This window comes from Pristis pectinata, chromosome 6 (genome assembly GCF_009764475.1).
Source record: "Pristis pectinata isolate sPriPec2 chromosome 6, sPriPec2.1.pri, whole genome shotgun sequence".
Taxonomy (NCBI): Eukaryota; Metazoa; Chordata; class Chondrichthyes; order Rhinopristiformes; family Pristidae; genus Pristis; species Pristis pectinata.
The window spans coordinates 70,794,299-70,866,387 of record NC_067410.1 but is presented as its reverse complement, the minus strand read 5'-3'; the positions used below and the strand labels follow the sequence as shown (position 1 = coordinate 70,866,387).

At 41.9% G+C, this 72,089-nt stretch overlaps 3 protein-coding genes across 3 annotated transcripts; all 3 read right to left on the bottom strand.

Annotated features, from left to right (window-relative positions):
• Positions 1 to 9,334: 9,334 nt before the first annotated feature.
• On the bottom strand, positions 9,335 to 10,276 carry LOC127571855 (lysophosphatidic acid receptor 6-like). Its single transcript, XM_052018601.1, has one exon. The coding sequence runs from the start codon at positions 10,274 to 10,276 to the stop codon at positions 9,335 to 9,337; it is 942 nt and encodes a 313-aa protein (XP_051874561.1).
• Positions 10,277 to 30,325: 20,049 nt separating this feature from the next.
• LOC127571854 (G-protein coupled receptor 55-like) lies at positions 30,326 to 43,673 on the bottom strand. Its single transcript, XM_052018600.1, has 2 exons — positions 42,690 to 43,673; positions 30,326 to 30,600 (listed from the first exon to the last, which is right to left on the bottom strand). The coding sequence occupies exon 1, from the start codon at positions 43,671 to 43,673 to the stop codon at positions 42,723 to 42,725; it is 951 nt and encodes a 316-aa protein (XP_051874560.1). The 3' UTR covers positions 30,326 to 30,600; positions 42,690 to 42,722.
• Positions 43,674 to 49,429: 5,756 nt separating this feature from the next.
• Positions 49,430 to 51,239, bottom strand: LOC127571768 (G-protein coupled receptor 55-like). The gene has a single exon (XM_052018461.1). It carries the CDS (start codon positions 51,141 to 51,143, stop codon positions 50,193 to 50,195), a length of 951 nt encoding a protein of 316 aa, XP_051874421.1. The 5' UTR covers positions 51,144 to 51,239; the 3' UTR covers positions 49,430 to 50,192.
• Positions 51,240 to 72,089: the final 20,850 nt, after the last annotated feature.

Below are 72,089 nucleotides of genomic sequence, written 5' to 3'. Positions count from 1 at the left end.
TGATTTGACTGAGCTCCTGAGGAGTCTTTACAGGATAGATGAGAATAGGATGTTTCCTCTTATGGGAAAATCTAGAACCAACATCAGCCGTTTAAGTCAGAGATAGTGATTTTTTTTCTCTCTTGGAAGAACTTTAGTCTTTGGATCTCTCTTCCTCAGTGGAAGCAGTTTTTGAATATTTTTAAGGCAGAGGTAGAGAAGCAAGGTGGTGAAAGGTGACATGGGATTATGGGAAGGGCGGGCACGGTAGTGTAGTGGTTAGTGTAACACTATTACAGCACCAGTGACCCGAGTTCAATTCCGGCCACTGTCTGTAGGGAGTTTGTACATTCTCCCCGTGTCTGCGTGGGTTTCCTTCGGGTGCTCCGGTTTCCTCCCACTTTCCAAAGATGTACGGGTTAGGAAGTTTTAGGCATGCTATTATTGGTGCCGGAAGTGTGGTGACACTTGTGGGCTGCCGCCCAGAGCACTCTACACAAAAGATGCATTTCACTGTGTGTTTCAATGTACATGTGACTTATAAAAATATCTTATCTTAATGATCTTAGTAAATGGCAGAAAAGGCACAAGGCACAAATGACCTATTGCTGTTCAAAATGTTTGTGAATTACAATCACTTTCTCATTTAGTTGAAAACCTTACAGCAGACCTGGCAAGCCTTATTACAAATGGAAAAAGATGCACAAATTTCTTGACTTTTCCCTCCACACATGCTGCCGAGCCTCTCCTACATGCATACATACACACACATCAGATCTGCTTGTGTAATGCTACACAAGTAACTGGCATGTTATCAACTTAAATGAGCTCAACATTTAATTAAAAATGGGTACCCTTAGTACCAGTGGGTCTCCAGACTGCTTGATTCGTAAATTAAAAGTAGGAAATGTAAGTTAAGCAGCATCTTGGAAAGAAAGGCAGGGTGAACATTTCAAGACCTTCATCAGAACTGAAAGACAGAGACAACTGGTTAGTTTTAAGTAGCAGAGAAACCAAAGAGCTGCATGCCAAAATCAAAGTAGTACAGTTCCACTCTAGTGCACTGCATTCGGCTTTCACAATGTGGTCTCCTCTACAATGGAGAAAACAAATGTAGATTGGGCGACTGCTTTGGTCCACGGACCCTACCCAGAGCTCTCGGGTTACCAGCCACTGTCTCCATCCACTCCCGCTCTAACCTATCCGTGGTCTCCCGCAGTGTTATAATGAAGCCCAGCATCAACTTGGGGATCAACCCCCCCCATCCTCTGTCTGGGCATATTACAGCCTTCTGGACTCTATTAAAATCAACCATTTCAGGTAACTCACTTTCTTTGCATCAGAACTGGCCATGTTGAGGGTCATCCATCTTTAATCCTGGCTGTTTTTATCTCTCTCCACTAGCATGGCTTGACCCCCTGGGCAATCCCCACAGCTCTGCAATTATTTCTTGTATGTTTTCTCTCTCTAACTGCCCTCATTAATCAACTGGATTACACCTTCAAAAGCTGATTCCCATGGTAAATCTATCCTCGCCCTATCTGGCCTCGCCCTATTGTCCTACCCATTTCCTCCACCACCCTCTCTGGATGATGGAATAAATGGTTGTGTGGCTAAGTTTGCGGATGACACCAAGATAAGTGGAGGAGTAGGGAGCATAGAGGAAATAGAAAGAATGCAGAGGGACCTAGACAGTTTAGGAGAATGGGCAAGGAAATGGCAGATGAGATTCAATGTTGAGAAATGTGCAGTTGTACACTTTGGAAGTAGAAATAAGCGGGTAGATTATTATCTAGAAGGAGAGAAGATTGATAGTGCGGTAGTACAAAGGGACTTGGGGGTACTCGTACAAGATACCTTAAAAGTTAACCACCAGGTTGGATCGGTGGTTAAGAAAGCGAATGCTATGTTGGCATTCATCTTGAGAGGTATAGTGTATAAAAGTAAGGACGTGTTGATGAGGCTCTACGCGGCGCTAGTGAGGCCTCATTTGGAATACTGTGCGCAGTTTTGGGCCCCGCATCTTAGGAAGGATGTGCTGACGTTGGAGAGGGTTCAGAGGAGATTTACGAGAATGATTCCAGGAATGAAAGGGCTTAAGTATGATGAGCGTTTGTCGGCTCTTGGACTGTACTCGCTGGAGTACAGAAGGATGAGAGGGGACCTCGTAGCGACATTTAAAATGTTGACAGGAAAGGATAGAGTAGATGTGGCTAGGCTGTTTCCCTTGGTGGGCGTGTCCAGGACCAGAGGGCACAATCTTAGAATTAGAGGGTACAGTTTCAAGACAGAGATGAGGAGAAGTTTCTTTACCCAGAGGGTGGTGAAATTGTGGAACTCCTTGCCACGCACAGCAGTGGAGGCCAGATCAGTGGGGGTATTCAAGGAGGAGATGGACAGATATCTAAATAGTCAGGGTATCAAGGGATATGGGGATAAGGCTGGCAAATGGGATTAGAATAGTTTTTTTTTCTCTCTCTTTTTTCCCACCCCATTTCTTTTTCCCTTTTCCTTGGAGCAGACTCGATGGGCCGAATGGCCTGCTTCTGCTCCCTTATCTTGTGATCTTGTGATCTTGTGAACCTGTTTTCATTCTTTCCCAGCTCTGATGAATTATTTTTAACCTGAAATGTTAATCCCTCATTTCTCTCTCCATAGATGTTATTTAACCTGCTGAGTACCTCCAACAATTCAAAATTCCATCTTCGACAATTTTGATTTTCATTCAATGGCCAATTCAGAACTCTGGTACTGAGGCATACTGGAATAGGTTTTTTTGGTCTAGCATTTAATTTGCAAACAGCTCTTTGTGTGTTTTGTTTTCCGTTTATGTCTTTTGTTTGCTACAAGATGATGAAAGATATTACATACATGGCCCGGTACTGGAATACATGCTACGAGTCTCACTTCTGCTGTGAAGGGAGTGCTGTCATTTGGATGAACCATCAGACCCAGGCCCTGTCTGCATCTGAGGAGAACATAAAAGCACAGCCACACAGTAATATTCGAAGAGCAGGGTAATTTTCCCTGGTATGTTGCAGATATGGAGGCTAATTTTACTGATCCTTTACATCATGTTTAGTTTCTGTTCAGACCTGATTATAAGTATTAACATGACCAGGCATTATTTGAGGGTAGCTTTGGAAAAAGTGAGAGGAACTATTTTGAAAATAAAGAAATTTTCATAGTGTATCCACCAACAACATTTGGCCATTTATTTTGTTTTTACTGTGCAAAATTGCTGCTCTGTTTACTTGCACAATAAACGTCACTGCAGCTCAAAGTCGTTCATCGAATATCAAGGTTACTGAATGATGCATAAGGTGCAAGTCTTTCTTTCTGATAATTTCTAACAGCAATGTAATATAACTGCATAATATGACAGGGGAAAGAGAGAGCACAGTGATGCAGATAATAGATCTCTTGCCTCACATTGACCCTCATTCAATTGTGACCTCTGGTGCTGTCTACGTATCTGGAGTTTGCACACACTCCCTGTGACTGCCTCGGTTTCCTTCCGCTTCACAAAGATGCACAGGTTGATGGGTTAACTGGCCATTGTAAATTGCCCCTAATCTATACGCATTAGATCTAGGGGGAATTGATGGGAATATGGGTAGAATAAAATGGAATCATAGGCTTAGTGCAAATGGGTGCTTGAAGGCCCACACAGACTTAGTGGGCTGAAGGAGCCATTTCTGTGCCGAATGACTCTGACAGAGGTGCAATGGAACATTGCCATTAAACCTGGTAAATGTTTGAGATCTTCTGCAACAACAGTGTGACTTATTAATAGTGAAGTTTAACTGCTCCACCCTATCACATATAATGGGTGCAACTATGCTAAAGCAAATTGCTGGTTATACATAGAAGATGGTAAATCTATATTGAATCTGACTTCCATGTCCCAAAAGACATGTTTCAATGCGTTTAAGATGTTAAATGAATAGCAACATCAGATTTGATAAGATGCGTAACAAAGTGTGAATAGATCATGCTTCACTGTAAGTTTAAAAAGCACATCTCACCTTTAATCTTTCTATCTTTATAAGCTTCCTGTACAAGACCATAAGACATAGGATCAGATTTAGACATTCAGCCCATCGAGTCTGCTCCACCATTCGCTCATGGCTGATTTATTTTTCCCTCTCAACCCCATTCTTCTGCCTGTAGCCTTTGACGCCCCTACTAACCAAGAACATATCAACCTCCGCTTTACATACACCCAACGACTTGGGCTCCACAGCTGTCTGTGGCAATGAATTCCACAGATTCACTATTCTCTGGCTAAAGAAATTCCTCCTCATCTCTGTTCTAAAGGAACGCCCCCCTATTCTGAGGCTGTGCCCTGTGGTCCTACACTCTCCCACTACTGGAAACATCCTCTCCCCGTCCACTCTATCCAAGCCTTTCAAGATTCGGTATATTTCAATGAGATCCCCCCCCTCTAAACTCCAGCGAGTACAGGCCCAGAACCATCAAACACTCCTCATATCCCAGGATCATTCTTGTAAATCTCCTCTGGACCCTCTCCAATGCCAGCACATCTTTCCTTAGATATGGGGCCCAAAACTGTTCACAGTACTCCAAATGTGGTCTGACCAATGCCTTATAAAGCCTCAGCATTACATCCTTGCTTTTATATTCTAGTCCTCTCGAAATGAATGCTAACATTGCATTTGCCTTCCTTACTACCGACTCAACCTGCAAGTTAACCTTTAAGGAATCCTGCACTAGGACACCCAAGTCCCTTTACACCTCTGATTTCTGAACTTGCTCCCCATTTAAAAAAGTATATGCCTTTATTCCTTCTACCAAAGTGCATGACCATACACTTCCCCATGCTGTATTCTATCTGCCACTTCTTTGCCCATTCTCCCAACCTGTCCAAGTCCTTCTGTAGACTCCCTACTTCCTCAACACTATCTGCCCCTCCACCTATCTTTGTATCATCTGCAAACTTGACCACAAAACCATCAATTCCATCATCTAGCTCATTAACATATCACGTGAAAAGTAGCGGACCCAACACCAAACCCTGCAGAACACCATTAGTCACTGGCAGCCAACCAGAAAACGCCTGGCTTTATTCCCACTCTTTGCCTTCTGCCAGTCAGCCAATCTTCTATCCATGCTAGTACCTCTCCTGTGATACCATGGGCTCCTATCTAGTTTAGTAGCTTCATGTGCGGCATCTTATCAAAGGCCTTCTGAAAATCCAAGTAAATAACATCCAATGACTCTCCTTTGTCGATGCTGCCCGTTACTTCCTCAATGAATTCCAACAGATTTGTCAGGCAAGATCTCCTTTTAAGGAAACCATGCTGACTTTGGCCTATGTTATCATTTGCTTCCAAGTACACCAAAACCTCATCCTTAATAATGGACTGTAACATCTTACCAACCACTGAAGTCAAGATAACTAGCCTATAATTTCTTGTCTTTTGCCTCCCTCCCTTCTTAAAGAGTGGAGTGACGTTTGTGATTTTTCAATCTTCCGGAACCATTCCTGACTCTAGTGATTCTTGAAAGATCACCACTACAAATCCTCCACGATCTCTTCCGCTACCTCCTTCAGAACCCTGGGGTGTAGTCCATCTGGTCCTGGGGACTTATCTACCTCAAACCTTTCAGCTTCCCAAGCACCTTCTCCTTAGCAATAGCAACTACAGTCACTTTTGCCCCCTGACTCTCTCGAATTTCTGGTATGTTGCTGGTGTCTTCCACAGCGAAGACTGACACAAAATACTTATTCAGTTCGTCTGCCATTACTTTGTTCCCCATTACTACCTCTGCAGTGTCATTTTCCAGTAGTCCGATGTCCACTCTTGCCTCTCCTTTACTCTTCATATATCTGTAAAAAAAACTTTTGATATCCTCTTATATTATTGGCTAGCTTACCTTCATATTTCATTTTTTCCTCCCCTTATTGCATTTTTAGTTGCCTTCTGTTGGTTTTTTAAAAGCTGCCCAATCCTCTAGCTTCCCACTAATTTTTGCAATATTCTATGCCCTCTCTTTTGCTTTTATGCTGTCTTTGACTCCCCTCATCAGCCACGGTTGCCTCAACCTCCCTTTAGAATGCTTCTTCTTCTTTGGGATGAACTGATCCTGTGTCTTCTGAATTACTCCCAGAAACTCCTGCCATTGCTGCTCTACCGTCATTCTTGTTAGGATCCCCTTCCAATCAACTTTGGCCAGCTCCTCTCTCATGCCTCTGTAGTTATCTTTACTCAACTGTAATACTACCAACCTCCCTGACATGGAAATATAACTCTTGAATATGGAGTTTCATTCCTTCAGCTGCTGAATTCTAAAAAAAATGGCATATTTTAAATTTCTAATTTATTTTCTAACTTTCTCTCTTTTAATGCAATCTTTCTTTTCTTCTGTTTATTTCTCTTTCAGAATTCATCCACTGTACTTCCCTGTCTTTTTAAGTTCTGCTTTTTATTTTCTGATTCTCAGGAGAAATGGGCAGATGCTGAAAATCTGAAACAAAAGCAGAAAATGGCAGAAATACTCAGCAGGCCAGGCAGCATTCGTGGAGAGAAGAACAGAGTCAACTTTTAGGTCAGTGCCCATTCATGAAGATACTGCCCGTGGCCTGTTGATTTGGCAAAATGATTTTTGGCTGAAAAATCCTGAGGCAAATCTAAAGCAAGTTGTGTGTAATATTGACAGAGGAGACCAGATCTGGAGCAAAAACAAACAGCTAGAGGAAGTTAATGGGTTGAGCAGCAACCATGAGGCACCTGTAGTCCTGATGCAGGGTCTCGACCCGAAACTTCGACAAGTTATCTCCGGCAAAGATACTGCTCTGACAGCCAAGTTCCTCCAGCAGTTTGTTATTTGCATCCAATGTTAAGCATACAAACAGTTGATTGAAGCTCCCTGATCATTTGACTTAACTGAAAGCACATGGACTAAATCATTTGATTAAAAATATGAACTTAATACATCATAAGAAGTGCATTTCATGACAATTGGTTGGGTTCATTTGCTTGATGTAGGTAGCTGATGTATCAAAGTTAGTCGGGGGGGCGACTCTGCTGTGCACACTTGTTCAGAGAAGGTGCATTTAATGGGTGCAGTTATACTAAAGCAATTTGCTGGTTAAAGAAGATGGTAAATCTATATTGTACCAGACTTCAGTGTCCCCAAAGGCATGGTTGAATGCACTTAAAATTATTTATATTAAATGAACAGCAACATCAGATTAGTTACAGATGCCCAGCAAAGTGTAAGTAGATCATGCTTCTCCAAGTTTGAAAAGTGCATCTTGCCTTTAATCTTACTTTTTATTTTTACAAACTTCCTGCACTGAACTAGTGACCTGATAAACCTCCCACAAAGAGTTAAGTCTTGAGGTTTCAAGTTAACACCTCCTTTTAACAGTATATTAAATGTTACTGACTACCAACCTCCCACGTGGAGTTATATTCCCTCAGCTTCTGAATTCCTAAAAATGCCATATTTTAATTTTCTAATTTTTTATTTTCTCTTTTAATCCATTCTTTCTTTCCTTCTGTTAATTTCTCTTTCAGAATTCATCCCCTGTACTTCCCTGTCCTTTATAGTTCTGCTTTTCATTTCCTGATCCTCAAGGAGAAATGGGAAGATGCTGAAAATCTGAAACAAACGCAGAAAATGGCAGAAATACTCAACAGGCCAGGCAGCATCTGTGGAGAGAAGAACAGAGTCAACCTTTCAGATCAGTACCCATTCATGAAGATACTGCCCGTGGCCTGTTGATTGAGCAAAATGATTTTTGGCTGAAAAATCCTGTGGCAAATCTAAAGCAAGTTGCAGAGGAGACTGCAGGTGCTGGAATCTGGAGCAAAAACAAACTGTGGGTTGAGCAGATTCCTTGGGGCACCTGTAGTCCTGATGCAGGGTCTCGACCTGAAATGTCGACAATTTATCTTCCCCCACAGATACTGCTTGACTGGCTGAGTTCCTTCAGCAGTTTGTTTTTTTTTGCATCAAATGTTAATTATAATAACAGTTGTATGAAGCTCCCTGATCATTTGATCTCAACCAAAACCACATGGACTAAACTGTTTCATTAAATATGTTGATGAAATTAATATATCATAAAGAGTGCACTTCATGACAATTGGTTGGGTTCATTTGCTTGATGTAGGCAGCTGACGTGTCAAAGTTATTGGGGGAGGCTCTGCTGTGCACACATGTTCAGAGAAGGTGGTGCAGTTAACGACCACAACAGCTGTATATCTAGGGCAAAGGAACTTTTATCATGTACTCAGATAATTTAAAGCTATTTTAAATTGATCAACTTGAACAAATTTTGAACAATGTGCAGCTGTTTGAAAAAACGATATTATATCAGTCTTAAACACAGGAGTATCATTTATATAGTCAACACATGTATTCAGTACAACAGCTGCAGTAGGATTTGATTTCCAGATCAATAGACCAGACCTCTGGGCTACTAATCTACTACATCCACGTTGGTTCTTGTCTCCTGTAGTCTTTACCATTTCAAAAGCCATTATTCAGCCAATTAATTTCATGCCATATGATATCAAATGATCGAATTCACTGGATATGACAAAGGCCATGACAACATCTCAGTTATGGAGATACAGACTTTGCACCTCCTGCTAAAATGTACACTTCAACACTGACATCCACTTCACAAAGTAGAAAATTCCCCAGCATAAGTTGACAGGTTGAAATATTAGAATGGAGTTGAGGAAAATAAATAAATTCAACAAGTGGCAAGGTTTTGAAATCCTCAGCCTAAGGGGTTGATGGAGACAGAAACCTTCATCACATTTAAAAACTGGACAATTAATTGAAGAGCTCCAAATATACAAGGCTACAAACCAAAAAACTGGGAAATGGAATTAACCAAAATTCAATTTTTGCCATCATGAACATGGTTTGAATGCCCCACTCTATAGAAAGTGTTTCATTATGGGACCCTCATAAAGCAGACAAATTCAATCTGGTCAATTCTCAATCCATCAGTCTAGTTTCAAGCAGCAATCATGTGACACTTTCTCACTTGCTTGCTGATGCCCATTTTGAGTGCCAATAGGACCCAGCTGCAGAACAACATCCTTTCCCACTGAACAAAAAAAAAACCCCAGGATATTTGTTTAACTCTTACACAAATTTAATGACAAAACAAGTTAGATTGCTATTTTCTCTATTCATTTTGGTATGTTTCACTTGGTCAAAATGCAAAAGGATTTTTCAACATAGTTGCTATGCAAACAGCTGCTTATTACATAAATGCAAATCCATAATTCAACCATTTCCATCTATTATTAATACATGACCAAACCTGTAAATCACTCAGGTACCAAGTGTGAGGTTTTCTTTGTTAGTCTGATGTCCTCTTTTTATTAAATGTATTGCACTGCGAAGTGTCCTTTGCATCTTTCATTGCAACATTTCTGAAAGCTTTGCTAGTAAAATAGTAAACAATGGGATCTGTACAGCTGCTGATACTGGCCAAGCACATGGTGACAGCATGAACTAGGTAACTGCCTTCCATCGAGAAATAACCTACTTTATGCAGTCCATACGATACCAAAGCAACATTGAAAGGTAAAAAGCACATGATAAAGACTCCAATGTTCAATAGAAACAACGGTATGATTTTGTATCTTTTAAACGCTTGAGATTCTTTTCTGATTTGGAGCATAACTCTGACAACAGCAAAAAAGCAACCGATAATTATTACAAAAGGCACTGCAAATCCAAGTGTTGTTATCAGTAATATAAGTTTAAGAGCAGATTGCCAACTTTCGGTTGAAAATCCTTCATAACATTTTGTGCCATTTTTTGTATCTTTCTGATGATATTGAAAAGCAATCGGAAAACTCATCGAGATGATAATGAACCAGGCAATAGCACAGGCGATATTGGCTGCTTTAGGACTTCTAAGAAAGTTTGACTTCAATGGATGGACTACAGCCAGATAACGATCAATACTTATTAATGTAATAAGTAAAGTACTTGTATAAATATTCACAGAAAATATTGTTTCAGACATGGTGCAAACCAGATTTCCAAAAGGCCACCGAGTAGTTGCAAAGTAATATACTCTGAAAGGCAATGCGAGAATGAAGAGCAGATCTGAAACAGCCAGATTAGTCAAATAAATAACTGGAGCCGTTTGTAGTTTCAATTTTATGCTGAACACCCAGAGCGAAATGCTGTTCAGAGGTAATCCAACCACCACTGTCAACCCATAGACAGAAGCAAACAGAGTATTCACATAGAGGATTGTGTCGTTTGAATCCTTGGAACCATTTTCCATTCTGTTTCTTGCTGTTGATCAGCCAAAGAGCTTTTAATTGGAGTTAAGCTACAGCAGTGTAGCTGGTTTGATATGCCGAGAAGAAATGTGGAAAGTTCTTAAAATAGTGATGTATCACAACGTCACACCACTGCTCTGTTCAGTCGCATTTATGATCATGTGCACACATACAGTATGTGTAGGTGCAATGAAAAACTTACTTGCAGCAGCATCGCAGGCACATAGCGTCATACACAAAAACATAAATTAAACACAATTTTTACAAGAAAGAACACAACTTGAACAAAAAAAAAGTCAATTTTAGTGTGAAGTGATCAAAGTTGTCGTAGTATTGCTAAAATGTAGTGATTAGGGTTGTGCTGGTTGGTTCAAGAACTGAATGGTTGAAGGAAAGTAGCTGCTCTTGAACCTGGTGCTGTGGGACTTCAGGCTTCTATACCTCCTGCCTGATGGTAACTGTGGGAAGATGGCATGGCCGTAGCAATAAAGACACAAAATTCACAAAAAAAAACATAAATTAAACAAATTATACAAGAAAGAACACAATTAGAACAAAAAAAATCAAAGTCTATTTTCGTGCAAAGTAGTCAAAGTGATCATAGTGCTGCTATTTATGGTTGGATAGAAACTTTGATAGTAAATGATACGTGTAATTACCAAATATTCTGGTTTTGCATTGTAAGTAATACTGCTAACAGATCTTAGTGATAGCAAGATAGATGATTAAGCCTGATTATTTAAGATACATCTAATTCAGAACAATGCTGTGTTTAACCAATGCAATTATGGGCAATGTTAACACTTTCAAAAAGGTATATTGGGAACAGCTGGACAAATGCATGTCCAAGATTGTTGGACAGTGTCAAAAAACATGACATGAAATTGATCTAGAAGGTAGTTATTAACAGAAATGTAAGAACATATCCAAACAAAAAAATTCTCTATTTATATCCAATAGGTACAGTATATCTACCAAAGAGGGCAAAGGAGGTCTTGGTTTAATACTTCTTCCAAAAGACAAGGGTGTAATTGTGCTGGAGGGAGTGCAGAGGAGATTTACCAGGATATTGTATGGATGGACTAAATTTAGTTATGGGGAGCAGAGGCTGAGGGGTGACATGATAGATGTATATAAGATTATGAGAGGCATAGATAGGTGGATAGTCAAAATTTTTTTTCCCATAGTAGGGGTATCAAAAATAGGAGGGCATAGTTTCAAGGCGAGAGGTAGGAGTCTTGAAGGGGATCAGAGCAGTACTTTTATTATGCATAGAGCAGTTGATATCTGGAACATGCTGCTTGAAGAGGTGGTGGAATCAGATACAATCACATTTAAGACAGACACTTATATAGGCAGGATATAGAAGGATACGTTCCTAATGCAGGCAAATGGGAATAGTGTAAATGGGTAAAAGGTCGGCATGGATATGGGGGGGCTGAAGGGTCAATTTCTATGCTGTATGACTCTATGGCATAGATTCATAGAATTGTACAGAACAGAAACAGGCCTTTCAGCCCAACTCATCCAGGATAACCAAGATGCCTATCTACCCAAATCCCATTTGCCCATGTTTGGCCCATCTCTCTCTGAACCTCTCCTACCCATGTACCTGTCCAAATATCTTTTAAATATTGTAATCGTACCTGCATCTACCACCTCCTCTGGCAGCCATTTCCATACATCCACAACCCTCTGTGAAAAAGTTGTCCCTCAGGTCCCCTTTAAATCTTTTCCCTCTCACCTTCAACCTATGCCCTCTAGACTCCCCTATCCTGGGAAAAGGACTGCCACTTTCGATGCCCCTCATAGTCTTACAAACTTTTATCAGGTCATCCCACAGCCTCCTTCACAACAGGAACAACAGACCCAGCCTATCCAATCTCTCCTTCTGACTCAAGCCCCCCCAGTCCATGCAACACTCCTCTGAATCTTTTTTACACCCTCTCTAGCTTAATCACATCCTACCTAAAGCGTGGCAACCTGAACTGCACACTCCATGTGCAGCCGAATGAACAATTCGTACAACTGTAACGTGGTGTCCCAACTGCTATACTCAATGCCACGGCTGATGAAGGCAAGCATACCATTTGCCTTCTTCACCACCCTGTCCAGCCTGTGTTGAGTCTTTCAACAAAGTATGTACTTGTACCCTAAAGTCTTACTGTTTAGTAACACTCCCCAGGGCCCTGCCGTTCACTGTGTACACGCTGCCCTGGTTAAACTTCCTAAAATGCATCACTTTGTACTTGTCGGGATTAAATTCCATTTGCTGTTCCTTTCCCCAGTTGATTTAGATCCTGTTGTAATCTTGGACAACCTTCTTCACTGTCCATTATACCACCAATTCTGGTGTCATCTGCAAACTTAATAATGCCACTTACATTCTCTTCCAAACCATTAATATATATGACAAACAAAAGAGGACCCAGCACCACTCCCTGCAGCACACCACTGGTTACAAGTCTCCAATCTGAAAACAGCCCTCCACCTCCTACCACCAAGAAATCTCCGAACTTCAGCCCAAAAACCAAGCAGTCATTAAGCCACACACATTTCATGTTCTTTGTCACGGAGTTGCTTGCTGACGTCTGCCTACATGCTTCAAAAGGGCAACATAACCACAACTTCCTGTCTATTATTGGAAGTAAACTATTTGTGTTCTGTGCTGTTTATTGAAGCCAGTATGCAAGGTTGATTTTCACTGCTAAATTAACGATATTTTATATCACTCTTTTTGAATGTTGGACCTAAGCCACAATGCTTAAATGATATCATAGTAAAAACAAAAGTATTTATTTGCCTTTTTGTAGGCTTGTGCCAGAAAGCCTACAAAACCAGTTTTTGCTCACTCAGTCTTGAAGTTACAAAGGAATAGTGGAGAGCAATTAGCAAACTTGCAAATTTCTAATGAAGTGCCTTTTTTTTTGTAAGGAAGCCTCAGCCAACCTTGTGATCCAAGCTACAATGCACAAATGATCAAAGTAAAAACAAAAAAAGCTATTTGCCTTCACACCATTACTTTAAATATTATGCACTTCGCTCTTTCTTATATTCCAAGAAATAGATACAGTTTACTCAAACTCCGTATTCTTGTCTATTCGATAAATGTTTGCCCTGGTGTCAAAGGCCTCTTCTTTGCCACACTTACATGCATCAATATTTCTATTTCCTGATGTTCTTGGCACTTCAAAGTTTCTCCCTGTTTCAAAAGCCGTGACACAGGAGATTCAGCAAATGCTGGAATCTGGAACAACATACTCAAAATGCTGGGGGAACTCAGCAGGTCAGGCAGCATCCATGGAGGGAAATAAACAGTCAAGGTTTCGGGTTGAGACCCTTCATCAGGACTGGAAAGGAAGAGGGCAGAAGCCAGAAGCCAGAATAAAAGATTGGGGGGTGGGGGGGGAGTAGTACATGCTGGCAGGTGATAGGTGAGTCCAGGTAAGAGGGGGAAGGTAGGTGGGGGAGGGAGGGGGGAATGAAAGGGAGTGATGTGAGAAGCTGGGAGGTGATAGGTGGAAGAGGCAAAGGACTGAAGAAGTAGGAATCTGATAGGAGAGGATAGTAGACCATGGAATAAAGGGGAGGTGAGGAACCAGGGGGAGGTAATGGGCAAGTTGTGACGGTGAGAGAGGGGAAAGACAAGGGGTGAGGGGGCCACAGAAATGAGGGAAAATAAAGGGGGGGATAAAAGGGAAAACAGAGGGAAGTAGTTACTGGAAGTTAGAGAAATTAATGTTGATGCCGTCAGATTGAAAGGTCTGGATAGAGTGGATGTGGAGAGGATGTTGCTCGTAATGGGAGAGTCTGGGACCAGAGGTCACAGCCTCAGAATAGAAGGATATCCCTTTAGAACAGAGATGATGAGGAATTCCTTTAGCCAGAGGATGGTGAATCTGTGGAATTCATTGCCACAGAGGGCTGTGGAGGCCAAGCCATTGGGTAGATTTAAAGCAGAAGTTGATAGGTTCTTAATTAGTAAGGGTGTCAAAGGTTACAACTAGAAGGCAGGAGAATGGGTTGAGAGGGAAAAATAAATCAGCCATGATCAAATCAAGGAGCAGACTCCTATGTCTTATGGACTATAAAGTCAGAATATGAGGTGTTGCTCCTCCAACCTGCGTCTGGCCTCAAGGTGGCAGTAGGGGAGGCCACGGATAGATATGTCAGTATGAAATGGGAACTGGGATTGAAGGGGCTGGCCACCGGGAGATCCTCACTGTTCTGGCAGATGGAGCGAAGGTGCTCAACAAAGCAGTCACCCAATCTGCATCAGGTCTCACAGACATACAGGAGGCTTCACTGGGAGCAATAAATGACACCCACAGATTTGCAGGTGAAGTGCTGCCTCACCTGGAAGGACTGTCTAGGGCCCTGAATGGTGCTGAGGGAGGTGGTGTAGGGGCAGGTATAACATTTGGCACATTTGCAGGGATAAGTGCCAGGAAGGTGATCGGTGGGGAGGGGCAAGTGGACAAGGGAGTTGCGGAGAGAACAATCCCAGAAGAAAGTGGAGGATGGGGCTAGGAGAACGTGACTGGTGGTGGGATCCCGTTGGAGATGGTGGAAGTTGCAGAGAATGTTTTGGATGTGGAGGTTCGTGGGGTGGTAGGTGAGGATAGGTGAGGACAAGGGCCCCTGTCCCTGTTATGTTGGTGGGGTTATGGGGTGAGGGCAGGCTATGGATGTCGAGTCCCTGTACACTTCCATCCCCCATCAGGAAGGCCTTAATGCTCTCTGCTTCTTTCTTGATAATAGACTCAATCACTTCCCCTCCACCACCACCCTCCTCCTCCGTCTGGTAGAACTGGTACTTGCCCTCAACAACTTCTCTTTCTGCTCCTCCCACTTTCTCCAGACCAAAGGCGTAGCCATCGGCACTTGCATGGGCCCCAGCTTTGCCTGCCTTTTTGTTGGCTATGTGGAACAGTCCATGTTCCAAGCCTACACTGGTAACACTCCCCAACTCCTTCTCTGCTACATTGACGACTGCATTGGGGCTGCTTCCTGCACCCGTGCTGGGCTCATCAATTTTTATCAACTTTGCCTCCAACTTCCACCCTGCTCTCAAATTTACATGGCCCATCTCCAACATCTCTCTCCCATCTGAATCTCTCCGTCTCCATCTTCGGAGACAGATTAACCACTGATATCTTTTACAAACCCACTGACTCCCACAGTTACCTTGACTGCACCTCTTCCCACCCTGTCACTTGCAAGGATGCCGTCCCCTTTTCTCAGTTCTTCCGCCTCTTCTGTTCTCATGATGAGGCTTTCCATTCCAGGACATCTGAGATGTTCTCTTTTTCAGAGAAGAGGGTCCCCCTTCCACCACTATCAATGCAGCCTCACCTGCATCTCCTCCATTTTCCGCACATCTTCCCTCACCCCATCCCCCCCGACATAACAGGGGCAGGGTCCCGTGTCCTCACCTACCACCCTACGATCCTTTGCATCCAACACATCATTCTCTGCAACTTCTGTCATCTCACCAGGATCCAACCACCAGGCACATCTTCCCCTCCACTGTCACCTCCCCCCCCCCCCCCCCCCACCAACCCCGCAGGGACTGACCTTTCAGTGACTCCCTTATCCATTCATCCCTCCCAACCGATCACCCTCCTGGCACTTATCCCTGCAACCACACCAAGCGCTATACCCGTCCCTACACCTCCTCCCTCACCATCATTCAGGGCCCTAGACAGTCCTTTGAGGTGAGAGAGTGCTTCACCTGCGATTCCAAGGGTGTCATTTATTGTATTCAGTGTGGCCTCCTCTATATCGGTGAGACGCAGTGCAGATTGGGTGACTGCTCTGTCTGCCACAACAGCCAGGATCCCGGTGGCCAGCCACTTTAATTCCACTTCCCATATTGATATGTCTATCCGTGGCCTCCTCCACTGCCACTTTGAGGCCAGATGCACGTTGGAGGAGCAACATCTCATATTCTGTCTCAGTAGTCTCCAACCTGATGGCATCAACATCAATTTCTCTAACTTCCTGTAACCACTCCCCTCAGTTTTCCCTGTTTCCCTCATTCCCGTGGCCCCCTCACCTCTTCTCTTTCTCCTCCCCTGTCCATCACCTCCCTCTGGTTCCCCATGTCCTTCCCTTTATTCCATAGTCCACTGCCCTCTCCTATTGGATTCCTTTTCCTTTAAGCCCTTTGCCTCTTCTATCTATCACCTCCCAACTTCTCACATCATTCTCTTTCATCTCCCTTCCTTCCCCCACCCACCCACCTTCCCCCTCACCTGGACTCACCTATTATCTACCAGCTTGTACTCCCCACCCCCACCCCCTTTTATTCTGGCTTCTGCCCTCTTTCTTTCCAGTCCTGATGAAGGATCTCTACCTGAAACATCGACAGCTTATTTCCCTCCATAGATGCTGCCTGACCTGCTGAGTTCATAAGCCGTGAGACAGTTTTCTTGTCCAGAGATGCCAGAGCTAAGAACATAGTCTGAGGGAAAGGGTTTGCCTATTTAGAACTGTGATGGAGAGGTTTCTTGGAGGCTTTGATTGTTCAAAGGGAATAGATGCACCATTCTTGAGTCTATTTAAAGCTGAAATCAATGCTTCTTTTTTAAAACTATAAGAGAAACAAGGCCTTGCAAAAATGTCCAGATTGCATGAGTAAAAAAAAAGAACATCCCACCAGGTTCAAGAACAGCTACTTCCCTTTAACCATTCAGTTCTTGTACCAACTGGCAAAACCATAATCACTACAGTTTAGCAACACATTGACCACTTTGCACTAAAATGGATGTTTTTTGGTTCTAATTGTGTTCTCTCTTTAAAAATTATGTATAATTTATGTTTAATTTGTGGGTTTCTTGTGAATGCTGCTTACATAATGCTATGTGCCTGTGATACTGCTGCAAGTAGATTTTCCATTGCACCTGTGCAGACATGCAAATGACTGTGCAAATGACAGTAAACTCAACTGTGACTTTGATAAACTCGACTTTGAAGTGGCATTTAGGTTGAGGCGTTAGCTAAATAAAGAAAAATGCATGAGGAACCATATGCTTCCTTCAAGTGTGGAAAGAACTCAGAAACAAATTCATATAGACAACTGATTAAATGAACTTCTAGCACCAGTGGGATGCCTGTAGATGCACAAGGATTAAAAATAAAAACAACTCTACCCTTTCATTATTTTAGAATGGAATTGTACTGACAAGATGAATCCAAAGATATTTTACCACTTGGAAAAGACAGGTTTCGACTTTTTTAAAAAATACATACAAGAATACTTTCCAAAATATATTGTTTCGGTACAAAAGACTAATAGAATGTGAAATGAGCATTTTCATGGAACACATTATTGCACAACCAAATCGATGACTTCTTTTGGAAACTGTAATAAAATTTATTATAAATTCATATCAAAATTAGTCAATGTATCAATTTCGTACTTGGAATATAAAGACAATCCTTTGAAAATCTATTATGTAGAGAATGCAATTGAAATAGACGATTGGAGATATTTGTAATTTCAAAACAGAAAATTTCTAAATGCAAATATCACTAGGTTTTTTCCCCCACTTAGGATATCAATAGGTGATACAATTTACTTTCGTCTAATGCAATTTACGATTGTTGAATATGTGTAGGATTGGATCATGATTGATTGGAATATGTCATGTTTTCCCTATTGCCATGTGATTGATCCCTGTGGCAACCGTAACCTTTTGCAGTCCTGCAGGACATTGCTTTGCTTCATGGAACAGACATGGCAGTCTGGATGTAGTGACTTGGGTCTCAGTCTGGGATGCCCTGATGGGTGGTGTAAAGCTGAGGGCTGGATAATGAAGTGCCAAGCTCCATCCCTGATGTCAGTTCTGGATCCAGCAAGGAGCAGAATCTGCAGCGCATTCCTGACTCCCACAAAACAAAGTACGTGCACAGAAGTCAATAACATGCTGACTGGAAATATTGACATCACAGGCAGTTCTCTTCCAAACCACTGCAAAAAGTACATTTCAGACACTTTTAAAATCAGAGTCATACAGCATGAAATTTCTGTACATACATGTTGTGCCTTTTCCAGGTAGCGAGGGCCGTGCCTTGGAGTGAGAAGTGGAACTCTTGGTCTCTAGTGCCTAGCTAAAGTAGTGACAATCGATCTAGGGTCAGTGGTGTGTTCTTCCTGCCAGATCTGGGAGATCTCAAGTCTCCCTGATAGCTGCATCTGCAGGAGATGCATCCAGCTGCAGCTCCTTACAGACTGTGTTAGGGAACTGGAGCTGCAGCTGGATGACCTTGGGCTCATAAGGGAGAATGAGGAGGTGATAGATAAAAGCTACAGGGAGGTAGCCACACTTAAGTTGCAGAAGAACGGTAGCTGGGTGACTGTCAGGACAGGGTAAGGGAATAGGCAAGTAGTGCAGAATATCCCTGTGGCCGTTCCCCTCAGTAACAGGTATACTGCTTTGGATACTCTTGGGGGGGGGGGGGGGGGGGGGGGTGGGATGACCTACCAGGAGAAAGCTGCAGCAATCAAGTCGCTGGCACCAAGTCTGGCTCTATGGCTCAGAAGGGAAGAGGGGAGAAGAGGAGTGCTATAGTGATAGGGGACTCCATAGTTAGGGGAGTAGACAGGAGATTCTGTGTACGTGAAAGAGATTTCCGGATGGTATGTTGCCTCCCTGGTGCCAGATTGCCTCTCAGGTTGGGTCCACAACATTCTGAAGGAGGGTGAGCAGCCAGAAGTTGTGGTACACATTGGTACCAATGACGTAGATAGGAAAGAGGATGAGGTCCTAAAAAGTGAATATGGGGAACTAGGTAGGAAGCTGAAAAGTAGGACCTCAAGGGTAGTAATCTCTGGATTACTGCCTGTGCCACAGGCCAGTGAGGGTAAGAATAGGTTGATTTGGCAGATGAATGTGTGGCTGAGAAATTGGTGCAAGAGGCAGGGCTTCAGAATTGTGGATTATTGGAATCTCTTTTGGGGAAGTAATGACCAGTACAAATGGGACGGGTTACACCTGAACTGGAGGGAAACCAATATCCTTGTGGGCAGGTTTGCTTGGAGCTGTTGTGGAGTTTTAAGCTAGTTTGGCAGGGGGGTGGGAACCCGAGTGATAGGTCAGAGGATGGGGCAGTTGGTGTACAGGTTGATACAGCATGCAGAGAGTCTGTGAGGAAGGATAGGCATTCAATTGGGCAGAATTGCAGTCAGTTGGATGGGTTGAAATGTATCTATTTTAATGCAAGCAGTATCAGGAACAAGGGTGATGAACTTAGAACATGGGTCAGTACATAGAACTACGATGTTGTGGCCATTACAGAGACTTGCCTGTCACGAGGGCAGGAATGGCTGCTGGATATTATGGGGTTTTGATGTTTCAAAAGAGACAGGGAGGGAGGTAAAGGTGGGGGAGAGGCTTTGCTAATCGGGGATAGTATCACAGCTGCAGAAAGGGAAGACATCCTGAAGGGATCGTCTACTGAGTCAGTGTGGGTGGAGGTCAGAAACAGAAAAGGAGCAATCACTCTATTGGGACTATTCTATAGCCAAATAGCCACCAGGACACCAAGGAGTAGATAAGTAGGCAGATTTTAGAAAGCCACAAAAATAACAGTGTTATTGTCATGGGTCATTTCAACTTCCCTAATTTTGATTGGCATTTCCTTAGTGCAAAAAGGTTTGGATGGGGCAGAATTTATTAGGTGCCCAGGAAGGATTTCTGACAAAATATGTAGACAGGCTGATGAGAGGAGAGGCCATTCTGGATCTGGTACTAGGCAATGAATCTGATCAGGTGTCAGAATCTCTTGGTCTGTGAGCATTTCCGAGACAGTGACCACAACTCCCTGACCTTTACCCTTGCCTTGGAGAGGGATAGGAGCAGACGGTATGGGAAAGTATTTAATGGGGGAGGGGGAATTATGATGCTATTAGGCAAGAACTTGGGAGTGTAAATTGGGAGCAGATGTACTCAGGGAAATGCACAATGGAAATGTGGAAGTTGTTTAGAGACCACTTGTAGGGGGTTCTGGATAGGACTCTTGCCCATTCACTTAAACTATCTATATCTCTCTGTGGACTCTCCGCATACTCTGCTACATCTATTTCTTGGTTTATTGCCTTTGCCACTGTAATGTTATTATTTGCTAGCCTATAGACAACTCCCACAAGTTATTTTTTCCCTTTACTATTCCTAAGGGCAGGCACGGTAGTGTAGCGGTTAGCGTAACGCTATTACAGCGCCAGAGACCAGGGTTCAATTCTGGCCACCGTCTGTAAGGAGTTTGTATGTTCTCCCCATGACTGCATGGGTTTCCTCCCACATTCCAAAGACGTACGGGTTAGGAAGTTGTGGGCATGGTATGTTGGTACCGGAAGAGTGGTGACACTTGTGGGTTGCCCCCAGAACACTATGCAAAAGATGCATTTCACTGTGTGCTTCAATGTACATGTGACTAATAAAGATATCCTGTCTTTTCCTGCGTCAATGGGACAAACCACGACAAGGATGGTAGGGTGAAGGAACCATGGTTTACAAGAGATGTGGAATATCTAGTGGAAAGGAAAAAAGTTTAAGGTTCAGGAAGCAAGGATCAGACAGGGCTCTAGAGAATTACAAGGTAGCCATGAAGGAGCTTAAGAATGGATTTAGGAGAGGTAGAAAGGGGGATAGAGAAAGCCTTGGTGAGTAGGATTAAGGAAAACCCCAAGGTGTTCCACTCGTATGTGAAGAACAGGAGGATGACTGGAGTGAAGGGAGGACTGATTAGGGACAGAAGAGGAGACATGCCTGGAATCGGAGGACGTAGGGGAGGTTCTTAATGAATACTTCGCCGTAGAGAGAGAACTTGACATTTGTGAGGACAGCACAAAACAGGCTGACAAGGTAGAAAATGTCAATGTTAAGGAGGAAGATGTGCTGGAACTTTTGAAAAACATTAGGATAGATAAGTCCACGCAGCCAGATGGGATATATCCCAGGATACTACAGGAAGCAAGGGAAGAAATTTCTGAGCCCTTGGCGATGATCTTTGCATCTTCACTGGCCACAGGAGAAGTACCAGATGATTGGCGTGCAGCAATGTTATTCCTTTGTTTATGAAAGAGAGTAGGCATAACACTGGGAATTATAGGCCAGTGAGTCTTACTTCAGTGGTGGGCAAATTATTGGAAAAGATTCTTAGGGACAGGATTTATATGCATTTAGAGAAGAATAGTCTGATTAGGGATAGTCAGCATGGCTTTGTGAGGGGCAGGTCATGCCTCACGAGCCTGATTGAATTCATTGAGGATGTGACAAAACACATTGAGGGTAGAGCAATGGATGTGGTGTATATGGACTTTAAGGCATTTGATAAGGTTCCCCATGATAGGCTCATTCAGAAGGTCAGGAGGCATGGGATCCAGGAAAACTTGGCTGTGTGGATTCATAATTGGCTTGCCCATAGAAGGCAAAGGGTGGTTGTAGAAGGAGCGTATTCTGCCTGGAGGTCAGTGACCAGTGGTGTTCGGTCAGGATCTGTTCTGGGACCCCTGCTCTTTGTGATGTTTATAAATGACTTGGATGAGGAAGTGGAAGGGTGGTTTAGTAAGTGTGCTGATGACACGAAGGTTGGTGGCATTGTGGATAGTGTAGGAGGTTGTCGAGGGTTACAATGGGACATTGATAGGATGCAAAGCTGGGCTGAGAAGTGGCAGATGGAGTTCAACATGGAAAAGTGTGAAGTGATACACATCGGGAGATCGAATTTGAAGGCAGAATACAAGGTTAATGGCAGGATTCTCAGCAGTGAGAAGGAACAGAGATCTTGAGATCCAAGTCCATAAATCCCTCAAAGTTGCTGCGCAAATTGATAGGGTTGTTAAAGTGGCATATGGCGTGTTGGCCTTCATTAGTTGGGGGATTTGAGTTCAGGAGCCATGAGGTAATGTTGCAGCTCTAAAGAACTCTGGTCAGAGCACAGTAGGAGTATTGTGTTCAGTTCTAGTTGCCTCACTATGGGAAGGATGGGGAAGCTTTAGAAAGGGTGCAGAGGAGATTTACCAGGATGCTACTTGGATTGGAGAATATGTCTTATGAGGATAGGGTGAGCGAGCTAGTGGTTTTCTCTTTGGAGTGGAGGATGAGAGGTGACTTGATAGAGGTGTACAAGATGAAAAGAGGCATAGATCGAGTGGACAGCCAAAGACTTTTTCCCAGGGTGGAAATGACTAGCATGAGGGGGCATAATTTGTGCGTGGAACATGCTGCCAGGGGTGCTGGTAGAGAGATACATTTGGGACGTTTAAGAGAATCTTAGAAAGGCACATGGATGATAAAAAAAATGGAGGGGTATGTGGGAGGGAATGGTTAGATTGATCTTAGAGTAGGCTAAAATGTTTTATGAAACAAGCCCTTGAGCCATTGAGAATATGCTGACTATCAAGCACAACATTCCCATGTAATTCTACCCACATTCCTATCAACTCACCACAGATCCTACCACTCACCTATGCACTAGGAGCAAGTTACAGTGGCCACTTAACCTATCAATCCATATGTCTTTGGGTGCTGGAGGAAACCAGAGCAACTGGTTTCCAATCATGGGAAAATACGCAAACTCCAAACAGGCAGAGGATCAGAATTGGTATGGGGTCTCTGGAGCTGTGAAGTAGCAATTCTACTAGCTGCATCACTGTGTTGCTTTTTGCATTGGCTTGCAATGTTGTCTAATGAGGCTTGAGTAACACACAAAAAGTGCTGGAGGAACTCAGCAGGTCAGGCAGCACCTATGGAGGGAAATGAACAGTTGATGTATCGGTCCAAGGCTCTCCAGAATCTTAAGCTTTTGTTCTGGAATCCTGGGCAAAAATGTTCTACAAAAGTTTTAAATTGTCTCGTATGATGGTTCTGTATGAAATCAGTTTGGCTTTTGAGTGGATAATCTCATTTTCCCTCTTAAATTTTCTAGCATCATAGACGCTAATTTTGCAGGAATTTCATTCCACACAACATTATGAACTGTTGAATGCAGCTATGGTATGGGCCAAGACAACAAACATCTTAGCTGTAGTTAGGAAGTTTTGTACATCAGAGTTATCCAGATCTTCAACTAATCCTTTCCTCCACAGGTAATGCACAGAAAGGAGTAATCTATTTTCAGTTTGGGTTAATATACTGCCATGTTTTTGGTACACTCAAGAGTCAAATTTGCATTATAAAGCTTCAGCAGATTACTTGTTAGAGTTTCACTGAAGGTTGGCAGAAATACAAAGGTTACTGCATAAAATGACATTTCTTCTATAATTATGGTGGGATCAGGGGATTTCCCAAGGATATTCAATTCACCCTGCCATTGTCTACAATTGTAGTGGTTTATACAGTGAGGTATATTTTGCAGTGCTTCTAAAAGCAAGAAAATTATACAATAAACATAATTAAACCTGCAGCTTTTCAAATGCTTTCTCATTTTGTCTTGAATAATGGATACTCAGAGTTAGCTGAAAAGCTTGTTCTCTGGTTTATCTTTTACAGCCACTCTGCAGTCCCACTACACAATGTGCATATTTAACAAACATTCAAGTGGCTCATTGTGACCTTGCACCTTATTGTCTACCGGCAATGCACTTCCCTATAGCTGTGACACTTTACTCTGTACTGTTACTGTTTTTTTTAAAACTGTACTACCTCAATGTTCTCTTTACCAATGCAATGTTTCTGCATTGTCTAATGACTTGATCTATATGAACAGTATGCAAAACACGTTTTTCACTGTACCTCGGTACAAGTGACATTAATAAACCAATACCATAGTTTCTGTTATCTCTCTGACCTACTTCAACAGACCAGAGAGCATATCAACACAGCCCAGTGACTTAATTATGACAGTTTCCATTTCTACAGCTCAAAAGGCAACAAGACACTGGAGGAACTCAGCAAGCCAGGCAGCATCCGTGGGAAAAAGCAGACGGTCAACGCTTTGGGTCAGGACCCTTCTTCAGGACTGAAGATAGGAAAAGTCCAATATATGTGGGGGGGGGGGGGGGAGGAGGAGGAAAGAACAGAGCAGGGATAGGTGGACAAAAGAGGGGAGGCAGGGTGGGGACAAGGTGGTGACAGGTGGAAGCAGGAAGTAAGAGATAGTGATACTTGTGATACTGTCTACAAGTAAGAGACAGATGCGGAGCAGGAGGGGAGAGCAAATCCACCAGGGGATGGGTCAGGAGGAGAGGAGAGAAACAAAAATAGGTGAGGAGAAAAAAAGAGGCTAGGAAAGGGAAGGAAAAACAAGAAATATCGGGGGTTTGGGTTTACTTAAAGTAGGAGAATTTTATATTCATGCCGTTAGGCTGCAAAGTCCCAAGTTGGAAAGAGGTGCTGTTCCTCCAGTTTGCATTTGGACTCAAAACTTTAAAAAAAAAATTATACAGCATGGTAACAGGCTCTTCCAGCCCAACGAGTCCGTGCCGCCCATTTTAATCCCACGTTAACCTACCCATACATCTTTAGAATGTGGGAGGAAACTGGACCACCCAGAGGAAACCCACGCACACACGGGGAGAACATACAAACTCCTTACAGACAGCGACGGGAATTGAACCCCAATTGCTGGCACTGGAATAGCGTCACACTAACCACTAAGCTACCGTGCCAGACTTCTCCTGGCAGTGGAGGAGGCGGAGGACTGACATGTCAGTGAAGGAGGGGGAGCTGAAGTGGCTGGCAATGGGGAGATGCAGATCGCAATTACAGGCCCAAGTACAAACTGGAGGAAAAGGACTTTATTTTCCATCTTGGGACCTTATAGCCTAATGGCATGAACATTGATTTCTCCCACTTTAAACTAAACCCCTGCACCCAACCCAACCCCACCCCCACCAATGCCTCTTCTTCCCTTTCCTAGCCTTTCATTCCCCCCCCCCCGCCTACTTTTTTCCCTCCTCCCCAATGGGGCACCTACCTCCATAACTTTGACCCATCCCCTGGTGGATCTGCTCTCCCCTCCTCCCCCGTGTCTACCTATCACTATCTCTTACCTACTTCCACCTATCACCACCTTGTGCCCACCCCACCTCACCTCTCTTGTCCACCTATCCCTGCTCCATTTTGCCCCCCAATATATTGAGCTTCCCCTTTTCCTATCTTCAGTCCTGAAGAAGGGTCCTGACCTGAAACATTGACCATCTGCTCCCCCTCACCTCATCCAAGGATGCTGACTGGCCTGTTGAGTTCCTCCAGCATCTTGTTATTTTTTCCATCTAGGTTCCAGCATCTGCAGTCCTTTATTTCTCTACCATTTCTACAGCTAATGCTTTCAGACTTCCACTATCCTTCATGAAGGAACCCATCTTTTCATTTTCAGCATCAATTTTAGAATTGATATCTCCACATCTTTTCATCTTCCTCTATTAGACTTGTTCCCTAATTCTTGACACAACCAACCCTATTTTAGCAAGTCCTTTAAACATTTGAAAATGTTGTGTTTTCATGTTTTCCACCACCTTTTTCATATTTTCAGCATCCTATCCTAAAACCACATGCAATACATAGAATTGATATATTCACCCATCTTTTCACTCTCCTCTATTAAATTTGTTCCTTTATTCTCAAGTTGTTTAACCTTATTTTTGGCAAATCATTTCATATGGTTAAAAAAATCTTGTGCCCAAGTATCTTATATTCTGGTCTTATTTCATATTTTGCTTTCTCTATTTTATCTGCATTTTCTTCCACTTAATATTATTCATGATTATTTTATGCAAATAGCACTCAAACTTTATCATTTGCCACCTTTGAAATTTCTTTGGATCTTCCAAATGGGCTGGGAGCAGTGCATCATGATGAAGACCATGACTATGGAGTGGGAACCAGTGTATCATGGAGACCAATGCACTAAGATGATATCTGTCTGCAGGCTTCCAGATGAATGGATATAGGGTGATACTGCTACCTCTCCAAAACATTCTGATTCCACTGTGCCAAGAAGTACATGACTGTCCCGTTGATTAAACAATGCCAGAATTCTCACAAGTAATTGCTGTTGCATCATTGAATTGTGCATTTGTACCATAATGACAAAATTACAAAGGGTAATAGAATTACAGGCTCCAACAGACGAGGTGGGCCATCTAGTGGGTGATTTACAGGAGCAGACTTCACTTGCATCATTATTGAGAAGCCGATTAACAAGGATGTTAATTGATCGAGTTCCCATGCCATAAATGGACTAGATTTCTCACACTGTTCAGGTGAGGTATTCTAAAGTTTGTGGGGGGGGGGTGGGAGAATGGATTTGATTACTCTGATTCTCTCCCCAGGGGTCCCTTGCTCCTGTCACAAATTCTAGTCCAGCACTGGGAAAGCAGGTACCCACATCCCCGTTCATCCCAGCACTTTCAGAACAGTCTACTCCAAGCCTGGTACCTCAGTATATCCAATAGTGGTTCCAGATAAGAACTGGTGCTTTAAGAGTTCCAGCCATAATGAAACTTTGTGCAGTTTTATTCACAATTTATTCATGGTTCCTTAATTTATGAAAAGTCACTGTGCCCTATTGTACAAATCACATTTTCCACAAAGCCCAAAAGTCACCTCTCTGGGTTCCTGGATTAAACTAGTTCAGGCATAATTTGGAGCAGAATTTTATACCAAGATGAATACTTAATGCTTGACTTTTGACTAACTTGGTAACCTGCATCCTGGTGTCAGTTCCAAATAAGTCTGCAACAGCACAAAGAAATCAGCATAGAAGTGGCCAGAAATTTCAATTATAATTCTCTGAAAGCCAGCTGGAAAGACTGCTTTTTCATTTAAACTGGACTAAACAAGAGTGGTATAGGCAAACATAAATATCATTTTGGAAAAAGGATGCTTTCTTCCACCCCCCCCCACCCCAAAATAAAAATGCTTTTCATTAACAAAAGTGCAGATTACAAACACTGGAAAGCCAATCTGAGTTTAAATTGGTTTATTATTGTCATATAACAAGGTACAGTGAAAGTCTTCATTTTGCATACCATCCATACAGATTATTTCATCACATTAGTGCATTGAGGTAACACAATACCAGAATGCAGAATAAAAATGTTACAGTTACAGAGAAAGTACAGTGCAGGCAGACAGACAATGAGGTGTAAGGCCATAACTAGGTAGATTGTAAGGTCAAGAGTCCATTTTATCATACTAGGAGACCATTCAATAGTTTTATAACAGAGGGATAGAAGCTGCTCTTGAGCCTGCTGGTACGTGCTTTCAGGCTTTTGTATTTTCTGCTCAATGGGAGAGGGGAAAAGAGAATGTCTGGGGTGGGTGGGGTCTTTGATCACACTGGCTGCTTTACCGAGGCAGCGAGAAGTGTAGACAGAGTCCATGGAGGGGAGGCTGGTTTCCGTGATATGCTGAGCTGTGTCCACAACTTTCTGCAGTTTCTTGCAGTCATGGGCAGAGCAGTTGCCATACCAAGCTGTGTTGAATCCAGATAGGATGTTTTTTTATGGTGCATCTATAAAAATTGGTGAGTGTGAAAGGTGACATGCCAAATTTCTTCAGCCTCCTGAAGCAGAGGTGCTGGTGAGCTTTCTTGGCCATGGCGTCTACATGGTTGGACCAGGGCAGGCTATTGGTGACATTCGCTCTATGAACTTGAAGCTCTCAACCTCATCAACACTGATGTAAACAGAAGCGTGTGCACTGTCCCCTCTTCCTAACATCAATGACCAGCTCTTTTGTTTTGCTGACGTTGAGGTAAAGGTTGTTGTCATGACACCATGTCACCAGGCTCTCTATCGCCTTCCTATACTGCAACTCATTGTTATTTAAGATTCAGCCCACTACTGCGGTGTCATCTGCAAACTTGTAGATAGAGTTAGAGCAGAATCTGGCCATGAGTGTATATGGAATAGAGTAGGGGGCTGAGGACACAGCCTTATGGGGCACCAGTGTTGAGGATAATTGTGGCAGAGTTGTTGCTGCCTATCCTCACTGATTGCAGTCTGTTGGTCAGGACATAAAGGATCCAATTGTAAAGGGAGGTGTTGAGTTCCAGGTCTAGGTGTTTGGAGATGAGTTTGCTTGGAATTATAGTATTGAAGGCAAAACTGCAGTCAATAAACAATAATCTAATATAGGTGTCTTTACGGTCCAGATGCTCTTGAGTGTAGGGCCAGGGAGATAGCATCCGCCATGGACCTGTTTCAGCAGTAGGTGAATTGCAGTGGGTTGAGGTTGTCTGGGAGGCTGGACTTGATGAGTGCCATGATCAGCCTCTTGAAGCACTTTACGGTGGTGCATGTCAGAGCCGCCTGGTGGTAGGTTACCCTGCCCAATTAGGTACGTTACCCAATTTTTTAGGTACCGGGATGGGGTACCTAATCAGATGGGGGCCTCATTGAAATAGGGAGAGGTAAAAATGTCTGCAAATACCTCCACCAGCTGATCTGTGCAGGATCTGAGGACATAGTCAGGGACACCATCTGGACTAGATGCTTTCCGTGGGTTCGCTCTCTGGAAGACTGATCTGATATCTGCAACAGTGGCCATGGGTACAGATGCATTGAAGGCTGTCAGGTGGGTGGTGACATACCAATCTCCTTCTGTTCAAAACATGCATAGAATACATTAAGATCATCAGGAAGGGATGCACCGTTGTCAGTGATGTTGACCAACTTTGTTTCGTAGCCTGTGAGAGCATGCAAGCCCTTCCACAACAAACAGCTGGCCTGGGACTCTATTTTGGACTGGTATTGTCTCTTATCATCCCTGATAGCTTTTTGAAGGTTGTATCTCGATTTCTTATAAAGATCAGGGTTACCTAATTTGAATGCCATAGTCCTGGTCTTCAGTAGGGAGTGGATCTCCCAGTTCATCCATGGTTTCCAGTTTGGGTACACCCAGATTAACCTCTTTGGCACACAGTCCTCTACACATTTGCTGATAAAGTCCGTGACGGTGGTGACATACTCATGCAAGTTGGCGGGTGAGTCTTTGAACATGGACCAGTGTACTAAGGCAGTCATATAGAAGCTCATCTATTTCCTCAGACCAGCACTGTATGACTGTCTCTACTGTATCCTCACATTTCAGTTTCTGTTTGTGAGCAGGGAGCACAGTCTTCTGGTCTGATTTACCAAAGTGTGGGTGGGGCTGGATCGTAGATGTTCTTGACGGTTGTGTAGCAATGGTCAAGGGTGTTTGCACCCCTGGTGGGACAGGAGATGAGCTGGTAGTATTTAATTTGGTAACACTCTTGAAATCACCTGGTTGAAATCACTGGCTATGATGAAGAGGGCCTCAGGGTATCCCATTTCAAGGCTGTTGATCACAGAGTGTAGATCATTGAGTGCAGACTTCACGTCTGCCTAGGGAGGAATGTAGACTACCATCAGGATAGCTGAAGTGAACTCCCGTAGCAGGTAGTATGGGCAGCATTTCATCATTAGGTATTCCAAGTCAGGTGAGCAGGAACTCGTCAGGACCATCACATCTGAGCACCACAAGGAGTTGATTAGGAAGCAGACCTCTCTGCCCCTTGCTTTGCCTGATGACGCTGTATGGTCCATCCAGTGAATTGTGAAATCCACAGGTTGTATGGCACAGTCAGGTGAAACAGGTGTAAGCCACATTTCAGTGAGACCGAGCACACAGCAGTCCCTCAGTTTGTTTTCATGCAACATCAGTCCACTTTCATCACCAGCATCCATTATTTTCCAAGTCATTGTCTAAGAGTGCAGGGCAGAAAATAGTTTGATCCAAGTCCATGAAATGTCACTAAATTTTATAAATCATCTTGTACTGATTGAAATAGTTTATTTTATCCTCTTGTCTTTTGATTTCCAGAACTCAACGATCAAATAGAAATACATTGCATTCTGGCAAAGTTTGTCCTCTGGAGAAACACCTACACAGTGATATCAGGTAACTGATTGCTACCTAATGATGCCTTGCCAAAAAGTACCATAACAGGGCAACATGATATAGAGTAAAGCAGAGACAGAAGGTTACCAGAGATTTTCATAGATGTATTCATGTTAATTTCTTCTCTCTCTCTCAACCACTTCTCTCCATGTTCTTATAATCTGGATACTGTGGAAAACCACAGCAGATGCAGCAGTTAAAATACAGTGAGCATGATCAATTATGCCAGAGCTCCAAAATGTATTGAAATCAGTGCAGGTAATAGTGGCTTTCATTGGAGATCTGAAGGTTCTCACTAGGAAGGGGTGCTTGGTAGCAACTTACTGATCCAGAGATATCAGCCCATGATTAACAGGAGGGTCCCGTAAGTATTGACAAAGTAGAGGGACTCCACAAACTGACAAAAGTGTGAACCAAGATGTCACTCTCCTCCTACTTGGTAGGCATGGATTCTGAAAGGCAGAGAGAAAAGCAGAAACATGTTGGAAAATATTAGATTGTCATGTAGATCAGACTCCATCCAACTCTTTAATCTGAAGCAGAGTATCCTGAGTGCTGCTGAATTGAAGACCAGTCCCATGGTGAATGTTGGGATATATAACACGTACTGGAATGTCTTCACAAATTTAAGTTCTGTTCTGTTGTTCAAACTGCACGTGTTGTTTGGAGAGCAGCTGTACAGACAGAATCAGTCTTATTACTTGACTTAAACATTGTTCTTTTCTGACACAACTGGATGTGAAAGCAACAGAAGCAGTAAGGTCAGAGGTGTCTCGTTTTCCCAAGGCTGCAGTCACAGTTTTAATGATTTCCTCTGCGTGTTTATCTGACGCTACATTGGCGAGTCACATTTGGGATGGCCACATGCATCTTAGCCTGGACACGACCTTAAGATGTGTGGGAGCTAAAGTTATTTCTAATGGCATGTGGGGGAGGTAGGAGGAGAACTCTTTTTCTACTCGCATGTTACCTGTGAGTGAACACCACAGATGTTACCATCCTTCAGAATGTAGAGGTATTGAGCAAAATAAATCTTCCTTTTCAACACTATGAAAAGACAAAGAACCAGCTGTCCAGCTCCCATTGAACCTACAGACAACTGGATAGTTGTTCATGCACAATTTAACAGAAATGTTTAGATGTGGAGTTTTTTTTTTAAATTACATTTGCCTTGTCTCTCAAGCTTTCTACATTTTACATTTCCTTTCTCATAACTCGTGGGCAACAACCCAAGAGCTCGAAACATTTTTTTCTGCATCATAGTGGTCACGTTTTGTGCACCAAAAGGAGCCTTTAAGTATATGCTGCATTGCCAATTCCTCATTATCATTTCTTATCATTTGTCCTACTGTTTAGGAGATGTGTCTATGATTTTAATTCATTTCACTACATCAGCCATATGCAAGTAGGACTGTAGTAAGAACTGTTACGGACTCAGTGAAAGTCCCTTTAAGATAGAGAGTGTGTGTGTATGTGTGTGTGGGGCGTGCTTACGTCAATAGAAGATAAAGGACGTAATGACGTTGTTGAAGAAGTCAGAAGAAGAAGAAAGAGAGAGAGAGAAGGGAGAGAGACACCAGCCTGCTTGTTTTCTCTATCGATGGATGAGAAACAATAACTGTGTTTGCCACTGAAATCCATGTATGGAAGTTGGAAGTAATCCGGTGGAGTTCACTTTGTTGCTGACCTGTAGAAGGAAACAGGTATTTGTATGTGGACGACCACGGTTCGGATGCTTTTCGGGGTGAGGAAGTCACTACCGAGTAAACACTGAAGTGTCGTTTGGGTTCCATCGTGGAACATTTGGATTTCGTATTTACTCTCCCTATGTTTCTCTACATCTACGTCTTATCTTCAGACAACGGTGGTTGTTGAAGAAGCCCTTGCTCATGTTTCACCTTATGGCTTGCGGAACTGAACTTTAAGAACCATTCCGGAACTGGGAGTTTTGGACTTTGTCACACACACACACGAAGAGTTTAGTTTTGGGGTTAACGTTCGAGGTTTAACATTTTTGAATTCTAACATACTAACATTTTTACTTTTATTTTACGTATTACCATAAGTAGTGATTAATAAAATAGTTTTTAACACTGAATCATGCTCAGTGTGTTTCTTTTGTTGCTGGTTTGTGACAGAACATAGAACAGTACAGCACAGGAACAGGTCATTTAGCCCACTATGTTGTGCCAAACTAATTAAGCTAATGAGACCCAATCCCTTCTATCTGCACATTGTCCATGTCCCTCCATTTTCTGCATATTCATGTGCCTAAGAGCCTCTTAAACATCTGTCGTATCTGCCTCCACCACCACCCCTGGCAACGCATTCCAGGCACCCACCACTGTGTTTAAATAAAAAAGAAACTTACCCCCCTCACCTTAAATACATGCCCTCTAGTATTTGGCATTTTGACCCTCAGAAAAAGATACTGGGACTCTACTGGTGGTGCTACATTGAGTGAGACATATCTTGGCTCTGCTCCATTCACTTCTTAAAAGTCTTATTAAAGGGTGGTACATGAAAGTTTATAATACTGTTACAAGATTAATTTTGATTTTTAACTCTTGAAATGAATACCAGATCCAAAGCTGGAGCTAATGGTAAGGATAATGGAGATCCTCAACCTACTTTGGAAGCTATTTCTAAACTGGATAAAAGGCTTGATCGAAGATTCGCCAATTTGGAAACACTTTTAAAGGACATTGAAGATAGACAAAATACACTCATTCAGGAGAATGCTAAACAACAGTAATTAATTGCTGAACTGGATCAAGCTGGTAAGAGAGATTCCAGACTGAACTCACTTGAAAAAGATTTAATTACGACCAAACAAAAGCTGGAACAGCAAAAACAGAGGATTGCTCACTTAGAGAGCCGCAGTCAGAGAAGTAATGTAAGAATCATCGGTTTTCCAGAAAATGCTGAAACTGGTAACCCCATTGAATTCTTTTCTAACCTTCTGATCGATGTGTTTGGCGCTGAAGTGTTTTCTGCTCAGCCTATTCTTGATCATGCTCATCGAGCAACAAGACCAAAACCTCCACGAGAGCAGAAACCATGGCCAGTAATATTGAGATTTCATTATGTGAGTATTAAAGAACAATTGATTCAAATTGCTCATCGTCATGGAATGATTCAATATAAACAGTGGAAGTTTTATTTGGTTGAAGATTATACCCCAGAAGTTATGAAAGAGAGACTGAGTTACAAATCAGTTATGTTGGGTCTTTAGCAAAGCAATTACCAACCTGTATTATTATTTCCAGCACAGCTGAGAAGTACATTACCCAATAAATCTCGCAAATGGTTTAACACCATCAAGGATGCCAAAGATTTTCTCATGGACTAGTCTTCAATTTTATATGGTTAAGAAATGTGTTTTTCCTTGATTTAATACTTACTTGATTTACTAAGCAATAATTAACTTTCAGATCTGAACCCTTCCTAACTCTGGATACTTTCTTTTGTTAATGCTCTCTTGCTTGATTCTGGAACATGGACACTTATCATACTTAATGATTTTTTTTTCCTTTTTCTATTTTCTCTTAATATTTTTAGTGCTCTGTTTTAATAATAATTAAGACCTTGACGAAGTGATTGATGGCTTTTTTCTTTTTGAAATAATTACAACTGTATTTCTTAAATGTTGACTGTTAATATTCCTTTGGCTTTGTTTAAATTTTTTAATAAGTTTGTTTATAGTTCAGTAAATTTGCTTTGGGTTTTTCAATAGCTTGTTTAGGCTATAGTTTACATTCTTTTTAATTTGGAGACCTGCCACCAATAGAGCTGGGGTTATTCAAATCAAATTAGTGGGTAGCTTTCTGGCTGTCTATTGGCCAGTTTTTGGGCTTTTGTGGGTGGGAGGTGGGGCTATTTTTAGGTTAGTTTTTTCTTCTGGACTGATGAACTACAAATATATCTGAATTCTCATCATATCCAGCTCCTCTTTGAACTCTTTTTTCCTCTTCCTATTAATGAGCCTCCTGCAAAGGTTAATCCTTTACATACCATGTTTTTAGTCTATTAAAGTGGATAAGATGATTAATTGTTTCCTGGAATACAAACGGTTTAAATAATCCAATTAAGCGCAAGATCTTTAAAGCTTTTCATAGACTGAATGCTCAGATTATTTTTGTGCAGGAGACTCATTAGGAGAGAGGATAATCAATGTTTTTTTTAGATTTGAGGGGTCAACAGTTCCATTCTAATTCACAAAGGTGAAAGGAGTCTCTGTTTTTATAGACTCCTCACTTTCATTTGTTCATCATGAGATAATTTCAGACCCAAATGGTAGATTTTTATTAATTACTGGCTTACCTCATAATAAAAAAGCCATTATGGTTAATGTCTATGCACCTAATGTTTATCATCCTGAATTTTTTTTAAACATTTATTTGCATCTTTTCCTAACTTAAACAAATATACTTTGATTATGGGTGGAGATTTCAATTGCTGTTTAAACCCTCCGATGGATTGATCTGTGTCGAATCCTGCACTTCCAAACAAATCCACTGTCTTTATTAACTCCTTTTTAGTTGATTCCAGAATTCTAGATGGTTGGAGATTTCTACACCCATATGATAAAGAATTTTCATTTTTTCTCATGTTTATCATAATTACTTGAGGATTGATTATTTTTCTTAACAGATGCTAGATTAGCTCCATTTATTATTGACTGTAAATATGATGCAATTGCCATTTCTGATCATGCGCCCTTGAAACTATTAAATTAGCAGATGCACCCTCTGGCGTCAAACAATGACAATTCAATCCTTCTCTATTGCAAGATTTAGAATTTGTCCGTTTTATTAAAGAACAAATTTCATTTTTTTCTTTTTAAACTAATTTTACTGAAGAAATTTCCAGTGAGATAATATGGGATACTTTTAAAGCATATATCTGTGGTCAAATTATTTCATATTCTGCTGGATTGAAAAGACGAATAATGAAATTTGTATATTGGCTGATAAGATTAAAGAAATCGATTAAAAAAATACTCTGATGCTCCTAATTTGGAGCTCTATAAAAAGAGAACAGAACTTAATTACAACATAGTTTATTATTAACATCTCCAATTGAAAATCAATTACTTAAAACCAGAAGTCAGTTTTACATAGTGACAAATCTGGTAAATTGCTGGCCAACCAACTGAAAGCTATTTCAACTAAACGTCAGATTATTAAAATTTGTAAACGAGATGGTAACTACACGGTGAACCATGAACAAATTAATAAATCTTTAAGAATTTTACACTTCTTTATACCAATCAGAATTCCCTGAGGATTCTACATTAATGCATGAATTTAAGGGATTTGAAAACTCCGAAATTATCATTAAATAAACGTTCAATATTAGATGCACCCATTTCAGAGGGAGAAATAAAGAAAGCAATTTTTTTCAATGAATTTGGGTAAAACACCCAGTCTTGATGGGTATACAGTTGAATTTTTTAAATTACCAAGAAGCATAAAGATCAATTTTTCTGATCTTCTTTCTCCCTAGTTAGGAAAAGTTTTCAAAGATGCCCTATCAGTGGGTAAACTACCACAATCCTTTTATGAAGCAACTCTCTCTTTAATTCTTAAAAAGGATAAAGATCCCACTGAATGTGCTTCTCATAGACCCATTTCTTTATTAAATGTGGATTCCAAAATATTTTTCAAAATATTGGCCTTTAGATTGGAAAAGGTTCTTCCACAAATTATCTCTGATGACCAGACAGAATTCATTCAGAATCATTATTTGCATTTTAATGTTAGGAGGTTAATGAATATTATATATACCCCCTCATCAAAAATTCCAGAATGTTATCTCATTAGATGCTGAAAAGGCATTTGACAGAGTCAAATGGGAATATTTATTTAATACACTTGAGAAATTTAATTTTAGCCCCAATTTTATATCTGCGATCAAATTGATTTATCACACACCTATGGCTTCAATACTTACTAATAATCAGAGATCCCCTTTGTTCAGGCTTTTAGGAACTAGACAGGGTTGCTCCCTAAGTCCTTTATTATTTGATATTGCTTTGGAACCCTGGCAATTGCCTTTCGGGATTCTTCTAACATATTTGGTATTACTCGTGGACAGGAGATTCATAAGATATCTCTATATACAGATGACCTGTTACCACTAGTCACTGCCCTCCAATCCGAGGGCACTCCCTCCACCACAACCCTCTGCTTTCTATAGTCAAGCCAATTCCTAATCCACACAGCCAAGCTTCCCTGGATCCCTTGGCCTCTGACCTTCTGAAGAAGCCTACCATGAGGAACCTTATCAAATGCCTTACTAAAATCCATATAGACCATATCTATTACACTACCCTCATCAATCTTCCTCGTCATCTCCTCAAAGAACTCTATCAGGCTTGTGAGGCAAGATCTTCCCTCCACAAAGCCATGCTGGCTGTCCCTAATCAGTCCATGATTCTCTAGGTGTTCATAGATCCTATCCCTTAGAATCCTTTCTAACAGCTTACCCACCACAGACGTGAGACTCACTGGTCTGTAATTCCCTGGACTATCCCTACTACCTTTTTTGAACAAGGGGACAACGTTCACCACCCTCCAATCCTCCAGCACCATCCCCGTGGACAATGAGGACTCAAAGATCCTTACCAGCGGTTCAACACTCTCCTCCCTCGCCTCGAAGCAGCCTGGGGAATATCCCGTCAGGCCCTGGAGATTTATCTGTCTTGATATTATTTAACAACTTCAACACATCCTTTCTTGATATCTACAACCGAGAACATTACCCTTACCAGCACTCCCTTCCACGTCATCAAGACCCCTCTCCTTGGTGAATACCGAAGAGAAGTACTCATTGAGAACTTCTCCCACTTCCGCCGCCTCCAGGCAAATTCTCCCACCTTTGTCTTTAATTGGACCTACCTTTACCCTAGCCATCCTCCTACCCTTCACGTACGTGAAAAAGGCCTTGGGATTTTCCTTAACCCTACTAGCCAACGCCTTTTCACGTCCCCTTCTAGCTCTCCTCAGCCTTTAAGTTCCTTCCTCGCTACCCTATATTCCTCACGGGCCCTGTCTGAACCTTGCTGCTTATACCTCATGTATGCTACCTTCTCCCTAACTAGTCGTTCCACCTCTCTCGTCACCCACGGTTCCTTCACCCTGCCATTCCTTCTCTGCCTCACCAGGACATATTTATCCCTAACATCTGGCATAAGATCCCTGAACATCGACCACATCTCCATAGTACATTTCCCTTCAAAAAGGACATCCCAATCTACACTCCCAAGTTCTCTCCTTATAGCCTCATAGTTCGCCCTTCCCCAACTAAATACCTTCTTGTCCTCTCTGCACCTGTCCCTGTCCATGACAATTTTAAAGGTTGTGGAGCAATGGTCACTGTCCCGCAAATGCTCACCCACCAATAGATCCTTCACCTGTCCCAGTTCATTTCCTAAAACTAGATCTAGCATGACATTCCCTCTAGTTGGCCTGTCGACATACTGCGTCAGGAATCCCTCCTGGACACATTTAACAAATTCTGTCCCATCTAAACCTTTGGCACTAAGCAGGTTCCAGTCTATAATTGGGAAGTTGAAGTCTCCTATTATAACAACCCTGTTAATTTTGCTTCTCTCCAAATACTGCCTGCCAATCTGCTCCTCTATATCTCTACTGCTACCGGGGGGACCTATAGAATACTCCTAGTAGAGTAACTGCTCCTTTCTTGTTCCTTACTTCCACCAGATGATCTAGAGATGATCCTTCTACAACATCCATCCTTTCTGCAGCCGTAACAGTGTCCCTGACCAGTATCGCCACCCTCCTCCTCCCTATCCCTCTTAAAACACCGAAAACCAGGAATATTCAATATCCACTCCTGCCCTGATGTCAGGCACGTCTCAGTAATAGCCACAATATCATAGTCCCCCATACTTATCCAAACCCTCAGTTCATCCCCCTTATTCCTGACACTTCTTGCATTTAAGTAAACGCACTTCAGTCCATCTACCTTAACTACTTTCATAGCCTGTATTCTGCTTCTCCTTCCCCAAAGCCTCTCTACCTGTTTGATCTAACTTTTCCCCATCCCCTTCTTCCTCTGACCTACTCCTCCGGTTCCCTTCCCCCTCACAAACTAGTTTAAACTCTCCCGAACCACCCTAGCAAACCTAGCCACAAGGATATTGGCCCCCTTCTGGTTTGGGTGTAACCCGTCCTCTGTACAGGTCCCACCTTCCCCAGAAGAGATCCCAATGATCCAGAAATCTAAAACCCTCACTCCTGCACCAACTTCTCAGCCACGCATTTATCTGCCACCTCCTCCTGTTCTTGCCTTCACCATCACGTGGCACCGGCAGCAATCCCGAGATTGCTACCCTTGAGGTTCTGTTCCTCAGTCTTCTGCCTAGCTCCCTGAACTCGCTCTTCAGGACCTCATCCCCCTTCCTACCTATGTCGTTGGTGCCAACATGGACCACAACTTCTGGCTGCACTCCCTCCCACTCAAGAATCCTGTGGACCTGATCAGTGACATCCTGGACCCTGGCACCTGGGAGGCAACATACCATCCAGGATTCATGCTCACTGCCACAGAACCTACTGTTTCCCTGACTATCGAGTCCCCTATCACTACCACATGTCTCTTTCCCACACTTCCCTTCTGAGCAGCAGTACCAGAGACCTGGTTACTGCAGCTAGGCCCCTGCAGGTCATCCCCCTCAACAGCCTCCAAGTAGTGTCCCGCAGGGATCAGTTCTGGGACCTCTACTTTTTGTGATATTTATAGATGACTTAGATGAGGGGGTGGAAGGCTGGGTTAGTAAGTTTGCGGACGACACTAAGATCGGCGGTGTAGTGGATAGTGTAGAGGGCTGTCGGAGCTTACAGAGGGATATTGAGAGGATGCAGAGCTGGGCTGACAAGTGGCAGATGGAATTCAATCTGGAGAAGTGCGAGGTGGTACACTTTGGAAGGACAAACTCCAGGGCAGAGTACAAGGTAAATGGCAAGGTACTTGTCAGTGTAGAGGAGCAGAGGGATCTGGGGGTTCACATTCACAGTTCATTGAAAGTTGCCTCACAGGTGGATAAAGCAGTTAAGGCAGCCTATGGGATGTTAGCTTTCATAAATCGTGGGATTGAGTTTAAGAGCCGCGAAGTGATGATGCAGCTTTACAAAACTCTAGTTAGGCCACACTTGGAGTACTGTGTTCAGTTCTGGTCGCTGCATTATAGGAAGGATGTGGAGGCATTGGAGAGGGTGCAGAGGAGATTTACCAGGATGCTGCCTGGATTAGAGTGTATGGAATATGAGGAGAGGCTCAAGGTGCTAGGGCTTTATTCACTGGAAAGGAGGAGGATGAGAGGAGACAAGATAGAGGTATATAAAATATTGAGGGGAATAGATAGACAGTCAGTGCCTCCTTTCCAGGGCACCAATGCTCAAGACGAGAGGGCATGGCTTTAAAGTTATGGGTGGGAGGTTCAGGGGAGATGTCAGGGGGAGGTTTTTCACCCAGAGAGTGGTTGGTGCATGGAATGCACTGCCTGGGGTGGTGGTGGAGGCAGATACATTGGACAGGTTCAAGAGTTTGTTGGATAGGCATATGGAGGAATGTGAGATAGAGGGATATGTGGGAGGAAAGGGTTAGATAGTGTAAGGGTGGTTTGATGGATGGCACAACATGGTGGGCTGAAAGGCCTGTTTTGTGCTGTACGGTTCTATGGTTTATATTTCTAAACTGGAGGAATCTACCCCCGCAGTTTTATCACTGCTTGCTCAGTTTAGTGTTTTTCTCTGGTTATAGATTAAATCTTAGTAAGAGTGAACTCTTTCCATTAAATATGCAAACTCCAATATATAGCCAATTACCATTTAGATTAGTAACTGACTATTTTATGTATTTGGGTGTTAAAATTACCAAGCATAAAGATTTGTTTAAAGTTAACTTGTTACTTTTAATTGATCACATTAAACATTTACTAATTGATCCTCATTATCTCTATTATTTATAGGCCAAATTAATGCAGTTAAGATGAATATTTTACCAAAACTTTTTTTATATCTATTTCAGGTGATTCCAACTTTCATCCTGAAATTTTTTTTTGACACTATTGATTCTAAAATTCTTTCATACATATGGCAGAATAAAAACCCAAGTTAAGTAAGAAATATTTACAAAAATTAAGAAAGGATGGTGGTATGGCTCTGCCTAACTTTAGATTATACTACTGGGCAACTAATATCAGATATTTAATTTTTTGGGCACAAGATTTAGATGTAATTCAATGTCCCAAATGGGTGTACCTTGAGTATGAATCAGTGCAAGGATTTTCATTATTTTCTATTTTAGGAGCCTCACTCCCTTTTGCACTTACTAAATTGAGTAAACATATGACTAACCCAATAGTTAAACATACAATATGAATATGGTTTCAATTTTGTAAATTTTTTGGATTGAACAAATTTAACTTATCAAGTCCCAATCTAATTTTTTCTTTCAACCATCTAGAATCGACTTAGCTTTTCCTTTATGGAAAATGAAGGGAATAACATGCTTCCGTGATTATTCATTGATAACCGGTTTTTTATCTTTTGAACAGTTGTCGAATAAATACAATTTGCCTAGATCACACTTTTTGATATTGACAGATTAGAGTTTGTTTTTTAAAAAGTTACTTTATCTTCTTTTCCAACTCCATATAAAATAGAAATTATGGAAAATTTTATCTTAATCCTTATCAGAAGGGCTTGATAGCAATAATTTATGATCTGATTATGAAAATACATCCAGAGACACTTGATAAAATTAAGAATGAATGGGAAAGAGAACTCCAGATACTTTTACCCACAGAGACATGGAAGAAAATTCTTCAATTAGTTAACACATCTTCAATGTGTGCCAGACACTTTGATACAGTTTAAGGTGGTTCAGAGGACCCATATGTCTAAGGATAAGCTAGCTTGTTTTTAATCACAGTATATATCCTATATGTGACAGATGTAAATTGAAGGTAGCTTCCCTCTTTTGGTTGTGCCCTCTTTTGGAAAAATATTGGAAAGACATTTTTAACATTATTTCAACTGTATTGAATATTGATTTACAATGTCATCCTATCACTGCAATTTTTGGGCTACCAAGGATAGAATCTAGCCACTTATTTGCTTCTGCTTGCCATATGATTGCCTTTGTCACATTAATGGCCAAGCGATCCATTTCGTTTAAATGGAAGGATCCCATACCTCCCACTACTTTTCAATGGTTTTCTCAAACTATATCATGTTTAACTTAGAAAAAATTAGGAGTGGCACTGTTGATTCTTCACTTAAATTTGAGGAAGTTTGGAGTCCATTTATTCAATATTTTCAAATGATATAGATCCCTTTTCAATAACCTTTGAATTTAGAGGAGCAGATTTGACGACATAATAATGCTCTTTGTTCGAGAAATATCAGTCCAGTTTTTCCTTTTGAAATTTTTCTAGTTTTGATTTATGATTTTTTAATTTTTTTTATTATACAATAAATCTTTTCCTTTCCCTTTGACTTTTTTTGCATTATATATTCGCTTACTAAGAGACCGTGGGGTCTAGAATATTTCTTATTCTTTATATGTGTCATGGTTGTCCTCCCGATCTTTGTATCACATGTATAATTAATGTTATATGTATTAATCTGTATTAATTTGAAAATTAATAAGTTTGAAAAGAAAAATATACCGGCTATTTATTCTGACTATGCCTCTCATAATTTTATGAACTATCAGAGTCAGCTTCAGTAAAAGGCAGATATATTTAGGTAGCACAAGATCAATAATAAACTATTTATAGGCAGCTTAAATAGCATTAGCTAGGTTCAGTTAAAGGAACAATTTGATACAAGTTCACAATTTGCACTGAATAGTAGGACAAGTAGGGACAGGCCTCTCCAGATGCCAAGTAAATCCACAACATTGCTCTGGTTTTCATGTTTAGGGCATCTTTGAAATAAATTGCAATTTCTAGTATTGTGGCATTTTGATTTCCTTCTCTTAAGCTGATATCTTTAAGTGTTACCATTTTATCTCAATATTGCAAAATTGAGGCCAATGAATTATGTTAACCACTTCTGTATTTATATTAAATATTCTAACTCTGACACCTCCAGATGATTGATAATGAATGTCTGCACTTGACAAGAACAAACACACCAACATAATCATTTTCATAACGACTCAAAACGTAATTCAAACAAGCAGTTTTAGCATACATAGATTATTTTCAGTTAATTCTATAAATTAATTGTCCAAACTTCCAGTTTATATGCATCAGGTAGAAACAAAACTACTAAGCCGGATTCTGATCTCACTAATATCACATACAATTCCACCGCCGTCCCCAACCACCCCCCCACCCCCCCCCCGCCGCCCCCAAGCAACAGGCTTGTTGACATGGTATCAGCAGAATATGCACCAAGGAATTAATATATCAAAACAAATAGAAGAAATTAAGTATCTTTCACTATCCATTATTCTTCTTCGTGTAACTAATGAAAGCAGGCAAATTGTTCTTCATTTTTACCTGAGGTAAAGACGACAAATTGAATTCTGCGAGTTAACCGGTATTTGTTGAAAGAGTTTCCTCTGTGCTCTTCATTTTTTGTTTCCAGAACTCTTTAATGATCAGGTGGTAATACATCGCATCCAGGCAACAGTTTGTCGTCGCCAAACACTGACAGATCTGGAGAAACACACGCAGTGATACCAGGTAATCCTTTGCTATGAGACAATTTCTTGCCAACAAGTACAGTAACAGGGCTACGTGATACGGAGTAAAGCAGACAAGGAAGGTTACCAGATTGGAAGAGATTATTTTTATGGATAGCCTCATGTCAGTGTCTTCTCTCTCTTCATCTACTCTTTGCAGTGTTCTTATAATCTGAATACAGCAGAAAATCACAGCAGATGCAGTGATTAAAAATACGGTGAGCATACTCAGAGGAATTGTACCAGGGCACCAAAATTCAGCAAAATCCAAAAAGCAGCTATCATCGTCATCCCGTTGCAAGTAATTTGGAATGCTTGCTGACCAGACACAGACCCACAGAACAGTGCAGGCAATGGTGGCTTTCTTTGGCGATCTGAGGGTTCTCGCCAGGAAGGGGTGCTTGATAGCAACGTACCGATCCAGAGATATCAGCATGATCAACAGGATGGTCCCGTAGGTGTTGACAAAGTAGAGGGACTCCACAAACTGACAAAAGCGTGAACCGAGATGCCACTTCCCTTCTACCTGGTAGGCATGCATTTTGAAAGGTAGAGAGAAAAGCAGAAACACGTCGGAAAATATTAGATTTGTCATGTAGATAACAGACTCTGTCCAATTCTTCAATCTGAAGCAGAGTATCCAGAGTGCTGCTGAATTGAAGACCAGTCCCATGGTGAATGTTGGGATGTGCACCACGTACTGGAACGTCTTCACAAATTCAAGTTCTGTGGTGTTCAAACTGCAGTTAAGGAGAGCAGCCACACAGACAGAATCAGCCTTATTACCTGACTGAACCATTGTTCTTTTCGGTTGCTTTCACTTGCAAATGTATCAGAAGCAGTAACGTCGGGCAGGTGTTGTTTCTTTAATGCCGCAGTTACAGGATTTTGACATTTCCTGTTTATGAGCCACATTCGGATGGCTAAGCATTCGTATCTCAGCCCCAGTTATTTCTAATGGTGTGTGGGGGCGGGTGGGGGGGGGGGAAGACTTTTCTTGGGTAAGAACATTAAATATTCACGAAAATGACAATTACAGTTCCACTCAGGGAGCTTTAGAGAGTGCCAGTACTGTCTGGTCAAAAGCTTGACCATCAAGTCCCAGTTCCACCTTATTCAGGTGGAGACAGGAGTTAGCCATTCTGCCCATTGGATCCACGTCAGTCCCAGCAGAGCAATCCCATCAGTCCCATTCACACTTCATTCCTCTAAGCCCACAATTTATTCTCCCCCTCAAGCCCTTCAATTCCCTTTAGATTCTTTTTGCCACATACTTACATTAAGGAATAATTTACAGTAGCCAATTAGCCTACTGGACAGTACCTCCTAGAGTCATACAGCATGGAGGCAAGCCCTTTGGTCCAACTCGTCCGTGCTGACTGTGTTGCCGAGCAAGCTAGGCCCATCTGTCAGTTTTGGACCATAGCCCTCTAAACTTCTCCTATCCATCTACTTATCTAGATGGCTTTTAAATGTTGCTAATGTGCCCACCTCAATCACTATTTCTGGCAGCTCATTCCAAATACACACCCTTTGTGTGAAGCTGCCCTTGCTGTCCCTTTTGCTTCTGATCTTAAATGTGCGTCTTCTTGCTGTTAGCACCCCCTCCCTAAGAAAAAGACTATGCGTTTCACCCGGTCCATGCCCCTCATGATCTTCTAAACCTTTGTCAGGTCACCCCTCAACATTTACATTCCAGGGAATAGAAGTCCTAGTCTACGCAACCTCTCCTTGCAATTCAGGCCCCTAGGTATGTGGAAGGAAACCAGAACATAATGGGGGTGGGGGGGGTGGGGGGAGCCACACATGGTCACAGGTGGAATGTGCAAACTCTGCACAGGGAGCACCAGAGGTCAGGATGCAGTAGCAGCTGTAACCACCATGATGTCACCATGCCACTCGAAACTCCAGGTCAGCTGCAGTAACCTTAAAGTAATTGACAACTAATAAGAGTTTCTATTTTGCTTATCGTCCTCCAGTGTTCCTTCTAGAAAACGTGAATCTTATACCTTCAGAACACACCACATGCTGATACTTGATTTAGATCTGTAGATGTGTGACATTTTAATCTTAGCAGTAACTCATTTGACCTTTCTTACATCATGGGAATGAGCCTCGAGTCTGGTGTGCTATGTTTGACTCAGATCTTTGGTTCAGCTTACTCAAAGCTTTCACATTAGTACAGTAATGAAAGAGTTAGGAGGTACTAATTTTCTTATAATACGTTAATTTTAAACCAATGCACAAGCTACTATGTCAGGTGGTTTGATGAACAGCAAGGGGGTTCTCCTGAGTCATTAAGCAGAAAAGAACAATTTTGCACTTGGCTCAAGAGAGGCAGAGTTTAGTCAAACTACACTCTTGAAATAATTGAAGCATGTAGGTGTGAGGGGCAACTTAGGCAAGATAAATTTGAAAATTAGTTTAACAGGTTTAACATTGAGAAGTTAAAAAATCATTGGAAAACCAGTACATCTGTGAATAAGGGTATTAAAAGCAGAAGCTTAAAGTTTGCAGACAAGTGTGAGGAATTGGGACTTTTAGGAAGCAATGGCAGATAATCAAAAATCAATGAAGTAGAGAAAACAATGTTAAAAGTACATAAGACATTTAGAAAGAATTGTAAATGTCTTCAACTATGTAAAAGTGTTTATTATATCTTAAGAGCCAGAAAACATAGGATATTAATTAAGGAAACTAGATATCCTGCATGTGTGTTAGTTTTGCAATATATGGAAGTCTATGGGAAGTAAAACACCAACTCAAAGTCCACATGAGCTGGAATCTTCTTTTGTAAAGAGTTAAGCAATTAATTGAATGTTTCTCAGTGTAAAAAAAAATGTAACTAAGGGAATTTGCATAGACCCAGGCCATGGCTGTCACTTCAATAAAAACTGAAGTTGTTGGAATAACTCAGCAGGTCGGGCAATATCTGTCAAAAGAGAAGTTTAGCTTGAAGACCTATGGTCAGAAGTGGAAAGTCAGGAAACAAGCTGGTTTTAAGTCACAGAGAAGGTGGGAGAGGGATAGGGAGGACAAAAGTGAACAAGCCCTGATAGGGAGAGGCCACGATTGCTGAGGAATAAGCTATTGATGAAACCACCTGAATCAACATTACAGATGGATGTTCTACTCTACAACAGAACTGACCAGTTCTGATACACACAAAGAGAATGAGAATTCAATCGAGTTCAAAAGGCTACAATGCATGTTCAAGCTCATGTTGGGCCTTATAATAACAATTAGGAGACCACAAACATAGGTCAGAGTGGGAGCAGGATGGAGACAGAGGGATACCAGCCATCAGCAAGCAGATGGGATTAGTTTAATTTAGCATTTAGCTGGTGCAAATACAGTGGAATAAAGGGCCTAAGCCTATGCTGTACTTTGTAATATTTGAGAATTAAAGTGACAGGCAACTAGAAACTTAGAGTCACTCCTGTGGACTGAACACGAAGTCCACAAGGTAACCATCTGATCAGCATTTGGTTTCTCCAATGTGAAGCAGAACACAATACAAACACCAAGTATAGAATAGAAGTGGAAATGAATTGCTGTTTCACCTGAAGTTATCTAGATGGTGAAAGAACGTATGAAAGGACATTTGTTGCATGGGATTTTCATTTTCATGCCTGACTCTTTGTTGGATGTGTGGAACACTCTTGTTTTAGTCTAGTCAGGCATCCTCCTCAACTCTTATCCTGAAACTTTGCACTGTGTAATGAATTGATCTGTACGAACAGTATGCAAGACAAGTTTTTTTTTTAAAACTGTACCTCAGTACAAGCAATAATAAACATTGATGACTGTACTGGTGCTGCTTCCCAGTCATATGGAACTCAAAAATGTCATTATATTTGCAGCCAGTTCCCATCCACCTCACACCATCACATGGTTCATATCCAAACTCTTTCCTTCTTTTTTTTGACATCTCCATCTCAATACTGTTAAGCCCAGCTCATAAGCCTACTTACTCCCACCAATAGCTTGTCAACACCTCCTCCCACCTTGTGCCCTGCAAGGACTCCATTCCACTCTCGATCTCCGTCATTCCTGCACAGATGACAAGACTTTCCACATCTGAGACTTCAAGATGTCTTGCTTTTTCCTTAACTATGGCTTCCCCTTTACCACAGTTGAGAGCGGAGATGTAATTGAGAGCCCTATTTCCCACCCTTCTGCTCTCTTCTCCCCTCAGACAGGAGATGGATAAGGTTTTTCCTTTTCCTTACTTACTCCCCACCAGTGGATCATTCTCCATGAGTTCCTTCACCTCCAGCAGACTTCCACCTGCAGACATCCTCTCCTTTTCCTGCATTTTAGAAGGGACCGTTCCCTCTGTGCTCTTCCTGGATCACTCTTCCAACCACAACTCTTCTCCCATTCAAATATGGGAGACGTAGAAGCTGACTCTTCACCTTGTCCCTTCCCACTTCCATTCAGTGCCCACACTGTGGCCTTCACTACATCAGAGAAACTAAATGCAAACTAGATGAATGTTTTGCCCAGTCTGCAAAGGTGACCCTGAGCTTCCAGTTACCATCCCTAAAATTCTCTCTCATTCCCCATCTCTTGGTCTTTGGCCTTCTACATTGCTCAAATGATGCCCAACGCAAGCTCAAGGAACAGCATCTTATCTTCCCTCTTGGTACATTGCAGTTCATGGAACTTGATCCTGTATTCTACAACTTCAGATAACAAAACCAACAGCGATCTTTCAGCCACCAGGACTGCCACAGTGTTTTCTGAGGGAGACTACTACCATATTTACTTAATGGAATCTTAAAAAAAACTTGCAATCACAACCAGAGGAGGGATATCCTCTGTTTATTGGAGACAACAGAAGCTAAGGCTGCCAACATTATATTTCAAACACAAGGGACTGGATAATGGTTTACAGGGACAGACACTTATCCATTATGGATTGAGCCATCTGTCCTGACAAGGGTCTGTGGCTACCTTGACAGATCTTCCAGGTTTGCAGTCAGGTGCTCCAGGGAGGTCTCTCAAAGGAAATAAGCTCTGTGAATGCCTGAACTTTGAGGAACCCTGCAAATGCAGGCAATTACCCATGACTGCTCTGCTGGTTCTTGAGCAGAAGGAAAAATAGACAGGTGTCTGATGTGGTGGAGTAGATGCTCGATGACCTCGAGAATATAGCAATTCTCAGCAAACTGTAAGATGCAGCACCTATTAGATGTAAAATAGAACAAGACTCACAAGGCTAGGAAGTAGAATGTGAGAATGATCTGATACCTGTGAGATTTCTTTTGTGCCAATTCATTGGTTTATTGTCACATGTACCAAGATACAGTGGAAAAACTTGTTTGCATGCCATCCAGGCAGATCATGAGTACACAAGTACACAGAGGTAGTAAAAAGAAAACTGTGCAGAATATACCAAAGTGTAGCAGCTACAGACAAAATGCAGTGCAAGTGTATGGGCCACAATGAGGTAGATTGGAAGATCAAGAATTCAACCTTGGCATATGAGAAGTTTATTAAAGAGTCTGATAACAGTGCGATAGAAGTTGTCTGAGCCTGATGGTGCAGTATGTGCTTTTGAGCTTTAATATCTTCTGCCCAACAGGGGAGGGAGAAGAGAGAATGACCTGGTTAGTGGGGTGGGGGTCCTTGGTTATGTTGGTTGCTTTCCCCAAGGCAGCTGGAAGTGTAGACCGAGTCAATGGAGGGGAGGTTGGTTTGCACAATGTACTCGGCTGCATTCACAACTCTCTGCAATTTCTTGCGGTCTTGGGAAGATCAATTGCCATACCAAGCTGTGATGCATCCAGGTAGGTTGCATTCCATAAAGAGGAGAGGTTAGAGTAGATAAATGGCCAAAGAAATTTTGATTGCAAAGTATTCAGCGTGAGCAGAGTGGGCTGCAGCATGTACAGTGGTCTGCACCAGTCTGACAATGAACACTGCTTTATTTTGTTTGGGTCTATAAATAACATTCATTTTGACATTCATGACTCACAATCCAAGTCTGAGGTTACTAATCAACTTTCCTGGGTTGGTTAAGAATGGAAGTTACAGAAGCATCTCTACTCTGATTAATCAGCTACTTCCCTGCACAACAAGAGAGATCACGCGGTGGAGAAGTGATGGTCCTGCACTTGAGATGTATCCACAGTGCAAGGACAACTTCAAAAGGGGGTAGAGGCCTTGTGTAATGACTGGGGCTTTAAAATGAGATCTGAATGAATCCAAATTGAAGATGGTTGTGAAAGGGAAATAGACTCACACTTTATCAATAAAGCAAAAAAAATTGTTTTTCATTACCTTTCTCGCTCCTCATTACTTTACGTTTGGTTCTTTCATCACATTCATTGTTCAGACAGGACACGGAGAGAAATAGACATTCTTGTGGGCCATCCTTTAGCTTTAGGTTTTGGAAGTTGTGAAAGTACACTAAAAAGTTGTGTAACTAAAAGAGTTGTGAAACTAAAGAGTTGATGAGTTTGAAACTACATAATGAATCTTTAGTTGTTTGAACTAATTGTGATTAAAGTAAAATTGTTAGGCAAAGTCATTGTTTGGTGTGTTTTATCATGTGCTGCATTTAATTGACAACATCCAGGTTCACCCAACAAAAGGATACAAAATTCACAATTTATACTGAATAGTAGGACAAGTAGAGACAAGCCTTTCCAGATACCAAGTAAATCCACAATATTGCTCTAATTTCATGTTCAGGTCTTCTTTGAAATAAATTGCAATTTCTAGTTTGTGGCATTTTGATTTCCTGCTCTTAAGTTGATAACCTTAAGTGCTCTCAATTTATTTCAAAATTGCGGCCAGTGAATTGTATGTTAACCACTTTTGGGTTGATATTAAATATTCTGGGAGCTTTCTGAAACCTCTTTAGATGATTGGTAATGAATGCCTGCACTTAATAGCAAGCATAAATTTTCCTTGATGAGACCGAACACAACATATTCATTTTCATAATAATTCAAGACATAATTCAGATAAACAAGCAGGTTTGTTACATACGTAACTGATTTTCAGTTAATCCCATAAATGAATTGCCCACTCTTCCAGTTTATATGCATTAGGTAGAAACATAACTAAAGCTAGATTTTGATCTCACTAATATCATGCATCCAATTCCCTCCCCGTTTTAGCCACAGTCTTGTTGACATGGCATTAGCAGAATTTGGACCAAGGAATTAATATCTATCAAAACAAAATCAAAGCAGAGTATCTTTCATTATCCATTATTCTTCATGCAACTAATGCAAGCAGGCAATCGACAGATTGTTATATTTTTAAGTAACTGAGTTAAAGACAACAAATTGAATTCTGCGAGCTAACTGCTATGGATTGAAAAAGTTCCCTCTTTGCTCTTCATTTTTGATTTCCAGAACTCCTTAATGATCAGATAGTAATACATCGCATCCAGGCAACAGTTTGTCGTTGCCAAACACTGACAGATTTGGAGAAACACCCTCAGTGAAACTAGGTAATCCGTCGGTATATGACAATTTCTTGCAAAAAAGTATAGTAACATGGCTATGTGATATGGAGTAAAACAGAGAAGGAAGGTTACCACATTGGAAGAGATTATTTTCATAGATGTCCTCATGGCAATGTCTTCTCTCTCTTCATCTACTCTTTGCAGTGTTTTTATAATTTGAATACTGCAGAAAATCACAACAGATGCAGCAATTACATATACAGTGAGCATACTCAGAGGAATTGTACCAAGGCACCAAAATTCAGCAAAATCCGAAAAGCAGTTCTGATCATCATCCCGTTGCAAGTAATTTGGAATACTTGCAGACCAGACACAGAGCCACAGAACAGTGCAGGCAATGGTGGCTTTCTTTGGTGATCTGAGGGTTCTTGCCAGGAAGGGGTGCTTGATAGCAGTGTACCGATCCAGAGATATCAACATGATCAACAGGATAGTTCCGTAGGTGTTGACGAAGTAGAGGGACTCCACAAACTCACAGAAGAGTGAACCAAGATGCCACTTTCCTTCTACCTGGTAGGCATACATTTTGAAAGGCAGAGAGAAAAGCAACAGGATGTCGGAAAATATCAGGTTTATCATGTAGATCACATTTTCCGTCCAATTCTTTAATCTGAAGCAGAGTATCCAGAGTGCTACCAAATTGATGACCAGTCCCAAGGAGAACGTAGGGATGTGCACCACATACTGGAATGTCTTCACAAATTCAAGTTCCGTGGTATTGCTGGAACAGCATATTTGTATCTTCTCTAATTCCAATTTAGTTGTGTTGTTGAAATGGCACATTTCTATTAAGATTTGTAGAAGCAGAAAAGGTTGCCTCCTGCTATATTCTACGGCTCTCAGTTTGTGAAACAAAAACGGTCATTGAATTACTTAATAGCTGTGCAGCAAAAGAAATGACCAAGATCTACAGATGTTTTCTTCAACAGGTCATTATATCCTTTCTTTTCACTGGTTTATGGCAGTAACCACATCCTGAGTGTTAGAAACAGAGTGGTAATGTCTCCATAATCACAAAGTATTTCATAACCAATTCTAGCAAAGGACTTTGGAACAGAAGAGCACCGTTCTTGTGATTGGGGAATACTTCATCTGAGCTCTTGCAAATATAACTGCAGGTTGATTTGGATCAAGTAAATATTAAAGATCCTACAGACGTACTTTAAACAAAATAACCACGTTTGAGACATTATCAAAATAGAGATCAAATAGTGATTTAGCATGATGCAGTTTAAGGAATCTTACTGTTTGGAAGATGACTACTTATTTACCCTTGACACTGAAGTCACTCCACTTTAAAGTAACTGACACATTTCTGAGTGAAAGGCAAAGAGAAAATCAAAACACCTTTCTAATTCTTTAATCAAAAGCAAAATCCAGAGCACAGTTGTATTGATAACCGGGAACCATGGTGCAGGCTCACTGGGAGTACCAATACTAGACCACGTAATGACTGCATCAAAATGATATCCATCAAAACATCTACGTCATGCATTGTAACCTTACAGTTCAGCAAATACCTTCTTTCAATAAAGATTTATTACTCTGCAGGATATCTTACAAATGGTTTGCTTTGACCCTACTACAGCATCTATAAATTCTGCAAATTGCTTTTAAGTAAGGCAATGAAATTGGAGCTTCTAACCAGTTATCCTTTATTGATGGTGAACACAATTAACTGCAACAATGGATCAGTGGATACAACTACATATTCAAAGTCCTACCTCATTTGATAGTTCTTGAAAGATACTGTATATACATACCTACCTGCTTTCCTCTTAAAATATTAGCAATAGTTAGCTATGTTTATTACATAGCAAGCTTATATGCATACATATCAGTCAGATAATCTCAGTCATCAGCTACAAATGGAATCAATCTACAGGTTCTCCTAATCACCATGATCTCAAGTTCATTGTTGTCACTGTAGGTATACATATGCAGGATATAAATGCCATGAAAATTAGCTCATCTTCTCATTTCCAAGAGATTTTTAGCTGCTCTGCAGGTATCCACATTAGACATCCTGGATTCCAATAAATTAGTGCAACAAACAATCTGCTGGAGGAACTCAGCAGGAAGAACAGGTGGGGCAGGCGTGGGGAGCAGAGGAATTGCTGAAATTTTGACTCAAGACCCTGCATCAGGACTGAGTAGAGACAGAAGACAAGCCCTGTAGCTCCTGACTTCCAATACTTCAATCTACCCATAGTTCCATTTTGCCAATCCTCTTTACTCTGGTGATCGCAGTTTTCTCATTTCCTACATAACCTTCAAAAGGATCTTATTGGGTCTCCATGGCAATAAAAATATCATCTTTGTTGTGCAGATAGCAAGGAATCATATGCACTATTTTGTCCAGGAGGGAACAACTTCAGGGCCAACTTAACTCCACATGGCATACAACCCTTGTGTACTAATGATCAGGTAACTAATTCCCCAAATCCACATTTAGCTGCACATAGCCTTGGGGCAGATCCAGTACACTAAATTATGAAGAAACTGCCAGCAACTCTTGTAACATAGCCAATGTATACTGTTCACCATTCACAGCTCAGTTTAGGGTTGCTTTATGGTCACTATGTAATCACAGCATCATGCTCACTTTGGCACCACCAATCTTGCTGGCCAATCATTAAGCTAGCCCTTCAACACCTCATTCTTTTAAACTTCCACAGCACCTCCTTCAGGTGCCACCTAAAGGTATAGGGAACTGTATTAGCTAAAATTAAGTGGTCTTGAGCCCCAGACTACTATAAATACGAGTCTTGTGTTCAATAGTGCCACTGTAAATATCTCCAGTTGGAGAACGTATAGCAGATGTTGCCAATTCTTTCCCATCAATTGTGGCTGTCCAATGTAGTTCACTATCATTCATAGCTTCTGCATCAGGTCTTCATAAGATATCTTTATTAGTCACATGTACATCAAAAAACAGTGAAATGTATTTTTTGCGTAGTGTTCTGGGGCAGCCAAGTGTTGCCACACTTTTGGTGCCAACATATCATGCCTACAACTTCCTAACCCGTACGTCTTTGGAATGTGGGAGGGAACCCATACAGACATGGGGAGAACGTACAAACTCTTTAGTGGCCAGAATTGAACCCAGGTTACTGGCGCTGTAAAACATTACATTAACTGCTACACTACTGTGCATTATACTGTGCCCGTCGTTCCAGATTGCACATGAGAATCACACAGAATCTGCAGGATCTCCGCAGAGTATACACACCAAATAGGGCTACAGTTTACCAAATGAGTTGTGCTAAACAATTGCACATACATGTCTGGTCCATCAATTAGTCAGCATTGATGGCCACCACTATCTTCACAGTGTGAAGACTTGTTTTAATGGTCTTCATGTCATCATAGATGGGCCTTCTTGGTAGAGGAGACTTGCTTCCACTCCAGGTCTGCTGTGGCTAATAAAGCCACTGTTCAGTCCTCAGATTCTACCATTGGTGGTCAAGATATGCTTGGATGGGTAGTTTGGAAGCTGGTACACATTTCTGCCATTTAAGCTGATCCCTCTGCTCCCAAGGCTCCATTTTGAGCAGGCATGGGGCAGGGATTCCTAGTGAAGGTGTTGAACTTCGAGAATGTTCTTGAATTGCTCCTTCTGATCACCTGCTAATACCTTGTTGTGACGTGCCTGGGAGTCTGGCATTGGATGTGTGAATGACATGGCCTGCTCATCATAGCCAACCGAGAGCAAATAGGGCCACGCTATTGCGGATGTTAGCCTGGGAGAGGACATTGGCAATGGTGCACTTACCCTGCTAGTGGACGGAGGATTATGTGGAGTTGGAGATCTCTCCAGTGCTTTGAGCTACCTGCTTGTAGGTAATCAATGTCTCAGAAATATACAGGTGGATGGGATCACTGCTGCCTGGTAGCCCATGAGCTTTGTGCCAAGTTTGTCTCGATCTTCAAACAATTTTACTCATACAGCCAAAGGTTGTGCTGGTACACTGTAACCAAAGAATCATCATCATTATCTACTTTTATTAAGTGGTAACTCCCAAGACAGGAAGAGGTTCATGTATCCTAGGGTCATGTTATGGGACTTTATTTCCATGGGATAGTGTGGTGTAATGGGGTAGTTTGGTAGAGGTCCTTTGCTTTGTGGATCTTTATTACAAGGCTCATTCTCCCTTACACTTCATTGAACAAGTTAACAATAACTTGAGCTTGGACCCTAAATGTGCACATATGCAAACATCATCCGCAATAATGTAGACTGATGACAGAGTGAAATTTGTTTTGGAGTGGAGGGGGAGTAGGTTGATCGATTGACTAGCTCCACTCCAAAAAGAAATTAGAGAGTCGTGGTATCGTTATGAGAAAAACTAAGTTTTGAAGCAACAAATCACCCTTAATTCACACTTGTTTGCACTGTTTAGGTCTGCTGTGCATCATTGGTTAACATTGTGGCTTGCATTCCATCATGGAGGTACTTTTACTATGTACGAGACCCTTTCAAATATGGAGAAAAGCCTTGAGTGGTCAGTAACGCCATGTGTGGGAGTTGATGCTGCCTCCTGCTTTGGAGCTGTTGTGTGGTGAAGATCATCTGCATTGTAATGGCATTCACACCACAATTCAGGGAGCAACACCTCAGCCACTGGGCCATAACAGTTGCAGAAGACCCTGGGGATAATGTTTCCTGTGACAGACAGAGGGATTCCTCTGTAGTTACTGCAGTTGATTTTTCCTATTTTCTTGAAGATGGTGACAGTTATGATGCATCTGTGGTCCATTGTAGTGTCCTTTACTTGTCAGATCTGGAAGATAACACGTGTCCAGCGACGAGAGCGGAGAGTGCCGGAAAATAACGAGCAAATTTTTTTTTTCTCTTTCTAGCATTCGGGACAGCGGCGAGTGACTGCGCAGGTGCGTGACGTCACTCGGAAGCGCGCGGGCGATTTAAAAGTCGGAGGTTCGCCTTCAGTTTTCTTTCCAGCGATGAGAGCGCGGAGAGTGCCGGAAAATAACGAGCAAGTTTTTTTTCCCCTCTTTCTAGCGTTCGGGACAGCGGCGAGTGACTGCGCAGGCGCGTGACGTCACTTGGAAGCGCGCGGGCGATTTAAAAAGCAGACAAGCATATCCAGCAGGCAGCGTCAGAGCGGGCAGCAGAGTGTGAGGGAGCAGAGTGGGTTAGGCTTTGGCTCAATGGGCTTCGGCGAGAGCGGGAAAGAGGCGAGATTATAGAGAGGGGGTAAGTTATTAGTTTAGTTTAGTTGTTGAGCTCAGTGATATTCAGCAGTATGCATCTGGGATTAGTGTTGTGTTTGGAGTGTCAGATGTGGGGCCCCTGGGAGACGACCAGACTCCCTGATAACTACATCTGTGCAAAGTGCACCGAGATGCAGCTCCTCAAGGAACGGATTGAGAGTCTGGAGCAGCAGCTAGATGACCTTCGGTTGGTTAGGGAGAGCAAGCAGGAGATAGACAGGAGTTATAAAGAATATGTAGACAGCACCTCAGTGGCGGTCCCCCTCAAAAACCGATATCTCATTTTAGATTCGGTTGGAGAGGATGACTTCATAGAGGAAGACCTCAGCAGCCAGGACCTTGGTACCGTGTCTGGTACTGTGGTCCAGCAGAGGAAGTGAAATGCAGTGGTTATTGGGGATTCGATAGTAAGAGGTACGGATAGCAGATTCTGCGATACCGACAATGAGTCTCGGATGATGTGTTGCCTCCCTGGTGCCAGGGTACGGGATATCACGGACCGTGTCGAGAATATTTTGAGAGGGGAGGGTGAGCAGCCAGAAGTCTTGGTACATGTAGGTACCAATGATGTAGGTAGAAAAAGAGAAGAGGTCCTGAAGGAGGAATACAAAGCATTAGGGAGAAGGTTGAGAAGTAGGACCTCAAGGGTAGTAATCTCAGGACTACTACCCATGCCACGTGTCAATGACAGGAAGAATAAAAAGCTCTGGCAGTTGAATGCGTGGCTGAGTGACTGGTGTAAGGGGCAGGGCTTCAGATTCTTGGATACCTGGGACCTTTTTTGGGGGAGGCAAGACCTATTTGCTAAGGATGGGTTGCACCTAAACTCCAGAGGGTCCAATATCCTGGCGGGAATGTTTAATTTAGTTGTAGGGGAGGGTTTAAACTGATCTGGCAGGGGGATGGTAACCAGGATGCTAGGTTACAAGATGCTAAGGTGAGGGAGAAAGTGTATAGAAACGAATCCATTGAGGATGGCAAGGACAGGCAGGTGATAAGTCAGGATAATTTACTGAATAATAGAAGTACAACAAATCAGGATGTTAGGATACAGAATGTTAGGATTGGGGATGAGGTCTACTGGAACATGTCTAAGATAGTAGGTAGCGAAGATATTAAGAAGGATGGACAGGTAGAAAGTCAGGATAATCTGCTGAACAATAGAAGTACAATAAAATCAATAGCAGATACCAGTCTAAACATACTATATTTAAATGCACATAACATCAGGAATAAAGTAGATGACCTAGTGGCACAACTACAGGTTAATAAATATGACATCGTTGCAATCACTGAGTTGTGGCTTCATGATGGATGTGATTGGGAACTGAATGTCAAGGGGTACACAGTGTATAGGAAGGACAGGCAGGTAGGCAGAGGGGGATGTGTGGCCATGATGGTTAGTAGTGATATAAAAATCAATAGAAAGGAAGGACATTGGGTCAGAGGAGGTGGAATCCTTATGGGTGGAGCTAAGAAATAGCAAGGGTAAAAGGACAATAGTAGCAGTCATATAAAGGCCCCCTAACAGCAGTCAGGAAGTGGACCATAAGTTGCAGATTGAGATAGAAAAAGCGTGCCAGAGTGACAATGTGAAGATAATTATGGGGGATTTTAACATGAAGGTGGACTGGGAAATCCAGCAAGGCGGTAGAACTCAGGAGAGTGAGTTTGTGGAATGTCTAAGGGATGTTTTTCTGGAGCAACTTATTGAGGAGCCCACCAAGGGATCGGCTGTTTTGGATTGGGTGCTGTGTAGTGAACCCGAGGTGATTAGGGAACTAAAGGTAAAGGAACCACTGGGAACAAGTGATCACAATATGATTGAGTTTAGTTTCAAGTTTGAGAAGGAGAAGCTGATAACTGGTGTATCGATATTTCAGTGGAATAAGGGAAATTACAAAGGTACGAGAGAAGAGTTGGCCCAAATTGATTGGAGGAGTAAGTTAGCTGGAGGGACGGCAGAGGAGAAATGGAAGAAATTTCTACAGGAAATAAGGAAAATGCAGGATAGATATATTCCAAGAAAAAAAGGTTTTGAATGGAAAAAAGGCACAGATGTGGATAACGAGGGAGGTGAAGGATAAAATAGAAGCAAAAGGGGCGGCGTACAAAGTAGCAAAAATTAGTGGGAAAACAGAAGATTGGAAAGTTTTTAAAAATCTGCAGAGAGAAACTAAGAAGGTCATTAGGAAAGCAAAGATGAGTTATGAAAGGAAGCTGGCGGACAACATTCGGAAGGATTCTAAGAGCTTTTTTAAATACATAAGGAATAAAAGAGAGACACGGGTTGACCTAGGACCAATTGATAACGGTGCAGGAGGTATTATAATGGACAATAGTGAGATGGCAAGGGAATTGAATGAATATTTTGCATTGGTCTTCACCGTGGAGGACATAAGCAATGTGCCGGTTAGTCAGGAGTCTCACGAATTGGAACTGAGTTCAGTTGAGATTACTAGGGAGAAGGTGCTAGGAAAACTAAAGGGGCTTAAGACTGATAAGTCTCCCGGACCGGATGAGGTGCATCCCCGGGTTCTGAAGGAGGTGGCTGTAGAGATAGCGGAGGCATTGGCGATTATTTTCCAGGAATCGATAGATTCTGGCATGGTTCTGGAGGACTGGAGGGTAGCGAATGTAGTTCCATTGTATAAGAAAGGTGGGAGGCAGTACAAAGGAAATTACAGACCTATTAGTCTGACGTCAGTGGTGGGAAAATTATTGGAATCTATCCTCAAGGAGGAGGTTACCGAATACCTAGAGGCGCAAGGCAAGATTGGACCTAGTCAACATGGTTTTGTGAAGGGGAGGTCCTGTCTGACCAACCTATTGGAGTTTTTTGAAGAAATCACAGGTAGGGTGGATAAGGGAGAGGCGGTAGACGTTGTGTATTTAGACTTTCAAAAGGCCTTTGATAAGGTGCCTCACAAGAGACTGATTAATAAGATGAGAGGTCATGGAATTATGGGTAGGATAGCAGAATGGGTGGAGCAGTGGCTGGTTGGCAGGAAGCAAAGGGTGGAAATAAAAGGATCTCGTTCTGGTTGGTTACCAGTTACTAGTGGTGTGCCGCAGGGGTCGGTGTTGGGGCCGCTCCTTTTTACCTTGTACATCAATGATTTGGATGATGGAATAAATGGTTGTGTGGCTAAGTTTGTGGATGACACCAAGATAAGTGGAGGAGTAGGGAGCATGGAGGAAATAAAAAGGATGCAGAGGGACCTAGACAGTTTAGGAGAATGGGCAAGGAAATGGCAGATGAGATTCAATGTTGAGAAATGTGCAGTTGTACACTTTGGAAGCAGAAATAAGCGGGTAGATTATTATCTAGAAGGAGAGAAGATTGAAAGTACAGTAGTACAAAGGGACTTGGGGGTACTCGTACAAGATACCTTAAAAGTTAACCACCAGGTTGGATCGGTGGTTAAGAAAGCGAATGCTATGTTGGCATTCATCTCGAGAGGTATAGTGTATAAAAGTAAGGAAGTGTTGATGAGGCTCTACAGGGCACTAGTGAGGCCTCATTTGGAATACTGTGTGCAGTTTTGGGCCCCACATCTTAGGAAGGATGTGCTGACGTTGGAGAGGGTTCAGAGGAGATTTACGAGAATGATTCCGGGAATGAAAGGGCTTACGTATGATGAGCGTTTGTCGGCTCTTGGACTGTACTCACTGGAGTACAGAAGGATGAGAGGGGACCTCGTAGCAACATTTAAAATGTTGACAGGAAAGGATAGAGTAGATGTGGCTAGGCTGTTTCCCTTGGTGGGAGAGTCCAGGACCAGAGGGCACAATCTTAGAATTAGAGGGTAAAGTTTCAAGACAGATGAGGAGAAATTTCTTTACCCAGAGGGTGGTTAAATTGTGGAACTCCTTGCCACACACAGCAGTGGAGGCCAGATCAGTGGGGGTGTTCAAGGAGGAGATAGACAGATATCTAAATAGTCAGGGTATCAAGGGATATGGGGATAAGGCTGGAAAATGGGATTAGAATAGTTTTTTTTCCCCACCCCATTTCTTTTTCCCTTTTCCTTGGAGCAGACTCGATGGGCCGAATGGCCTGCTTCTGCTCCCTTGTCTTGTGATCTTTAAGCTTCAAGTGTGGCCGTCAGCCAGCCATTCTCTTCCTGCACTCTAGTAGTCACACCTCACGTGATGTTCTGATGAACAGGTCATCAACCTTAATTGTTTCTCTCTCCCCACAGATGCTGTGTGACTTGAGCTGTCCCAGCACTTTTATTTTCAAATTTCTGAATGGCATTTCTACAATGGAGGTGCTTCTCAAACATTGAATTCAGATGGGGTTTGACAGTGCTCAATCTTCACACCAATTGACTTTGTGGTGCCCAATCATACAACGTCTTGAATTTACACCTCTTCAGCAATGCCTTTGGCCCGACCACAATGACCAATTGTTCTTACTGGTCTCTAGGGTTGCATATAGAAAATGCTCAACTTGTGAAAAGGAGACAGATTAAAATGTCCCTTCAAAGTGTTTAAAATACCCTTGTAAAATATGTTGCCTGTGGTTTCTGGTGCTAATATTAGTATTTCACAAGTCTCCAGTCCTCTTCCTGGCAGAGCTTCCTTCCTTTTTTCATGCAAGGTCATGCTTCTGTTCTCTCCTGGGATCTCAATAATCTCATTTGTTCTCAGAAACATCTTCACCCACTTCATGTGCAAAGCAAATGGTTATGACCCCTCAATTTCCCAACTCACCAACACATTCACCACACTCACTGTCTATCACTACCCAATCTGGAGAACTGTTCCTTTTTCTCTAGCACTTGGTTATTGCTTTATACTTCCTCAGCGGCAATATCCCAAACTCATTGGTAATAAAACACTATTCTTCAAATTGACATTTAGTAAGGCAAGTAACCAGGTTGGAGCTTTTCAAACACTTGTTTTGATCAATGGTGAGCACTCAATTAACTGCAGTGGTAGATACAACAGTGTATCAAAAGTCTTATCACATGCTACAGATTGGTGTCAAAGAGAGAGAGAGAGAGACAGTTACTAGACAACTTTTTCCATGCACTGATATAACTTTCCTGCCAAGTCATTGCAACAATAGAGGTTGAGAGGAGATTAAATGGAAGTGTACGAGATCTTGACAAATTTAGAAAGGTTAAATAGAAGGCATTTCCATCAGCAGATGCTTCAAAAGATAGGGTTACACAAATTAAAATATTTGGCCAAAATATACAATGAAAATGTGATGAGAAGTGTTTTAAGTTGCAGAGTCATTATGACTTGGGAAATTCAATATCTGTAATGGTAATAATGCAAGAGCTTAAGGAATAAAAGTAGGAGGCCATTTGAGCTTCAAACTGCTTTGCCATTAGATATAATCACAGCTGATCTGATCTCAGAGTCAAACAGCATAGAAGCAGGCCCTTCAGTCCACCATGCCCATGCTGCCCATTGTATCCATCTACACTAATCCCACTTACCTGTTATAGGTCTGTAGTCTTCTACACCTTTGAGATTCAGGAACTAAGATAGATGCTTAAGGGTCATAAGAGTATATGCTCCACCACCTCTGCAGGAGGGAAAAGAAGAGTGAGGCTATGGGACTCCAGACTTCAACCACCCATTGTATGGAAAAAATCCCTCAATGTCAGCAAAATGAAAGAGCTGGTTATTGACTTCAGGGAGGGCAGTGCACACACTTCTGTTTACATCAACAGTGCCGAGGTCAAGAAGGTTGAAGGCTGAGTTCTCTGGAGTGAACATCACCAATAGACTGTCCTGGTCCAACCACGTAGATGCCAGTCAAGAAAGCTTATCAACACCTCTACTTCCTCAGGAGGCTAAAGAAATTTGGCATGTCCCCTTTGACCCTCAATTTTTTTTATTATAAAAAGATCAATGCACTATAGAAAGCATTCCGTCTGGATACATCATGGCTTGGTATGGCAACTGCTCTGCCTGTGACTGTAAGAAACTGCAGAGTTGTGAACACAGCAGAGCATATTGTGCAAACCAACCTCCCCTCTGTGGACTCTGTCTACACTTCTTGCTGCCTCGGTAAAGCAGTATACATGATCAAAGACCCCACCCACCCTAGACATTCTCTCTTCTTCCCCCCCCCCAACAAAAAAAAACAGGCAGAAGATAAAAAACCTGAAAGCACCTACCACCAGCCTGAAGGACAGCTTCTAGCCCACTAATTATACTAGGGGACCATTCAGTAGTCTTACAAGATGGACTCTTGATCTCACAATCTACCTCATTACAGCCTGCACCATATTGTCTGCCTGCATTACACTTTGTGTAACACTCCATTATTTTCCCTTGCACTACCTCAATGCGCTGCTGTAATGAAGTGATCTGTAAAACTAAGTTTTTCCACTGTGCCTCAGTGTATGCAACAATAAACCAATTTACATACAAAATTCCCCCTCAGATTCCCTTTAAACCTCCTAAGTTTAAACACATGCCCCTTTATTTTAGACACCCTCACCATGGGCAGAAAGATTTCTTACTACCTACCCTTTTTATCCCCTCATTTGATATACCTTTACCACATCACTTGCTCTGCTCCAATGAACACATAACCAAGCCTATAGAATCTCTCCACTCTTTCTGCTTCATTTCCACTTTCCTGCCTAATAAGCATTACCCTCGATTCCCAAAAATTAAATGACTCAGCCTCTGCAACATTCTGAAATAGCGAATTTCAATTATTCCTGCTTCAAGAGAAGAACTTGCTCCTCCAACCCTTAGTGGAAATGCTCCAAGGAAATTAGATGGGGCCTTGCCCTTACTCTCACTCAAGTTAGAGAGAGCCAAATAAACCCCATTCCCTCAGTGAGATCCAGCATACATTTGATGAGCCAAAAGGCCTCGTGCTATGCATTTACATTATGGACATTCACAAACTCACGTCCAGGCTAAGCTGTTTGCTGACAGATGTTCCATTTTTTCCTTTGTTAACTTTTGTTGTGCATTATATTTATTGGGAGATTGTGAAGTACAAGGGAGACAGATATTGATACAAGAAGCAGACCCAGCATGTTCCTCCTGTTTCAGCAGTGGCCTTTGTGGTTCTTTAAAAGACCATTGATTTATTTATTTTCCCCCCACAATGAAAGACCCCAAATTTCATTTTTGATGTGGATTATTTCTTGCTTTCTTCAACTTTTTCCAGACCAAGGCAAAACTGCAATGGAGAGGATGTCAGAGAATATGGACACTAAGTTTCCATTTGAAACTAGTGAAAGAACCAAACATGGGTACAGTACTCATTCATAGCAGAATGATCTACCAGAAACATTGACATTCATTCAAACTCTGCATGAGAGAATTTTTTTTTTTATTATTATACATTTGTTTTCAAGATCAGGGCATCAATGGCAAGGCCAGAATTCTCTTCTCTCCCTTGTAAGGGAGAGGTGAAATATCTTTTTTGGAACATTGGTATTCTTTTGGTGAAGGTATTCCCAGCATACCATTAAGCAGTTTATTCTGGGATCAGGACCCAGTGATGGTGAAGTACTGGCAATACATTTCCAACTGAGGATGCTGCACAACTTGGAAGAAAACTGGCAGTTGATGTTACCCACATTGTTTGGTTTCTTCACAGGTTTCAAATGGGATCTTAGCATCCATTCTGTCTGACATTCTCTCCATTGCAATTTTGACTTGGTCTGGAAAACATTGAGGAAAGCAGAAGAGAAGTCACATCTAAAATGAAAACTAGAATCTTAAGTTGTGGAAAACTAAATCATGTAACTTCTGCCCTCATTTTTCTTGGTGGTAGATGTTGCAGATGCGGGACGTTGCATTGGGGTAGCCTGGGCAAGTAACTGCACTGCATTTTGTAGATGCACATGCCGCAACCACTGCAGCAGTGGATAGAATGAATGTTTGGGTTAGTGGATGGTGTCCCATTCATGAGGGATGGTCAGTCCTTAATGGCATTAAGCTTCTGTCGGCATTGCACTCATCCATGCATAGAGCACCTTCCATCACACTTCTGATTTATGCCTTTTGTGGTTGAAAGGACTTGGGGCATGAGGAGGCAAGTCTCCTGCTGCAGGATACCCAGCCTCTGACTAGGTATAGTAGCTATATTTGTCTGGTGCAGTTGAGTGATAAGTGTGGCAAATAAGCGACTCTCTCCCCAGGGGACTCAAAAGTAGTGTCAAGAATAGATAGCTTAACTTTCATTGGAGATGGTCATTACATGAATGTTACTTGCCATTTATCAGACTATGCCCAAAAGCTGGCCACATCTTCCTCATTAAGGTATGGGCTGCTTTATTCACTGTGAATCATCAGCAACCTTCTCATCTTATGAGGCAGGGAAGATCATTGAGGCAGCTGCAGTTTGGGCCTGGGAAACTCCTGCAGTGGCATCCTGGGACTGGAAGAACCAATATTCCTTTGTACAAGGTAGGACTTCAATTATTGGCATTTTCTCTTTAATGCCCAGGGCACAGTAAGGAAACACATGGTCAAATGTTGCCTTGATATCAAAAGGCATTGAGTCTCACCTCACTAATAGCCTGTCCTGGTCTAATCACATAGATGCCATGGCCAAGAAAGCTCACCAGCACCTCTACTTCCTCAGGAGGCTAAAGAAATTTGGTACATCCCCCCTGACACTCACCAATTTTTAAAATAGATTACCATAGAAAGCTTCTTATCTGGATGCACCACAGCTTGGTATGGCAGCTGCTCTGCCCAGGACCACAAGAAACTGCAGAGCTGCAGACACAGCTCAGCACATCACAAAAACCAGCCTCCCCTCTGTGGACTGTCTATACGTTGCTGCCTTGGTAAAGTAGCCAGCATAATCAAAAACCCCACCCACCCCAGTCATTCTCTCTTCTCCCCTCTTCCATCAGGCAAGATACAGGAACCAGAAAGCACATACCACCAGGCTCAAGGACAACTTCTATCCTGCTGTTACAAGGCTATTTAATGATTCCTTAGTACAATAAAATAGACTCTTGACCTCAATCTACCTCATTATAATCTTGCACCTTATTGTCTACCTGCACTTTCTCTGTTGCTTTGACAGTTTACTCTGCATTTTTGCCTTGTACTACCTCAATACACTAATGAATTGATCTGCATGAATGGTATGCAAGACAAGTTTTTCCATTATACCCCAATACAAGTGACAATAATAAACCAATTCATGTTAGGGCCAAGGCTGTGAACTCAGGAGCTGAATGTTCCTGGCAAAACCCAAACTGGGGATTGGAAAGTAGGTTATTAGTGAGCAAGTGTCTCTTGAAAGCACTTTGAATGAATATTTTCTCTTTTAAAGGATTATGGGCTTTGCAGGCCAAGCCTGTCACCCATTAGGCTTGTGGTGGTGGAGAGCTACCTTCTGAACTGATGAAGGTCCTTGAACTGTGGATATATCCACAATACTGTTAGGGATGGAGTTCCAGGATTTTGACCCCACAATAGTGAAGGAATAGTAAAATATTTACACATCAGGACAGTGTGTGGTTGGAGGGCAACTTAAGTGTTCCCATGCTTTTGCTGTCCTTGTCCTTCCAGCTGGTAGAGGTTGTGGTAGTATTGGTGAGATGCTGCAGTGCATCCTGTAGATAGTACAAATTACTGCTACTGTGCATGGGTGGTGGATTAGTTAATGGTTGTGGATAGGGTGCCTATTAAGTGGGCTACTATGTACGAGGTTGAGATTCTTGAGTGTTGAAGCTGCACTCATCCAGGCAAGTGGAAAGTATTCATCACACTCCTGACTTGAACTTTGTAGATGGTGGACAGGCTTTGGGGAGTTATGAAACAAGTTACTCGCCATCATTGGTGACAGCTTCCATCACTTTCCAGATGTGAAAGAGGAGACCATTTGGGCTGTAATGGATTCAATTTGGTTTTTTTTGTGTGAACAGGACATAGCTAGGCAACTTTCCACATTCAGCTAAATGTCAGTGTTATGACTGTACTGCATCTGCAGTATCATCCATCTCCCACCCCATCACTACAGGGTCAGTTGTTCCCTCATTGCTATCAGAAGCATAATTGAAAGATGGGTAGGACTGGCCAGTTCTGGGATATAGAACCTTCAAGTGTCATAGTGGGGGTGTAAAAGAGGTGACTTGCAACATTAAAACAAGGAGTCCATTACTGCTGTAGTTAGGGAGACGATCCTTGAAGGTTCTTCAAATTAGGCCACACAAGTGGAGTTAAGAAAAAGTGAGCTACAGGCCTCTCAGCAGGATGTGGAGTAGGTGCTTAAAGCTAGTGTACAAATAACCAGGTTATAATTGTAGGGGATTTCAACTTGCACAATATTAACTGGGAATTGCCTTATCATGAGGTTTAGATTAGGTGGGATATTTAGAAGGCAGCCAGATTTTTGATCCAGCACATATAGGTTACTGTCCCTTCTCTAGAAGGGAATCTTTTAAAAAAATGTAGCTGGTCAAGGTGGATGGATGCCAGTGGAAGAGAATGTCAAAGATACTGACCATAATTCTCAAATTGTGAGATTGCTGTCTGTGTGGAGTTTGGATGTTCTCTTTGCAACCAATTGGGGTTTCTCAGGGTGCTCTAGTTTCATGCCAAGGTGCAGATTATTTGGTCACTAAAATACACCCAAGTGATAGAATCTAGGGAGGGGATGTTAATGGGAAGGTAAGGTATCCCAAAAAGTAATCAAATGCTTAGATGTTGTATTTTACTAGCATTTCCTCATTTATTAAATGTGTAGGAAGCAATAGTGTTGGGAGAAAGTGCAGAAACTTTCCTCAGATGTACACAACCTGCAGAGCATGCAATTATTTCAGTGGTAAACACTGAAAATAAAAGACTTCAGCCAGTAAATGTTAAGACAGATGGTGCCTCCTCTGCTGCAAATGTGATTCTATAATGTTGGTACAAAAGATTTACTGAACAGTGAATTCAGATAATTTGAATCCATGTAAAACAGAAACCCAGTTTTATGTCAACTCTTTTCAAACTACTGGTTGGGCACCAAAAAATAAAATGGAACCTACCAATATGGAAAGCATTTTCATGTATTGACCAGTTTGACATTTAATTTGTAGGAAGTGGTTTCTGACAGCCTGCATTTCAAGTGACTGTTTCCAAAAGCAGAGACCGGTTCTCAGGTTATGGTTAGCAGAATAACTATTCTAACTGCACTTCTGATACAAGTTCCAGAGCAGTTGCTGCTTCACTCTTCATTGTGGGCAAATCTATTAATGCTTTCCTGCAAATGATTAACTAGACATTATGCATATGGTTTTGCAGATGTCACATTAGCTTTCACCAACACTTATGGTATTTGTTTGACCTGCAGTCTTGAGAAAAGCTTCCCAATGAATTTTAAATAAAATCAACATGATTAACCAGGGTTTTTATTGCATGGAGAGAAATAAAACATTACCATTGCTTGGATGTTAACATTGTACATTATTCCGAGAGAAGCTTCTCTCTGTACGGTTTGTGGTTTTAGAAAATGAAATAAAGTGAAAAGTCTAAATTAGGAATGGCTGAAGTGATATGCCTACACCTTGCTCCCATGCCTTAGGAATCCATCCTTTTGGGCAGTAGCAGATAGGATGGATAAAAGACTTCCATGAAAGCAAGGAGGCAAGTGTATGGTGTGGGACATGACCAGTGTTTGTGGCCATCTACTGCTCTGATGGAGTTCAATGCCATCGGTGATCCCCACATCATTTCACCCCCAACTTCAGCTGGTGTACATACTGTAACCCAAGTCATTGAAAGGGTTCACAATTTTTTTTAATATATGAAAAGGCTTTGGTAACAAAATTACTATTCATCATCTAAGAGTTTGAAAAGTCTATTTAAACAATTTTTAAATTGTTATAATGATCAGGAACACTTAAATAGTGTGAAGACACCTTTGACACTAGCAAGGCTGCTATGGCAGTGCCTGGAGCAGGGTCTCAAGATTCCCTACTAGAGGCTTTATTACCACCCATGGTCTATTCTTTAGGAACCAGGGAGTCAAGGTTTCCATCTCAACTAGAGCAATGGGATTAGCATATGGCCAAGCACTGATGGCAGGTCAGACTGAGCACATGGTCATAAAGAAACAAGGAAGCAGTGGTGCAGCAGGTAATGTTGCTGGTTCAAGCGTCCAGCAACCCAGGTTCAATCCCAACCTCTAGTGCTTTTAGGTGAGGAGTTTGCATAGTTCTCCCTGTGAACCAGAGTGTAGATGGGTGGTGGAAGAATCAGGTGGTATTGATGGGCATGAGAATAGTTTCCAGGGAATTAGGTGTGGGACTGGGATTGCCAAGAGCTAGCATAGACTTGGTACATTAAGCAGTTATGTTGCAAGAAAATAAGAATCTAATCAATGTAATCTTTATTTAAAACACTAGTGCTACTGTGCATTAATAATGAGATATACAGAAGTGTTAGAAATGTTGACTAAGTATTTTGCATTTTAGTGTGGTAGAAGACCCAATTTTCTAACAATAGCTATATCAGGGGACAAGAGGAACTTAAAATAAGCTATTATCACTCAGGAAAAAAAGTACTAGGCAAACTAAATGGTATGTGTAGATGCATGCATCTTTGGTCTTAAAATAAGTAGTTGCAGAGATACCACAATCAACATATGTACTCCCCCAAAATTTCCTGGATTCAGGAAGAGTTACAGAAAATAACAAATGGGGCTTCCTTGCCTCTCCTCTTTCTTCCCTCTCCACCCCACAACCACCCCCCCCCCCCCCCATAACATCCCTTTTCAGGAAGGTGGGGTGGGGTCGCTGATAGGAAGCAGCAAACTAACTGGTTAACTCAATGTGTCATTGAGGGAAAAACTTGGTCAATTATTACCATCTTCTAAATACCCTGCAATTGAGTCAAGGGATTTATGAAAAGGGAAATAACATTTGCTGTTCTGAGGATATAACTACTGGATTGATAAAGGCTCATCACTAGATGTGGACATTTGATAAAGGTGCCAAATTGAAGGGTACCACAAGTCAAAGGCATTGAGGGAAATATTAGCTTAAAGTTGGACAAACAGGTCATTTGGGTTGACAATTGCCTCTTGTCTCAGTACTGGGGGCCTTAACTATCAAGTCATCCATGTAGAAGGTAAAAAAGAAAAGGTGCATTGTAAATTTGGTGACAATACAAGTGAGAAAGCAAGTTAAGAGGAACCTAGAAGCCAAATTCATTTGCATTCATCCTTTTGCAAAAATGAGAGTAGTTTTAACTGGGGTAGATTACACAAGTGATTAATTCCAGGTGAAATTACACCCATTAGTAAATTGGCTTGGAACCACATGTAATTTGTCTTGGCTTGTGTTGATATCTTCCTGGCATCAGTCACACATCCAATGTCATAGATCACCCATCTTACTAAACTATCAGCAGAAATTGGAACTTTTGGCTTCAACCTACAGTGATCAAAGTGAAACTAGCAGCAGAATCAGTGAAAGCATCTGCAGTGCAATAAGTCTTGAGCACATCTGCTACCCTCAGGTTTTCAATAGTTAGTATCAAGGGAACTGCTTTAGTGCAGTCTTCTCCTCTCACTGCATTTGTATCAATCCACACTAAATGCATGGTATTATTGGCAGCTTCACAAGTCCACATCATGCAGTGGATGGAGTCATACATGGCAGTGGAGCTGTGATAGATGAGTGCATGGAGTACCCAAAGAATTATTCCACATCTGCCCTTCACTTTTTTCCCTCATCATGCTATGGGGACCGTTCATCAAGCTTAGTGGTTAATGCAGTAATCACTGTCTGAACTCAGTATACAGCTTGTCATAGGAAGCATGTAGCCCCAGGTTTTAGCGCACAGTTCAGTGTACAAAGCTCCATAGCACAATGTTTGACACGGTTGCCCAACTTCTGCAAACTTTGGCATGTTGGTGTGGGGATTAGTTCCCAAAGGCTTGAAGGGGATACAGGCAAGCCACAAGTGGCAAACATGGACAAAAGAGACTAAATTAGGTCATCTTGTTTTTCCTAAACTAAAGAATAGATGTAAAGCCACCTCTCTATGACAGACCTCCTATCCCAGGAGCCATTCTGCTGAATTCCCTCTACCAAAATTTGGTAGATAGACCAAAATTGTGCTCAGTTTTCTGGTTGTGGCTTCAAGGCCCCAAGTGTGGATACTTGAAGGAAACAAAAGATATAGCATCTTGACAGCATGGATGTGGAGGTGATTTCCTGTTGAAGGATATAGCTCTTGGGAAGTTAGTTCATCAAGAGAATCAGTTAAGACAAATGTTAAATCAATTGAGAGCATTTCGGTCATAATGAAGTAGATGGATAGGATGGGACACCACACACTGGAATCAGAAGTGTTCTGCCCAGTGCAAATACTCAACATACAAATTTCTACACAAGCATTTGAATCACCACATCATGGAAAGCCATAGACCTAATGTGGACAAACAGAATGTGTACTTATGGGTATAGTTAGTGTTGACAGTGGGATGAAAAGCTCCCATTTGTGCTTACAACAGACTAAAACCCCTTCAAAGGGCAATCAAAGCAGAGTTTGATTATGTTTAAGGGAGAGATAGAGATTCTTGTTAATTAAGGGCTTGGGAAATGTGGAGTTAAGGTTACAATAAGATTTATGACCTTATTGAAGGTAGAGCAGGCTTAAGGGGTCTGCTCCTAATTCACATGTCCATCTGTAATTTACTTTTAAATCCAGGGGTTAAGGCAAGACTGGTTTTGCTCAATGTAGAATGGAACCATTTAATCAACACTGAATTCACAAACATTTGGCAATGTCAGGCCAGAGTACTGGGCAACTACCCAAGAAACACAATAGACAATGCCAGTGATTAAATCAATGTTGTGACTTGGGCAGGTATGTTTGTTATTAACAGCAACGTCATCACTAATCAGCAAAATTGTGGTTATTCAGCAAGATCTCCCATGCACTTTATTTGTATTGGATGGGATTGGCTGCTTTGATGACAGCTTCCCCCTCCTTCTACTTTCACCCCCCCCCCCCCCAAGAAAGGGTGTACTGGTGACAAGCCTATTTTCTGCACCCCCCTCCCCCCACAACCCAAAGTTCCAGTTATACCAGACTATTCCCTATTCCATTTCCTGAGTGTCTGGTGCTATTCTGAAGTCCTATGCAGATCTTTTGTGCAGAAGCCTGGAAACTGAGGCAGCCAAGAAATCGGATAGACAAAAAAAAGTAGCTGCCAGGATTGTGATGTGCACATGGAAAACAGTGCAGTTGGAATTACATCTTCCTGCCACCTCTTCATTTGCAATTGGAAGTGGTGGCATTCCTCAGCAGGGAGTCAATATTGTGACTAGCTTTGGTGCTTGTCAGACTGCATCATGAAAGCAAAGAGGCACTGTGGTTGCCACAACCTACTCAGTCTGACCCACTGGAGTGTAGCTTCCATAACTTACAGGAACTGCACCAGCATCTTCAAAGAGGAAGCTAAACAGGAGATGTCTGGATGGCATTCTGTGGATTAGATCCATTATCAATATACCACAAGGTGTTTAGTGTCAGGCATCAATAGTTCATTGATCTCACACAAGTGGCTATATTTAAAAAAAATCAGCAACTGCACCTTAGTTTTTCTCCTTATAAATGACCCTCCCCCCACAATACATCCCTAGTCTCATTGCTTACAATCTTCAGAGTTCAGTCATGACATCCAATTTTAAACATTTAGTGCAGATGCAAGGCTTACATTCACACCTCGGAGCTTCTTAACCACAACAGACATGTCATGGGACTGACATCTCTTGCAAATAGTACATATTCAGACAGCAGGGTTAAAAAGGGAAGAGAGGTTGTTGTCTCACCTTACCAGGTGGGTGGCCAGCTACATTCAACCTGCTTCTTCCCCATCTCCTCCTCTCTCCTTTCCCCCCCCCCCCCAAATGATTTCAGATTCTCCAAGCATCCAGTTGTTAAACTCACCACACACCCCTTCACAGCTTTGCTCTTGCACTTCTGTTTTCAAACTAGAGTGCAACTGGGCCTATGGTCAGAACACAAAGATGACAATACACTGCTCAGTTTAATATTCCCACAGTTAGGTTAAAGTGAGAGAGTCTGTACTTCAGGGATTGAAGGTGGGACCTGCATGTAACACAAGGCTTTAATGGCTTTCAGACAAAGCTGGAAGTACTACCTCCCAAAAGGAAAGGTCAAGTTCTGCTGCAGAGAAAACACTCAAGGACTTGAGGAAAATACACAGAAGGCGGCTGATAAAAATCAAGCTCATGAACTAGATGTATTACACAAAAGCTTTCTGCAGGGTTTCTAATGTCAGATTGTGGAAGTGTCCACTGACCTGTACAGGGGTTTGCAGAGTTTGAAGCCATTCCTTCCACCCTAGAGTTGGTGGGTTAACTCCATTAGCAATGACAGCTGGCATCTTGTACTCCATTGCAGTACAAGAATTTTTAGCCTAGACTTTATTGTAGCCATAGTTAATCATCAAATAAATACACTACTTGAAGTGACACAAGTAGTTTTTGTACTATAACCACAATGACTTCAAAGGTG

Bases quoted from the DNA above. Each gene is read 5' to 3' on its own strand.
- LOC127571855 (XM_052018601.1), bottom strand. From the start codon at position 10,276: ATGGAAAATGGTTCCAAGGATTCAAACGACACAATCCTCTATGTGAAT.
- LOC127571854 (XM_052018600.1), bottom strand. From the start codon at position 43,673: ATGGTTCAGTCAGGTAATAAGGCTGATTCTGTCTGTGTGGCTGCTCTC.
- LOC127571768 (XM_052018461.1), bottom strand. From the start codon at position 51,143: ATGTGCCATTTCAACAACACAACTAAATTGGAATTAGAGAAGATACAA.